Here is a 71,533-nt window from a genome sequence, read left to right on the forward strand (position 1 = left end):
TACAAGTAGGCGGAGAGGCAGGCAGAGAGAGGAGGAAGCAGGCTCCCCATGGAGCAGAGAGCCCGATGTGGGGCTTGATCCCAGGACCCTGGGATCATGACCTGAGCCGAAGGCAGAACCTTTAAACCACTGAGCCACCCAGGCGCCCCATTTTATTTTTTAAATGCTTTGTTTCATTAAAAAATTTTTTAAAGACTGAATTTATTTATTTAGAGAGTACATGAACACCCGTGTGCGCTCAAGGCAGGGAGGGGCAGAGAAAAAAGGAGAGAGAGAAATCTCCAACAGACTCTGCACTGAGGTCAGAGCCCTATCCAGGGCTCAATCACATGACCCTGAGATCACCAACTGAGCCAAAATCAAGAGTTAGACACTTAACGGACTGAACCACCAAGGCAGCCCTCCTTTATTAAAATTTAAAGAACAAAAATAATATGTGAAACAATGAAAGGATTTATAAAGAAAAAATTCCCTTCTCCTTCTTTCATTGTAACCAATGTTGAGATCCTTCCACTTCTCTTCCCCCAGTCACACTAACATTCTATACATACACACGTGTGAAAGTTAGGATCCTCAATGTCTAAAAAGGTAAGAGTAAGTACAAGAGAAAGTGTCCTACCCACCCCCCCTGACTTTTTTTAATTGCACAGGAAAAAATGTATGAAGTACACGGTTTTATTAGGGTTCTTTCAGTTACAAGATACAAAAACCCACTTAAACCAGTTTAAGCAAAAATGGGGAATTTATCTTGCCTGTAACTAAACTGCAGAAAGCGGGGTGAGGAGGTGGAGAGCCTGTGTCAGGGATGGAGGATTGAAAAGTCCAAACACCCTCAGGTCTTTGACTTTTTCTCTTCTCCTCTTAATTCTGCAGTCTTTCTGTCTCAAGAAGTTAATTTCCTTGAGAAAACTGGAACCATAGCTACTTGCAACTCTACGCAATCTTTCATTAAAGCACTTGAAAAAAATTTTCTTCCAGCTCCGATGAGAAGAAATCCTGTGGCACAAAGTCTGTAACCAGAAAGATTTTAGGGATGAGTGCTAGAGAGCCAAAATAACTGCAAGTCAGGAATGGCTTGAGTGAAATTAAGAAGAGACCTATTTAGTGATCTGGGAAGCCTGATGAGTTAGGAAAATGGTTTAAGGAAGAACTATCACTGATTTTTAACTCTGCTTTTACTAGATGTATGTCCCTGAAAAAAAAATGAATTTGGGGGTCTCACTTTCTTCATCACTAAGGTTATTATCTACTTTCTTTTTTTTTTTAAAGATTTTATTTGAGACACAGTAAGACGGAGAGAGAGCATGCATGGCCTAAGTGTGGGGGAGGGAGAGAGAGAAGCAGACTCCTGCTGACCAGAGAGCCTGACATGGGACCACATCCCGGGACCCTGGGATCATGACCTGAGCCAAAGGCAGATGCTTAAACAGCTGAGACTCAGGCACCCCCAGTATTTGCTTTTGGGGCACGAAGCTTGTGGGGGGTCAAATCAAGTAAGGTAACCATGTAAATACAGGACACAGGTGTGAGATAATATATTTTATTTTAAAATCAAGGTTGGTTTTTTTTTTTGTGGTGCTATAGTACATTACAAAGGGATTTTTAGTTCCCAAAAGCTAACTTTTATTGTATTGCTATTTCCTCTACTTCATGACTTGTAGATCTCCTGGACTCTAAAAGGTAGAAAATAAGCACATTTTCAAAATAATACCATTTAATACTAACCTGAAGTACCACTGAGTGATGAGATTAGAAGGGGATGGTTCCTAGGTTGTAAACATGGATATGTAGAAAAAAGGAACAAAATAGTTCCTTATTTCAGGTATGAATTAAGTATATTTTGCAAAGTCTGAGATGTAATGTCCTAATTTTAAGAGAAGATATACAAAAGTAACATTTGGAATTCAACTTTGATTCAGGTCTCAAAGATAACTACCTGAAACTTATTTCAAATAAATTTTACCCTAACACACATAAGCAGGTTTGTGTGTTGTTCCACTTCTCTTGACCTACATTTATAGAGATATGTCAAGTCATTAGCTGACCACAAAGACATTGAAATGAAAACTTCATTAACCACACAAAACAAGGAATACCTACTTTGCAAAAAAATATTTCGGAAAGTCACCAATAGATGGTTCCAGAGGTCAAAAAGCAAAATCAACAATCCCTGAAGATTGAGAGAATCAGATTTCTAGAGTTACCACAATACTCAATGTCCAGTTTTCAGCAACAAAAACTCACAAAGCATACAATGAAACAAGAAAATACTGCCCAATCAAAGGGAAAAAACTGACGGAAAATCATTCCAGAGGAAGTCCATTCACCGGACCTACCAAAGACATTAAGGCGACTGCCTTAAATATGCTCAAAGAATAGAAGGAAATTGGAAAAATGATGTGTGAACAAAATGAGAACACCAATAAAGAGACACAAATTATAAAAAGGAACCAAACAAAATTCTGGAGCTGGTAAGTAGTAAACTGAAAAAGAAGAATTCTCTAGAGGGATTCGTCAGCACTTGTGAGCCAGCCAAATAAAGAATCAGCAATGTGAAAATAAGACAACTGAAAATATTGAGTCTGAGCAGCAGAAAGAAAAAAAAAATGAAGAAAAGTGAACAGAGCCTAAAGGACTTAGAATACCATCAAATGAACCAATATACTCATAATACAAGGCCCAGAAAGAGAAGAAATAAAAAGGATCTGAGAAAATACCTGCCTAAATGACAGAAAACATCCCAAATATTATGGGCTGGGCTACATGAATCCAAACATCCAAGAAGCTCAATGAACTTCAATGAACCAAGAAGGATAAACCCAAATAGATCTACCCAAGAGTTAAATGATCAAAACTCAGAGACAAAGAATTCTAAAGAGGATTCAAGAGAGAAGGGACTCCTCACATATAAGGGATCTTCAATAAGATTACAGCCAATTTCTCATCAGAAATGATGGAGGCCAGAAAGAATAGGATTACATATTAAAGATGATGGAAGGAAAAAATCTGTCAACCAAAAATTCTGTATCTAGCAAAACTACCTTTTAAGAATGAAAAAGAAATGATGACATTTCCAGATCAACAGAAGCTAAATAAGTTCAATACCATCAGACCTGCCCTACAAGAAACATTAAATGGTGTTCTTTAGGCTAAAATGAAAGGACACTAGAGAGTAAACTGAAGCACTATGAAGAAATACAGAAAAATGGTAAAAGTACATAGTGAAGAAGAAGAGAGAAGAGGAAGAGGAAAAGAAGAAGGAAGGATGGAGGGTAAAAGATGGAGGAGGTAGAGGAGCTGCCACTGCCAAGGATATATTGCTGGTTAGAGAGCCCACATGGAGATTTCTTGGGCCAATTAATACCTGAGCTATACTGCTGGGGAAAGCGGCCACAAGGAGGTGGCCTGTGATACTATTTTAATTGTCCAGCACAGGAAAAGGAAGCAAAAGAAAGTATATCTATACATTACAGAAATAAACAGATATCAATATTATGTAGAAAGGAAAAACTTCTAAACATTCAAGAGCAAAAAATTAAGATAAAAAGAAGGCAATGAGCCTAATGCTATTAAATATAGATGAGAATGGAGGGTTGATGAAATTTTTATTCACTGGTGGTGGAAGCATAAACAGTACACATTGACTATACACACACATTATGAACCAGCAATTCCACTCCTAATAATACACTCAAAAGAAACACATATATATGTGCACCAAAAAGTATGTACAAGAACATTCATAACAGCAACTCTCAGTTTAGCCCAAAAGGGGAAAAATATCAAAATACCCATTAGCTCAATACACACTTTGTGCTAAGTCATACAACAGAATTCAACAGAGCAATTAAAATGAAATCCTCAGGTGCCTGGGTGGCTCCGTTGGTTAAGTGACTGGCTTCAGCTCAGGTCCTAATCCTGGAGTCCCAGGACTGAGTACCACAGTGGGCTCCCTGCTCAGCAGGGAGTCTGTTTCTCCTGCTGACCTCTCTCCTCTCATGCTCTCTCTCACTCTCTCTCTTTCTCTCAAATACATAAAATTTTTTTAAAAATGGAACTCCTCCATCATGACCTGGATGAATCTCAAAAACATTAAGACATAAAGACAAGACACCAAGTAGGACTTACCTAATGCCATTTATATAGTTCAAAAATAGGAAAACTAATTTATGATACATCTTTGGGGAAGAAGGGAATGCTACAGTCAGGCTACTGACAGTGAAAATCCAGAGTCATGATGCTGGTGTATGTTACTGTACACATACATATTTTCCCCCTATATATAGGCTGTATGAGTTACTAAGGCTGTCACACAAAATACCATAGATTGAGCAACCTGAGCAACAAATTTATTTTCCCACAATTCTGGAGACTAGAACTCCAAGATCAAGGAGTCAACAGAGTTGGTCTGTTTGTGAGACATCTCTCCTTGCTTTGTTGATGGCCCTCTTCTCCCTGTGTCTTCACATGGTCTTCTCTGTACATGTCTGTGTCCTAACCGTTCTCATAAGGACATCAGTCATAATGGATTGGGGTCCACTCTAATGACCTCATTTTAACTCAGTTACCTCTTTACAGACCCCGTCTCCAAATACAGTCATTCTGAGGTACTGGTAGTTAGAACTTCAACATATCATTCTGAGAGAACACAATTCAGCTTAGAACATGCAATATACTTCAATAAAAATTATGTAAGAAAAGACAACTAAATTTTAAAAAGCAGAACCTTTAACTGAAAATGAATTAAAGCTTCCTATTCAAAATATGTAAAGAACTGACTTACATTCATAAAGTCAATACTCTGACCCCATTTGACGTGTGATCTTGAGAAGACAGAAGATGCGGGTACCAAGCCAAGACAAACTAAAAGCTCAGTAAGAAACTGAAATAAACACTGATCTCAGGTGCCAAGTTTCACACATTAAATAAACAAAAGTAAATATAAACGACAAAGGAATTGGGAAACTGGTACATCTACATACAGATGGGGGCATTACAAAATTAATCCAATCTTTCTGGCAAGTAATCAGTCAAAATGTTTTAGAAAATATAAAAATGTTTTTATCTCTTGTCTCTATGCCTTCCAAAAAGGAAAATATTCCAAAAAAGTAAAATCTTTGAAAAAATAGGTTTTTTGAATTAATGAAATAGAAACAACTCCAACAGAAGCAACTCCAGTGGTCAGAGAATAGACTACAAATATAAAAAAGCCATTCTTAAAATATATAAACTATGTAAATATAATGAAATGTTTATGTAAAATAAGACTATTTAAATATATTGCTTAGTGACAAGGGTCTGATGTGGATTTAAGTGTACCTATGTGTTTCTGAATCTCCTCACCTCACTCCCTTGGTCAAAATCCTTGAAGGTTTGCTCTCTGCATAGGGATTTACAAGGCCCTTCATCCTCTGGTTGCTGCTATATTCACAGCCTTATTTCTCACCACTTCAGTTTTATCACTGTACCCTTCACCCTTACCATAGTTCCTAACAGTCTCCAGATTTTAGCATCCTTTTCCTCACTCCTCCTGCACAAAGTGCCTCCCCATCACCTTCTTCTAGTAATAAATTCCAACCAACTCTCACTTCCAGACCTAATTCAACCAGAGCTATGACCTTTTCTACACCTCTAATAACTGAGTATAATCCTTTATTATACCACTTCTACGATAATCACTCATTTAAATGCCACTTCCCCCCCACACTCAACTGTGAGCTCTTTGAGGGCAGAGATTATTGTTCATATCCGTGTCCTTAAAAGCTTGGTAAATGAAATAAATGCATGATAAACACTAAATTAAGGGTCTCAGGAATATGGACTTTTTTCTTGTAAAGTTACCTAGAGAAGAAATTTTAATGTAAATCACTTTAAATAAATATGGTTTTTAAAGCAAAATAGTTTCTCCCTCTTCAGATAATTTTTCTTCAAATTAGGCAGCAGCTCCTTAATAACTACGGTAATACATCATCAGACTATCACAGAGCAAAAATGTTGTTACTATCTGCATTCAGCCACAGCTGTCCTTTAAATGGTGTCCTAACGTTCCCTCTCAGCATAGTTTATTAACAGATTTAACCTAGTCCTTCAGCTTTAGAAAAAAGATATAAGCCAGGAGGCCTGATACAAGATCAATAAAAGAAGAAAGTTTCTCCTGTTATCTGAGACGTGGACAGGACTTGCAACCCCACACAACTACGACTTGCCTGCAGACACCTTAGCATAGTTTGGCATGAAGGAAGGACTCTCTGCATGAGGAAAAAAGAAGAAAAAATAAAAATCAGAAGGCTAAGTAGGGGCTTCTGAGACTTTCAAGAAATAAACCCTTTTCAAGTCAGCATCCTTTCATACTAGCAATCGCTGCGGAGAGAAGGGGAAGTCCACCCTGTAAGAAATCCGAACAGGCCTGGGGATTTCATTTTGAAAGAAACTTCCCCTTTCACAAGTAAAAGGAAGACCTATTTTCACTGTGACAGAGTCTGTACAACCGTCCATAATTAAACCGACCACACTAATTCCATAACCAAACAGGGCGAAAGGGGGAAGTCCGGGACACACGGGAAGACACAATCGTGCCTCCGCGAGGCTCTGGAGAGTTACATCAGCGCTGGGTTCCTTGGGGAACACGAACTGCTGGGAGCCAAGCAGGTTCAGGCCATGCCCAAAGGGAAAGTGAGAATTTATCGTTGATTCCAAAGTGCTGATGATCCTTGGCTCCTTTCCCGGACTGTGAGAAACGCCTGCAACATCCCCTCGCTGGGTTTCTGTTTCTCCTAAAAGCCCTATCTGGCCATAAACGCTAATCGACGGGATTTTCTCGGTCCGGCCCAGACAGGAAAGTGTTCTCAGCGCTTTCAGGCGACTTCCAAAGGGCAGCCTGGGAAACGAGCACGGCACGGCCTGGGCTGCGGGCAGCGGCCCCGGCCTCCGTCCGCTCCCACAGGTCACGCCAGCCTGCGCATGCCCGGTACGGAACGGTCCCGGCCACGCAGCGGGGCCTCCAGCACCCACCCCACCCCACCCCCCGTGTACTAAACGAGGTGGGCCTTCCGTGGCTCCCAACTGACCCCAGCACCTCTTTTCTCTTGTCCAAAAGGCCTTCTCCGGTCACTACACACTGTGGTCGAAGGACCCTACGAAGCCTCGCCGGGCGGCCCCTGACCTGATACCCCTGACCCTTCTGGCGTCCACCCAAGCCTCGTGTGGAAACTGCAAAACGGGCCCCGCGCCCAGCGTCGTCCCCCTCCCGCCCAAAGAAACAGCCTCTGGAGCGGGAGACCATGGACCGGACGCGGGCAGAGAGCAGACATCCCGAGGAGCGCGGCCACTACCTTTCTCTCAGGGCGCTCCTCTGGCCGGATCAGCGCGGGCAGCACGAGAACCCGGCAGCACGAGAACCCAGCAGCGGCGCCAGCGGCGTGAGCCGTGCCTGTAGCGTCCCCGCTGAAAGTTCTGGAAGCCGGCTGGCTGGGCATGCGCAGCACGCTCATCCCGGCCCCCAGGGAAGTCAGCTGGGCCGTCCCACCCCGGCGGAATTAAGGAGGGCTACGCACGCGCAGGCGCAGTATCGAGGTAGGCCTGGAGCCTTTGGTCACTCCCGCTCTCTGGTGGTCTTGTGCGCTTGCGTGGATCCTCGAACGCGGTCCCGGTTCTGCTGTGGTGCAGGGACACGAGCGTAGGATCGCAGGCAAAGGCAATGCTCCCTCCGGTGTCAGCACGCGGTGCTGTGGGAGCATATGTGGGATCCTGACCAGGTTTGGGGGTCAGGAACGTCTTCCCAGGGCAAGTGCCAGCCTGGCGCTCCCGGCGGGGAAGCCGCATGAGCAAAATCAGCGCCATCGGAGGGAGGCATGTGTCCCTTTGAGGAACAGAGGGAAGAAAGGGTGTTGGGCCGGAGTTATGCAGGAAGAGTCTGGAAAGGTGGGCAAGGGCAGGCCATGCAGGACCTCAGTATTTATCCTAAGAATTTCCATCTCTTTCTCTGCTGGAAAGAATGATCTCCAGCTTTGTGGTGCTTTGCAGTTGACAATGAACTTTTGCCTTTAATTTTAAAAACCTGTGGGGTCAGTCATAGTTTTATCAGCAGAGGGAACTGAGGCTTGTAGAACTATTTTGGGCAGTCATTAAGTAGCAAAGCTGGGACCTAAACCCAGCTCTGTGCGTGGCCGCAGCCATTACCAAAATCAAGCATAACCAAGCGAACAAGCTGTATCAAAGATCAGCACAAGTTTTCTTTAAAGAGTATTCTGCGCCGGTCCAAAAATGTGCACCATGTTACAGGAAATGCTAACATATGTTCCCCATTATCCTATAGCTTGCATTCTCAGTGGGGTGAGGAAGGCGATTGCCCTCAGGGAACAAAAACTGGTCCTTGAGGAGACTGAAAAATCTTAGATAACACACTAATTGGTGGCCCACTGAAGTTGAACCCTACAAAATCTTATTTCTTAAAATTTAATCATTCTCTTTAGGGAGAAATTTAATTTAGATTTAAGTTAATTTAATTCCGTTTAGTCTCAGGAGACTCAGTAACCCAAAAAAAAAAAAAAGGTTAAGAAATGTTGTCCTGACCTCAAGTGTCTGTTAATTGATAATTAGATAAAGAAAGTGAGTTATATGTATACTACGGAATATAATTTAGCCATAAATAAGAATGAATCTTGCCATTTGCCACAACATGGATGGAACTAGAGAATATAATGCCAACCTAAATAAGTCAGAGAGAGATAAATACCATATGATTTCACTCATTTGTGGAATTTAAACAACAAAACAAATGAGCAAAGGGAGAAAAAAGAGAAGCAAACAGAGAAACAGACCCAACTAGAGAGAATAAACTAATGGTTGCCAGAGGAAAATGGGTAAGGGATGGGGTGGATAGGGGATGGGGGTTAAGGAGTGCATTTAGGATGAGCAGCAGGTGACGTATGGAATAGTTGACTATACACTGGAAATTAATATCACACCATATGTTAATAGGAATTTAACTGAAAACTTTAAAAAAAATGTTTCACAAGTACTGGAACCTCCGAGTCTTAGTTGTTCAACCAGAATAAACACATTTCCTGACTTTGCATGCAGCCAGGTGTGGCCATGTGAATAAGTTCTGGCCCATAGAAGGTGCTGGAAAGTGATGAGTGTGACTTCCAGGATAGGTCTAAAAATGAGGAGCATGCCCTTTTTCTGCCTTCCCACCATCCTGTCCTTGGAAATTAGATATGGTGGAAAGACCCCTTCACCAGCCTAGAGGAGACACCAACCCAGAGGTGGCAATAAAACAAATGATAGAAGGAGCCTGGGAGATTTCCATGAAGCGGAACCACCATGTAAGTCCTAGTCCACCTGCCTTCGTCAGGGAGAAATACACTTCTGGTTTAGTCACCTTTAATTTGGGTGTCCCTTACCTGTAACTGATCCCTTACCCCCTTTTTATTTTATTATTGTGGTTCAAATAAACACATAACTTCAAATTTACCATCTTAACCATTTCAAAGTACACAGTTCGGTAGTGTTTAGTATAGTCACACTGTTGTACAACAGATCTCAAGAACTTTTAAATCTTATAACACTGAAACTCTATACCCACTAAGATTAATTTCAGCTCACTCTTTCCCATAGCCCTTTGCAACCACCTTCTCACTTTCAGTTTCTAAGATTTGACTTCAGATATTTCATATTTGTCCTTTTGTGACTGGCTTATTTCACTTAGCATGATATCCTCAAGGTTCATCCATTTTGTAGCATGTGACAAGGATTCCTTTTTTAAGATAATATAATCTGGGGCACCTGGGTGGTTCAGTCCGTTAAGCGGCTGCCTTTGGCTCAAGTCATGATCTCAGGGTCCTGGGATCGAGCCCCACATCAGGGTCTCTGCTCAGCAGGGAGTCTGCTTCTCCCTCTCCCTCTGTGCTCATGGTCTCTCTCTCACACTCTCTCAAACAAATAAATCTTTTAAAAATCTTTAAAAAGAGAGAACATAAAATACTCTATGTAAATACCACATTTTATTTATCCATTCAGATGCCAAGGACATTTGGGTTGCTGGGCCTTGTAACGATTCTGAATAAGGCCGAGTAAACGTGTGTGCAAACATCTCTTCAAGACCCTGTTATGGATTCCTTTAGACAGTCCCAGTAGTGGGATTGCTGGATCAAATGGTAATAACATTTTTAATTTTTTAAAGAACCTCTGTTTTGTTTTCCATAATGGCTGCACCATTTTACATTCCCACCAACAGTGTCCAAGAGTTCCAACTTCTCTACATCCTTTACAACACTTGTGGTTTTCTGGTTTGGTTTGGTTTTGTTTTTTGATAGTGGCATCCTGATGGGTATGAGGTGACATCAGCTATGCTTTTGATTTGCATTTCTCTAATGACTAATGATGTTGAGCATCTTTTCAAGTGTTTATGGGCCATCTGTAAATTTCATTTAGAGCAATGTCTATTCAAGTCTTTGCCCACTTTTTAATCCAGTTATTTGGGGTTTTGTTGTTGTTGTTGTCATGCCAGTTCCTTATATGTTTTGGATATTAACTCCTTATCAGACAGGCAATTTGAACTTATTTTCTTCCATTCTGTAAGTTCCTTTTTTACCATCTATTGTTCTCTTTGGTGCGTAAAAATTTCTAAGTTTGATGTAGTCCCATTTGTCTTTTTTCAACTGATCCCAGTATTAACTAGTCAAACCACTTAAAAAATAGTAATAAGCTATAGCAGCAGTAATATAAAAAACAAAATGGGGGCTCCTGGGTGGCTCAGTCAGTTGAGCATCTACCTTTGGCTCCGGTCATGATCCCAGGCCCCTGGGATCAAGCCCCATGTCGGGCTCCCTGCTTAGTAGGGCGTCTGCTTCTCCCTCTCCCTCTGCCCCCAGTCATGCGTGCGCATGCACTCTCTCTCTCTCTCTCTCTCAAGTAAATAAATAAAATTTTTTTTTCATGTGCTTACAGTAGGGGCGCCTGGGTGGCTCAGAGGGTTAAGCCTCTGCCTTCAGTTCAGGTGATGATCCCAGGGTCCTGGGATCAAGCCCCGCATCGGGCTCTCTGCTTGGTGGGGAGCCTGCTTCTCCCTCTCTCTGCCTACTTGTGATTTCTGGTCAAATATAAATAAAATCTTTTAAAAATGTGCTTACAGTAGGAAATGACCTGGTCGCTGAGGAAATTAAGATGCTGATTATTTAAGATTATCGGGTAGACAATAGATGAAAAAAATTGTACCTATATATTATACAGAAGGATATTTTGTAAATAGTAAGAAAAGTGGGAAAAAAATGAATTATTTATCTGGACCTTAGTATTTTCCATCCGAAAACAACATCTCTAACCCTTGTTGTATAATATTATATTCATTATATAATGTACTCTTCACCCAGGTGAGTAGGTGTGACTGTGCTAACGGGTGCCAGTGATGCTGGTTTCACATCCTTTCTGTAAACTACCCATTTATGTGAAATGGAAATAAAACATGCAGAAATTCCCTTGGATCTGAAAACAGGGTTTCTCCCAGCACCACTGGGCTTGTGGTCAGTTTAGCAAAGTCAGCTAAAAACAGCCAATCAGAGTTTAGTTTGGGAAATGGATTTCCCAAATAAATATGATTCCCAAGAGCATATTCTCTAAAGAAGTTCTCAGGCGTGAAATCCAATACAGGAGTAATTCAGTAGAACTCCATACTACCACTATGAAGAAAGGTGGTATTCCTCTTTTGTTGAGTATCATCTTCCTGACGCTGATTGGAGGTCAAGGTAAGGGATTCGGAGTAATATTAGGTTAGTAAAGTCAGAAATGTGAATTGCTATAAAAGTCTCATGATTTGCCCAAAAAGTTGATGGCATGCATCAGTAGGTGATATGAGTCATTCATAAAAGCTTCTCAGTGTTGTAGTTCATTATCCAGAGTTCATATCTTAGACTGCTAAGTCAAACATAAATCATCTCAGTCCAGGTATGTGAATTCCTGTCATAAAGTAAGTGTCCAATAAATGTTTGTTGAACTGAGTGGTAATGAGATCAAAGAATTTGTCTCTTAAATTATTTTTGTAACCCTGATACTGTTTCTTAATAAGTATGTCTGTGGCTAACCAATTAAGAGTCTAATAATCAGAGAGGTCCCAAATCTGTTTACTAACCACCTTTGGGCAAGTTAATGAACTTTTCTAGATTTCAGTTTTCTTACCTATAAAATGGAGACTTTATAGTTATGCTTTTTCTACCAACCACACAATGTGTGGCATATAGTAAGCACTGAGTAAATATATGTTGAATGACTTAAAGGATTAAGGAATGAAGATAATGTATTTCAAAGAGTTTTGGAAAGCTTAAAGTATTGTCAAAAAGCAAGGCAGTGGGGAGGATGAGGTTGGTGGTTGTAATTGATTATTATAAGTAGATCTTTCTGCCCAAACCAACACCAACTCCATTCCACTAAGGCCAGATAATAAATGGCTTCTGGAGTTGCCTAAGGAATTGTGGCCCACATCGCACACATGAATCAGATATCTGTGTGTCTGACCTATGATAGGCTTTTATTAAATATTGTGGCTCCTTTGATGGCTCCTTTCCTAAGATTGTAAGATACGGTAATTAAGAGCAGTATCTTTGGACTCAAGAAAATCTGAGGTAGAACCTCTACCTGCCCTGTAAATGCTGAATGACTTTGTTCTTTCTGTAACTTCTTTGAACCTCAGCTGCTTTATCTATAAAATGGAGATAATTCCTCTTTCAAAAGTTTGTGGTAATGATTAACAGTGTAGGTTCACAACTCTCATCTAAAGCCAGCCCTTTTACTCAGAGGGCGGGGAGAGACCAAAAAGAGAGACAGGCCATTCCAGGTTGATAGGTGGCAGTTTTAATAATAGCAATGGAATAATAATAATAATAATAATAATAGCAAAGGAAACTTACATATGGACTCGTCTTGAGCAGCAGCAAGACAAATGGATCCCTATAGCTGCCTACCAGATCTTAAAAACTTAAAAAGCTACCCTAACTGGGCTTAGTCATGTGTTCAGTGTGGGTATTTTCAACCTCATGTCAACCACTTCAAGGCTATGTCCTTGGAGCAGCTTCTGGGAGCCAGAAAGGCAAGTGGAACCCACACTATAAGTACAGGGGAGAGGAAGAGAAGTCTTCAAGGGCCCAGGTTCAGCTCACAGGTCCACTGGTGGTAACTTTATTTTTTTATCACAGTCCCCAACAAACATACTCAGTACGTGACAGTAACAACCATGACCAAGTCAAATGTATCATTTTGATGGATCATCTAAATTGAGACATTCCCTTTAATCAGTGTTTTTTTCTTTTTCTCTCCCTTTTTCTCTACCCTTTTTCTTTCCCTTAGGAACCCCAACAATGAGGAATAGACGCTGTTCCTGCATCACCACCACCCAAGGAACAATCCAGTCAAAATCCTTAAAGGATCTTAAACAATTTGCCCCAAGCTCTTATTGTGAGAAAACTGAAATCATGTAAGTAAAACCTCATCCAACACACATGCACCATATTGGCAGGAACATTAAATTTAGTGTCAGAATTACCCTTAGGACCCTTAGCTGTACAGACACTTAAAATTCAGATGGCTGTCCCTCCATAAGTGTGATCTACTTTTTTTCTTCTAAACAACAAGGAATTTCTGGTAGACATTTAAACCAAGGAGAATATATCACCAAGCATGTAGAAAATATTTAATGCAAATAACTCAAAAGAAGAAAATAAAAATCATTTATACTTCTACAGTGTCACTTCTACAGTGACAAATACTGATCACCTCTTGGCCTATAGTCTTCCAAATTTCCCTCATTTACATTTGTGTACGTCTATAGATACAACATATATATACACATGTACATATTTATTGTATGTAAACATAAAAACAAAATTATATGTTACATACTTTTATAGTCTGCTTTCTCATTAACACTATGTCATGAACATTTCCTCATGTCAGTAAATCTTCTGCAATATCATTTTTTCTATAATGTCATTATTAATGGCCAAATTACATCCCATCATATGGATGTACCATAATCCATATGAGCAATGCCTAAATGTAGATTATTTACAATTCTTTGCTATTGAAATCAAACTTACTATGTCTGTATCATGTCTTTAGTTCTTTCCTATTAATAATAACTTTCACAGGATGTTATACAGAAGTGTGGAATCTCTACATTGTATACCTGATACTAATATTATACTGGATGTTAACTGGAATTTAAATAAAAACATAAAAATAATAACCTTTTTAAAGATTAGAATTGCTAGTTTCAATCTTTTGAAACCTAAATTAAGGCTGATCTATAGAATGACTCTTCTTACTCTCAGATTACATAGAAAAATTCAAGAAAAAATTTTTAAATTATTCCTGGACAGTCTGCCATAAGTGATTTAAAATAGTCAACCAGTCTGTTAGTCATGTCTTTAAAAATTTTATGTTTTAGGGAATTTCATTAGAAAATATAGCAAACTTCATGCTGATTTTCATTGTTTCTGGAAAAAAAATAGCTATATCGACAACTTTTCTATTTTGCTTCTTCATTTAAACAAAAATGGCTATTTTCACCACAACACAACTAACATTATCTTTAGATATAAGCTTCTCTCATTGCATGTACTTATTGGATTTTTTATTTTTTATAATATAAATATTATTTTAACAATTATTTTATAATAATGAAAACTTGATAAACTCTTATTTAGCCTTCCAATGGAATATTATGTAGCCATTAAATATGTATTTTCAAAGAATATTTAATGACACTGGAAATGCTCATATAATTTTTTTAGTTTAAATAATTTAGGGTTGTGTTTCTCCTAGAAATTTATCTAAGTACCCCCACTCATTAAGTAAACAAAAAATTGGGAAGAAAAACTGAAAGTCTTAGATGCTTGTAGTGATGACATAAATACATTCTAACCAGGGAATTGAATTCTGGAGGTAAAATGAGGCATTTAAATTACTGAAAGTAGAAAAAAAAAAAAAACCTCATTGCTATTTCCTTGGCAGTGCAACAATGAAGAATGGATATCAAACGTGTCTAAACCCCGATTTGGCAGTTGTGCAAGAATTGATTAAAGAGTGGGAAAAACAGGTCAGTGACCAGGAGGAACAAAATTTTCTTTCTTTTAGAAATTGACTTTGGAAAACAAAGAATCCATGTAGTTTCTTTAAGGATATATTTAAAAAATTACTGTGTTCCTACTTTGTTCCTAGAATAATGTCATCATTGTAATGTGTAATTGTATTTCTGCATATAACATCACTTGTCTATATCCCCCACTAGAAGTGTTTTCCATGAGGAGAGGGAGCTTACCTTTCTTATTCAATATAATAAATATGTATTGGATTGAAAGGTAGACACTGAAGACAGAGAAAAGCTGTAGTCCCTTCCTGCTGTAGCCGATGTGCTAACAATTAATTATAGTACAATGTGAGAAAAATAAAGATATGTACCAGAATCTTGAGGATTATAGAAGGAGTAATCCTTTTTCTTGCCAGAAGGAGGGGCAGGGAGAGAGTGTTAAGGAAGATTGTTCATATGTCTTCCTTTCATATGTTCCCCAAGAGAATAAGGACAGCATGAAAAAGCATGGACTCAGGAGAGCTTGCTGTGTTCAGGGAGCCTCAGGTAGTGTGGCTGGAGTTTGCGGGAAGGGAGAGAAGAAACTGAGGTAGAAAAGTAGACCAGGACAAAGCCAGGAGCTTGCTTCTGGAGTCTGATGGTGTAGTGGTTCTGCTGAATACTAGCTCTCAACTTCGGGCAAGCCACCTTCTCCAAGCCTCCGTCTCTTCCTCTGTAAAAAGTGGATGATAATAGTGCTAGCCTCAGAAGGTTGTGGGTTGGACAAGCAGAGTTGGAGTAAGGGCAGTAATAAGCCTGGAGAATAGAAGAAAGAAGACCAGTTAGGAGGCTATGGCCTCCTCCTCGAAGTCAGTAGAGTAGAGAGAATCGAAGCCCTTTTGAGAGTGAAGCAAATTTAAACCATTTTTGAAGATTAAAACAAAACAGTCTGGAGAGTCCAAATATAATATAAGGAAGGAAAACTGGTAAGATAAAGGAATATTACTCTCATTTTCTTTCTCCTCACAGGTCAACCAAAAGAAAAAGCAAAAAAAAGGGAAAAGATATCAAAAAAGCAAGAAAGTTTTAAAAGTTAAAAAATCTCAACATCCTCGTCAAAAGAAGACCACATAAACAACCACTTTACCAGCAAGTGTTTTGTGTGAAAATGTTCTTTTTAGTTATACTGAAATAATTCTAAAAGGGGATGGCAACTTAATACATAAACTTTTTTTTTTCTAGAGAAGTTTAAGCATTGTTGTGAAATTGTAATTAAAGCTAGAAAGTTGCTTTTAAAATCCAAATGTAAAGAGTTGTTACAGGCTGTAGTTGGACTTTGTTCTTCTACCACCAACCAACTGACTTTCATCATGCTGAAGATCACAGTCTTAACACCCACATCTGGACAAATGCACGCACAATCACATCCTGTACACGGTCCCATCCCATACGCAGCAGCTTCCTGGAAGAGCAGCCCTGTGCTTCCCAGGCCGCAGATTCCAGCCTCCAGAGGATATTCTGAGGCTCATGCCCGCAAGCCCCAGCCTGTCCACATGTTAGGAAGCCAATGAGTTTGGAACCGAGCTGGACCTCACCAAGCTGCCAGGCCATTTAGCATCTGTACTTGAACCCACCTACAGGTCTCACCATGTTTCTGAGAGACCCATGCTGGTTGTTTCTGGGGACCACCACCGAAGAACACTAGCACTGGGCTTTCAGAAGCTTATGTCCAGCTTCTGAGGACATGGGACCCCATCTTAGCTGCCCAAGCTCACACTGTATGTCTTACTGTTTATCTTTGCTTCCATCAAGCCTGTTCTCACTGTCTCAGCTACACAGGTCATTCACCTGGCTCTACTCCTCATCACTCTTTCCCCAGCGCTCCACAAGAACGCCGCCTTCTCCCTACTGATCCTACTTGGACCAGTCTTTGGCTCGGTTTAATCCTGCCTCTTAAACAAAACCTTCTGGACATTTGAATTCTCTTAAAACTCTCCTTTCACTTGTGTTCAGTACCATACAGTTGAGCACTTGACTGTTCTCTAATTAAATTTTGCATGCTTATTCTATTTCTCCAACCAGATTGCCAGCTCCTTGAGGGCAGCAAACCACAGTTTATTTCCTTGAATCTGTCGCCATGCCTAGTAGACTGTGAACTAGGTTTTGAATAATTTATCAGTTGCAGTTTTGACAGGTAGGAGGGCAACCAGGCCATCTCAGAGCAGAAACTGTCTATACTGGCTACTCCGTGTTGTCTAACCCTTGGTGACATCTTTTATTCCTTATCTTCAGGCCCTTGTCACTGCGGGAATGGGGGTGATGCAACAGTCTTGCCTTAGGACAGGATGTTAACGTGGCCTCTCCAGCAAATAGGAAGACAATGTTTAATCACCGGACATTCTGAACTGTTTTCATGAAATAGTACAGGATACTTAGAATCATAGAATTTACAGTAGGAAGGAGCTTTGTGCAACCTTTCCCCACCCAGTACAAAAATTCCTCCAGTACCATTCCTGACCTGCCTGTTTTCTATGTCTGACAAGAAAGCCACCAAGTGCCTTTTGAAAACTCATTTTAGGTAGCTATAAATGTCATTGTCCGTTTCAGAGTTTGTAGAGTATTGTGATTACCAATTACCATACCAGGTCTCAGAGGAAGGGTGAGAATTAAGACACCAAGAGCTGGAGGGAGCAGGAGATCCTGTTGGCGGAGGCACGGCTGGTGCTCATTTAGCTTCAACAGGTCTTAGAAACCCTCTTGAAGAGCAGGTTCAGTGAATCGTGTAGGAGAGAACATCTCTGGCCAGAATGTAAACTTACACCTACTCTGCCAGACTTTGTCACTTGTAACATTGCAGGAGATTTCTAGTGCTGCCTAGAGGTGATCCCATCCAAACAGCATCGTATCTAATCGTGAAACTCTTCAGCTTCTTCAATATGCAACCCCCGAAAACTCTGAACATTCCATAGTTTGAGAGTTTGGACCCAGTTGCCAGGTGTCTCACAGGTAAAGTGGGTAGTGCAGGGGGCATGGGTGGCTCGGTTGGGTAAGTCACTGCCTTCAGCTCAGGTCATGATCCTGGAGTCCCAGGATCGAGCCCCACATCGGGCTCCCTGCTCATCCGGGAGTCTGCTTCTCCCTCTGACCCTCCCCCATCTCATGCTCTCTCTCTCTCATTCTCCCTCAAATAAATAAAATCTTTTAAAAAATGGATCGTGCATAACAAATAACCAGAGACCACATCTTTAACTAAGTACCTATGACATGTATGACATGATAATCATTCATTACTTATATATACACGTATACTCTCTAAGCAATAATTAAGTTCAAATCAGTTTTGGCATATATAACTTGTACTTTCAAATACTTTCTTTGTTAAAAGATAATAGCATCAATAAAAAGACCATTGATCAGAAAATAAATACAGATTTTATTTTTTTAGTGTCTTGAACATGTACCTCAACTGTTAACACGTTTAACGGTAATTCTCATGTGTCCTTATTCATTTTCTTCCGCATCAGATAGGGTATAATTGAGATAAAGACATGGACTTCTTTGGGGACAGAAAAAAACTTCAACTGAGAGTATGACGACAATGCCTTAAAGCAGCATTGACTTTGAAGAGTTATGTAGAAGGCAGTTTATTTCCTAATCCCGAAAGATAAAGCTATTTCAGTGAGATATACACCTAGGAAACAAAAGATGCCCTCTTTTCCATATCCTGAAAGTATATATATTTAAATACCATAAAGCCTAATTTAGTTTTAGTGGAGATCTAAACATTGGAGAAGTTCTTTAAGGGTACAGAAAACGAAGTTGGAGATGTTATGCAGTGTGGACTAAGAACGTTGAGAATGTACAAGACTGTCAGCCTTGTCCATTTGATGTACATGTGAGAGGAGGCCAGAAGGTGTGATGTTTGGACAGGAAGCAGCCGCTGACAATGGACATGACTCCCCACAAGGGCTTTAAGCTGAGAGACTGCAGGAGGCTGTGGAAGGAGCTATGATTCTGGATTCTGAGATACCTGGGTTAAGATCAGAAGCCCACCACTTACTATCTACATGAGCTTGTTCAAGTATACTGTTTAACCTGCCTGTGCACCAGTTTCCTCATTCAGGATTGTTGTGAGGAATGGGCCCGGCATAGATCTGATGCATAGAAAGTACTTGGAGTCAGTCCCAACCTTCAGTAATGACTCACCTCTGGTGTACCTCCCTTGCACAGAGGGTTCCACATCTCATACACAGAGAAATGTTTCCAGGACTGAAAAAAAAATACGCTGGAAAAGGCCAAAAGCTCATCTGACAAGTTCTCTGTATCTACATTTTTATACACATAGTCCAGGCCACTATTATCCCTTTCCTAGACTGTAATAGACTCCTATTTTCTCACCTGTCTCTCTCTCTCTCTTTCTTTTTTTTTTTTAAGATTTTATTTATTTATTTTACACAGAGAGAGAAATCACAAGTAGGCAGAGAGGCAGGCAAGGGGGGCAGGAGGCAGGCTCCCTGCTGAGCAGAGAGCCTGATGCAGGACTCGATCCCACGACCCTGAGATCACAACCCGAGCCGAAGGCAGAGGCTTCACCCACTGAGCCACCCAGGCACCCTCTCCTGTCTCTTTTGATCAAATTTTCTCTTCCTTACCATTCTAATGGCCAGAATAATCCTTTCAAAGTACAACTCATAGGATATCACCCCTTTGCTTAAAATACTATAATTTATAATTAAATCAAACATACCAGGACCTACAAAACCCTTTGCGTTTAGGCCCTGCCTGCTTTTCTGACCATGCTCCCTCCATCCTGCCCTTCACTAACTGGGCCTCAGCCTCATCTTTCTGTCTCTCAAGCACACTGAGTTCATTGCCTTCTCATGGCCTTGGCACATGCTGTTCCCTGTCATGCTGGGTTGTGCTATACCAGCTTGGTTAACCTGGGAACTCTGTTTCCCAGAATCTCCTTCCCTGTGTGGTTCTAAGTCAGAATTAACCCAAGAGACACTTCTGTGAGATTTGGAAGCTGGGAGTGAGGGAGTGGCCATTACTCTTGATTAGATAAAATGACAAACTTGTCATTGTGACTAACAACCGGCCAACAGCCTCCACCGGATACTTGGAAGTGCACCCACAGAGGCCGTAGTCACACAGAAGCAACCGCTCCCCACAGGCCGCTAGCAGTCCCACTGTGGCACTGGATGGGTTAAGGCCTCTTGGATTTTCGTACAAGATCGGATTTGTCCAGTGGTCCCAGTGCTTCTGAAGGGTTGATCGGTGAACCTTTGTCCAATTCCCTGAATATGCTCCCAGACTTTTACTTCCAAAGGTCCTTCCTCATTGCGTAAGATCTGATTCCTACAGTAAACCCTTTATTCCCGTAATACTCAGATAGCCTCTGCTTCCCTGATATGACTGTGCCTTCTTCTTTGCGTGACTGTTCCTGCCTCATCGTTTGAGTATCAGCTCAAATTTCATGTCCCAGATCTCTGTCCCTTCTCAAGCTTAATGAAATAGCCATCATGTCCCCAAACCCTCTCTACTGTAGTGCTTTCCAAAGTCGGGCATGCATACCCTCTAGAACAGATGAAATGAGAATATTTATAACATTTTTCCTTAAAGAAAATTTTTTTTATAAAGAAAAAGCTGAGGATTTTCTCTAAATCTGAACCCAGCTTCACTCAATGCATTTGTCAGGTGGTCATATCTTGTGGAGCTTTCCTGAGCAAAAAGTGAGACACCCACAACTGGAAGACATTGACACATGCCCCCATCCAGTCACTTCCAGACATTGCAACGATGGATTGCCACTTACGTGGGCACAGCCTTCTCTGGCTACCTCTAAACGAGAACTGGGATTACAAGGATTATAAAATAGAGTGCTAACGGAGACATCCTTCACGAAACGGGCCAGCAGCTTTAAAAGATTCCTACTAAGAAATTCATATGGGAGATAATATTAAGAATGCCAACATAAACTAACCATAGAATAAGACACACATGCAGAGGATGCCTATTATAATTTTATCTAGAAGGACACACAATTTTGAAGATCTGGAAACTATAATGTTTCATTCTCATTTATCACAATCTGATAAATCAATCAAACTTCATCACAATCTGAAATTTTAAATACATTTATATATTTTATATATTTTAAATATTTTAAGAATACTTTTGTGATAATTGCCAGTCTCCCACCCCACCACAAACGCTAATTTAAGTTTCCTGATGCAGAAAACGTCGTCCTCTTCATCCCTGCATCCACAGTGCCTAGACCAGAGCCTGGCAATTTGGAAGGACTTAATATGTATTTTTTTACTTAAATGACGTATGCTTCACCACAAATTTTCTTCTAGGCCTTTCCCAAATCACTCGTAACTACGCTCACCGCTATTATTTAAACTTTCCACGCTCACTTCTGCCTTCAGCTTTGCTAATTCTCTTTTATACATTTGTTCCCCTCACCCTTCACCCCAATCTGACTCCCACCCAATTCATGATTCAAATCTGGCTTTCCCATCCCACCCAGGACTCCATCCCAGAATGCTCCTGGAAACACTGAAATCCTCCCACTATGACCCACTATGACTCCCACTATGACTTTAAGAATCGTTCCCTGATTTAAAATTTAAATTATTTTGCTCTACCAGAAAGCAGTTTGCATCTGAACAAAGTTTTTGTATTAGAACAGCTGGTAAAGAAATCAGTAAAATATTTAGTCAGTAAACTGTGCTTGTGACTTTAAACGTCAGTGATCTCTAGGTCAGTACATTGGGAAAGCTATTTGAGATTTCTTTATCCGTCCTGGGAAAACAGAAAGTTGCTTTCTTCAAAGAAAGGAGGATACAGGGGGAAGTTACAATTACAGATGCTTTCTTTTTTGACCTGTATAGAGAGAAGATGAAATTAAGTGATGGGGGGAAAAGCAACCTTCCCTGCTGATAAGGAGTTAATGAGGTTCTTGGTAGTCACTAAGCCAAGATCACTTGAGGCATTTTGATATGAAGTTATTTAAAAGTTCCCAGGAGGATTTTTGACCCTACATTTTAAGGAAGTAATTAAATCACAAAGAGCCTTAAATCTAAGTCTGTGAATAACATTATGAACTGGACCAAACTGATACAAGATTAGAGGGAAAGATGTCAAATTCTCCATAACTATTTGCTCTCTTTAAAACTTGCTATATGAGGGGCGCCTGGGTGGCCCAGTGAGCATCAGGTTCTTGATTTTAGCTCAGGATAGTGGGTTTGTGGGATCGAGCCCTGTGTCAGGCTCCGCACTCAGAGGGGAGTGTGGAGACCGGGGAGTGCTTCTCTCTCTCTCTCTCTCTCTCTCTCTCTCTCAATCCCTCTCCCTCTGCCCCTCCCCCTGCTCACGCTCTCTCTCTCTCTCTAAAATAAATAAATCTTTTTTAAAAAGCTTGCTATATGAATAAAGAAATTTCATTCTTTAAATATAGTATTTTATTATACTGTTTCAAGTTGACTGTTTTCATAAAGAATTCACTTTGCTTTAGAAAGGATGGGGGGTTGCTGGTATTTCCATCTAGAGGGGACAAAGCCTGGCCTCTGCCTTCTGTGTAGAGCTCAGGACCGATTGGGCTCAGCCTTTCTTAACCATCACACTCACTGAAATTCCTCCAGAGGAGGAACTGAACACCAAAATCTGTAATTATGAGAGAAATGTCAAAAATAAACCATATAACAGGAAATAAGTTTTGTTACTTAAAATTGTGATCAATCATTTCTATAAATTACCAGCAGCAGAATTGACCTCAAGGCAGATCGATATCTCTGGCCTGGAGCCTTAGATTAGGACCAGATTGGCAAAAGAGTTTTTGGGGAATGGAAATTAAAGCAAGAGTGAGCTCAATTTCTCTGAAAAATATAGAAACAGGAATTATCTCTGGCAGCTGGGGAGGGTGTTGGGGATCCTGGAACAGCTAAAAGAGAGGCAGGACGGGGAGATGGGAAGGGGCACAGCAAGCTGGAGTAAAGGTAGAGAGGGGCGGCGGGAGATTCCCTGGGTCGTGATGACCTGCTCTAAAACATTGCTGTGCAACATTCCATGTTGAATGTGAGCCTTCCTGGGACTCTGGAAATACCGGGAAAGCTTTTGGATTTCTCATTGGTGGATAGAGGCTTTCATCACCCTATGTGGATGCTGAAGGTGACTCCAGAAGGCTAGAGCACTTTGGGGCCACTTGGGTTATGTGGCGGCCACGGAGCCGTGCCACTCAGAGCAACAAAGACCCTGCCATTCAGCGGCCAGCAGGCCCGTTAGCCGCAGCCTGGCTCCCGTCCGGTTTCGGGCCATGTTCTTACTGGGCAGCTTCCAGCCAACGACTGAGTACAGAAAGAGCACTAGGGCCTGGCCTTGTTTGCCAAATGCAGGATTCCCCTTCTGGGCAGTCTTTACCGGGGAGCTCCCCACCGGGTCAACTAAGACTTTGTTAGATTTGCCTCACAGTCTGAGGCTATCTCTGCCCAGTTCTGCTGCCTCCCTGTTTCATTTTTGTGAGGGTTACCTCCCGTAAACCTCTGGTACGTCCGATTCTATCTCCATGCCTGCTTCCCAGAGAACCCAAATGACACAGGTTACACACACTTTTCATTTTGATCACTAAGTGTTAGCTGCATTATCTTTATTATTCTCTCCTACATCCCCAAACACAGACTTTTAACACTGGGAGGAAGCTTACAGATGAAAGTACAATGAAGATTCTGGAAATGAAGTGATATTACCTGTCTGCCACACACCGGCCAAGTAGTTCTGGCAAGTCTCCTGGCCTCCCTGAGTAGCAGTTTACTCATCTGTGAACTAAAGCATGAGGGACTAGGACCTCTAAAGTGTCTTGCAAAGCATTCAGTGTTCACTCTTCTTTCCAGTACACCATAGTTTTGACTTAATGGCTACCTGATGGCTTCACCTGGCCACATTTTACAATGATGCTCCCAGTGCTCTTTAACTATGTTTATATTCAAAAATAAACTGCTGTAGGGAACTAATCTAGGACTGCCAAAATGCGAGAAGACTACTTCTCTGGACTTAGGTTATTTTCGGTTATTTTGATAGCAATGAGATAGAAATTAGAAAAGAATTTCTAAGAATTTCATTATTTCTTAATTTCCTATCAAATACAATGCTAAGTAATGTCCAAGTTCTTTCTACATTGTTCCATTCCTCTGCCTGAAAGTGAGAGTTTCCAACCTTTCGTAACTAAGAAGAACATTCTGCGGAAGGTATAGGTTCACAGCTCTCCCTAGAGCATCCTTGGTGTAATCTGAGACCAGCCCCCTGAGACCAGCCCCCTTCACGTAGAAGTCAGGGAGAGACCAATGCATGAGGCAGGCTACTGCTGGTTGGTAGGTAGTGGTTTTAGTAAATAAAGGGAACTTACACACTAGGTTTGTCTTGGGCAGCAGCAAGATGAATGGATCCCCACTAGCCCACGAAATCCTAAAAGTTTATAAAGAGGCCTTGACTGAGTTCAGTCCCATATACTGCGCAGGTGCTCTCAACATCACACCATTATCTCAAGGCTACGTCCTTGGAGCAGCCTCCGGGAGCTGGAAAAGCAAGCGAAACCCACATCGGAATGTGGAGGGGGTTGAGGAGCCTCCGATCTCCCAGGTCCAGCTCCCAGGTCCACTGGCAGTCTCATCTTACAATGACCTTCCTCAACAGGAAAGGAGAAAAGTGTTCTCATCGCTTTGATTTATTTCCTAAAATAAATGTGATCCTTGAGGTTGCAGATCCTTGAGAATATCTCACCACAACCTTCATATCATTTGGGCCACAGAGAGATTTGTTTTTTCCTAATATTGAGAGAAAGAAAAAAAAAAAAGCAAGGATAATTTATCAGCAAAGGAAGAGAATTTATATGTAGGACACCTTCTCTCCCCTTCTAGCAACTTGTCTTCTTGAATGGGACCCCAAAATGTTTGTATACTTTGCTAAAACAAAACAAACAAAAAATTAGCCATAGTCTATTTTATTTCTCATGCAATAGAAGAATTATATAGTGGTATTAGAATATCTTGGGTCCAAGATGGGAATTTTCCTAATGGGCTCCTCTGACAGTGAAAAGCAGGAAGACCCAGACTCAACCACATTAGTAGTATTTACATTTTCTAAATTAATCCAGCAGTAACAGCAGATCTTACAGAATAAGGCAAGGAACAGCACTGGTTTTATCTGGCACACCCAAGATATCTGGCCAAAGGATAAGAGCCAGCTTCTGCTTCTGTACCCTTTATGAGATTAAATATTGATATAATGTGCTGTGGTTTTATCTTCAAAGGAGCTATTCCCCACTATCACAAAATCACTGAGTATCTTCCAAATCCAACTAAAATGTTATCACCCTTTGAAGTCTGAAGTATAAAGACATAAAAAGGAAAGTCACTAGACCGATCTTGAGGAATATTTTGACATGAGAACTTGGCTGTGGTTGTTTCAGAGAAAAAAAAATTATATTAACCTTGAAAAGAAATTTGCTGACACGTTTGCCTGTGGTCATTTTGGCAAATGATAAAATTTTCTTGTTTAAAAAAAAAAGCGTGAGCTCCCTCCAGTGGCTAATCTGATAGTTCTTAAAAACAAGATATTTTCATTAGAAAAGGACTAAACACATGCCTGGCTTTTCTAAACATGATCATTATTACTGGTTTCTAAAAGAGAGACAATAATTAGAATTCACGGTTTAGTTTCTTACTGATCTTGAAGTAAATTTTGCCTGAGGATGTCTAAGATATTTTAAGTTGTTACTTTAGTAAATCAAATCACTCAACTAAAGAGGCGGAAGACACAAGAGACCGTGTATTTTTTCATTCAACAAATATTAAGTGATGACCTACTATGTGCCACATATTGCCCTGAGTGTGGAGGATCGAACAGTGAACAAAACAAAGTCACCGTCATCATACTCTAGTGGCAGACAGTGAGACGACAACGGAGCAAGTGAATATACACTAGGCCAGAGGCTTACAAGAGCAAGAGAACAACAGAGCAGAAGAAGGAAGTGTGGAGTGCCAGGCAGGGTAGGAAATCAGGGAAGGACTCACTAACAAGGTGTCTCTTGAGCAGACATGTGAGGAAAGCGAGGGAGCAAGGGTTGGGGTGCTTACGTCAGAGGAGGCACTTGTGATGAGCACTGGGTATGAGACGTAAGTGAGAAATCACTGAATTCTATACTTGAGACCAGTATTACACTATATATTACCTAACTAGAATTTAAATAAAAACTTGAAATTATAAATAAATTAATTAATTAAATAAAGCAAATGTATTTCTAACTGAGAATTTTTAAAAAATCTCTTTAAAAATAAATTTAAAGAATCTTTTTAAAAAGCTGGGGGGTGTGCCTGGATGGCTCAGTTGGTTGAACATCTGACTCTTGATTTCTTGGTTTCAGCTCAGGTCATGATCTCAGGGTCATTAAACCCTGTGTTGGGCTCCACGCTCAGCAGGGAGTCTGCTTGAAATTCTTTCTCTCTCTCTCCCTACCTATGCCCCACCCATCATGTGCTCTCTCTCTCTCTCTCTCTCAAAATAAATAAATCTTCAAGAAAAAAAAAAAAAGGAAACAGCAAGTGGAAAGGCCCTGAGGCTTGATGCATTGAAGATGGGAGGCTATTATGTCTGGACGAGTGGGCAAAGGGGAGTGTGATGGGAGAGAAGAGAGGAAGTGTGGGGTCAGACTATGTATACCCTTCTATGCCACTCAAGGACATTAGCTTTAAATCTGAGTGAGGGGGCGCCTGGGTGGCTCAGTGGATTAAGCCTCTGCCTTCGGCTCAGGTCATGATCTCAGGGTCCTGGGATCAAGTCCCGAATTGGGCTCTCTGCTCAGCAGGGAGCCTGCTTCCCCCTCTCTCTCTGCCTGCCTCTCTGCCTACTTGTGATCTCTCTCTGTCAAATAAACAAATAAAATCTTAGAAAAAAATAAATCTGAGTGAGAACAGAAGTTGGGGGGGTAAAAGGGTGCCTCCGACCACCGCTATAAGGACACATATAATGGGGGGGGCAAAGGAAGAAGCAGAGAGACCAGTTAAAGGCCAGTTACCAAACATGTTTCCAGGAGGGAGAGACCAACTGTATCCAATGCTGCAGATAAGATAAAAGGATGAAAATTGACCATTGAATTTAGCAACATCAGGGTGACTGGTGATCTAGATGAAAACAGTTTTAGTGGAATGGAGGAAGCAAAGGACTGGTTGGCAGTTTCTTAAAAAGTTAAATAAAACCTATCATATGATCCAACCATCCACTCCTAGGCATTCACCAAGAGAAATGCAAATGTACACCTGCATAAAGACTTTAACACAAGTATTGATTGCCAGAATCTGGGAATAATTCAAACAGTCAACAGGTAAATGGGCAAACAAATTGCATTATACACATATGATAGAATATTACTAAAGAATTAAAGGAATGACTATTGATATACATACACAGCACGGATGCATTTCAAAATTATTATGCTAGGGGCACCTGAGTGGCTCAGTCGGTTAAGCATCTGCCTTCAGCTCTGGTCATGATCCCAGGGTCTTGAGATTGAGCCCCATGTCCAACTCCCTGCTCAGCAGGGAGTCTGCTTCTCAGTCTCCCTCTGTCTGCCACTCCCCCTACTTGTGCTCATTGTCTCTCTCAAGAAAATAAATAAAATCTAAAAAAAAAAAAAACCAAAAACCTCTCATTAAAAAAATTATCATACTAAATGAAAGAAGTCCGACACACAAGAATAATGTATGGGGCGCCTCGGTGGCTCAGTCAGTTAAGCATCTGCCTTTGGCTTAGGTCGTGATCCCAGAGAGCCCCGTGTAGGGCTCCCTGCTCGGGGGGAGTCCACTTCTCACTCTGCTCCTCTCCCCCGCTCCTTTTCGCTCTCTCTTTCTCTCCCTGTCTCAAATAAATAAATAAAATCTTAAAAAAAAAAGAGAGAGAGAGAAATGTATGATTCCATTCATATAACATTTCTACAAATGCAATCTTATCTATGGTGACAGAAAGCAAATTGCATGTTTGGGGACAATGGAGCACAAGGAAACTTGGGGATAATGGATATATTCATTATCTTGATGGTGATAATGATTTTTTTAAAAGATTTTATTTATTTGACAGAAAGAGATCACAAGTAGGCAGAGAGGCAGGCAGAGAGAGAGGGGGAAGCAGGCTCCCCAATGAGCAGGGAGCCCAATGCAGGGCCCGATCCCAGGACCCTGAGATCATGACCTGAGCTGAAGGCAGAGGCTTTAACCCACTGAGCCACCCAGGCACCCTGGTGATAATGATTTTGTGGGTGCGTACACATATCAAAACTCATCAAGTTGCACACTTTATGGCCAATATCTTGCACACTAATTACCTCTTAATAAATCTGTAAAACAAATACATGTTCATAAAAAAAAAGGTAGATCCCCTGTGGAAGCAGAGGTGTTGGCCTTAGATGGGCTCAAAAAATACCACATCAAGGGACGCCTGGGTGGCTCAGTCGGTTAAGCGGCTGCCTTCAGCTCAGGTCATGATCCCAGCGTCCTGGGATCAAGTCCCACATCAGGCTCCTTGCTCGGCAGGGAGCCTGCTTCTCTCTCTGCCTCTGCTGCCACTCTGCCTGCCTGTGCTCTCTCTTTCTCTCTCTGACAAATAAATAAACAAAACCTTTTAAAAAAAATGTACCAAACTTAAATAAAAAGTTGTAAATCAAACTTCATAATCCTTAAAAAAAAAAAAACCACATCAATCCAATAGCACATCAAACCCATCATTCCCAGGTATTATTGTTTTATTTAAGGTTGAATAAGTAAAGAGAATATATTTAGCATTAGTTTAATGGAAAATTTCCATGGATCATCATATAGATCGTACCTCTAGTTATGAAGCTGGCATGAGAACTGGGTTTGTTCAACATTCTCCTTTTACAAAGAAGGAAATATTCCCTAAGGAGCCTCATGATGTTCTCTTACACAGATGATACTAATAAACTCTTGGGAGGTTACTGCCTGTCTCAATCAAGTTATTATTTGTCGTCTATGTATCCCTCCCCCATAACAAAACTACACGCTTTCAAGACCCAACTGTATACCCATCTTCATGAAACCTTTCCTTATCCTTCAAAACAAACACAATCTCTCCTTCCTTTAGCCAAAGCTTCATTGTACCGGGCCAAAACACCCCTTGGTAGGACTATCCGTCTCACAAAGTTCTGACCAAGGAGATAAATCCATTAGTGTTGCATTGTTCGGAACTCTTAGAAGGCTAGTTCAGCTGGGAGCTGCACCCTTACGCCTTCCCACATCTTCCTTCTTCCTACTGCTTGTAAGAAAGATTTAATGGCTCAAGGCTGGCATTCAAGCTGCTGTCTGGAATATCATATTCCTGCAAAAGGCACCCCAAATAAAGATATGAGAAGAGGGTGCTTCTTATGCAATCAAAATTTAAACTAGCCCCTAGTCTGGGCACCTGTAATACCGAGATTTTTATTCCAGTTGAACCCAGACGATCAGATCCATATTATAATTATTATAGGGTCTCTTTTGCAAAGGTAGAAAGGGGATTTTCTTTCCTAGAATAACTCACTTCAGGTCAAAGTTATTTAGGGATCAGGAAAAGATGGAAAGTTCCTTTGCCAATTCAATATATATATTTCTATAGGTATTTCTAAATATAGAAATGAATACGGAGTTCTCTTGGTGTTGATCTGGCTCATATACTTAAACATGGGGGCGCCTGGGTGGCTCAATCAAGCAGCTGCTCGGCTCTTGATCCGGGGTCCTGGGATGGAGCCCCTCATCGGGCTCCCTGCTCAGTGGGAAGCCTGATTTTCCCTCTCCTGCTCCCCCTGCTTGTGCACACTCTCTCTTTCTCTCTCTTTTTCTCTCTGTCAAATAAACTTTTTTTTTAAATATGTATTCAGTTAGTCACTCTCAGCCTTCGTTTTCTCTTGAGCAGACTTATACGCCCTCTTTAGACGAGCACAAAAACCCTCCCATCAGTAAGACTCCATAACCTCCCCTGACTCATTTTTCTCATCTCCTTCCGGGCTGCACATCCCCCTCCCAACATTTAGTCACACCAAACCTCTGGCCATCCCTTAAATCCACCAGACTTTTTCAAGCCTTTGTACCTCTATACAGGCTTTTTTCTTTGTGTGGAAAGCCTTTCTTCCCCTCCTCCAGAAAAGCTCCTCTTCTTTCAGGATTTCAAGCAAGTAGTACCATAACTACCGGACATTCTGGTTCCTCTAGGCTGCGTTGTTCTTTCCATGGTTTCCACTGCTCTACTGTAAGAACATTTTCATTTTAAAAGTGCTTTTCTATTTGTCTCCCTTTTCAGTCTGTGAGTTCCCCAAGGGCAAATGCCCATGCCTCATTTATTTTTAGATTCCTAGCACCTACCCTAGTTCCTGACATACAGGTGGCAAATAAAAGTTTGTGATATGGCCTGAGTGTTTTATTCATGTCATAGTTTTGCGATGGAAGAGTCATAGTACATAAGCTTGTGATTTTGACAGGAATTCTATTAAATAATTTCAAAAAGTTTTTTAATATATTTCATTTTGAGGATACTTTTTTCCTAATACAACCTATAGACTTATTTTTAATTTAAATCTATGAGTGGGTTTGTTTTTTTTTTAGTTTTTTAAAATTTATTTACTCATGTAAATAATATCTACACCTAGCGTGGGCCTTGAACTCATAACCCGGAGATCAAGAATCGCAGGCTCTACAGATTGAGCCAGCAAGATGCCCTTCTGAATAGGATTTAAAAAATATATATATTTACTGCCTACATTTACTTCTTAATAACGTCACAAGAACCTGACTCAACAATTAATAAACAGAACAGCCATTTTCCAAACCTAGTTGAGAAATTAATGGTGGTTTGCACACAGTCTTGATTTTGTCTGTGCTCAGGTGTGATTACAGTTATCTTGTTTTGGGCTCATTCTATCCAGTTCTGTGATGACCTGAAGTGAAATGAAGTTGCTGTTTTGTGAAATTGATGTTGTTGTTGTTGTTGTTTTAATTTATTTATTTTAGTAATCTCTACCGAAAACGTGGGGCTTGAACTGAGAACCCTGAGATCAAGTGTGGCATGCTCTGGCCTACTAAGGCAGCCGGGTGCACCTGAAATTGTTTCCCTTAAGCGAGAGAATACCACTGTCCCTCTACTAACGCCGGATCGGTTACTAGGTGACAGCTGTGAGGCTCCTTTTTTTCTTTCTCATCTAGTTCCAGCTGAAACTGGACTGAAATCTTCAGCTCCCACACCAGTATGTATGACTTTGGGCAGTCAGTTTGACCGAGCGTGCTTCCTCCTCTGTGCAGCGCAGATAATTACAGAACCTAATTTAGAGGGCTTTTCCGAGGATTAAATGAGTAATGCAAGCGAAGTGCCTGAACGTTGCCTGGCACAGAGTGAGCGATCACGCGTATTTTTGCATGAACAACACCCTAAGTCGTTAATGGATTCATTCATCACACTTGTTTTTGCACACCGTGAAACTGCAGAAACGTATTCTCTCCGAATTACCAGCAACCTGTGCCCGAAGAGTCCCTATAAAGCTTATTAACAAAGGCGGTCCTTTACATACAAATTAATTTGCATTTTAAAAATCAATCAGCACGATTACATTTTATCCAGGCCACACCCCTTTTCCCTTGGGTGACCTTCGGTGGGTTGAAACAACCAAAAACTAAACAAAAACGATTTAAAGTTACAGCGAAAGAGCATCAAGCAACTCATCGCTCTTCCCGCCCCCCCCCCCAAATGGGATAGATAGTGCCCTCTACTCCCAGAGGAAAAAGCTTCTGTCCTTAGGCTGTGGGATTAATTCTTATCTATTTGTTTCATAGGAGTGTCAGAATGGCGATATAAACTAATGTTTCTGGGCGGGGAAATAAAAACCTCGTGTAAACCCCTAATAAGCAGTTTGGCGGTGGGAGTAAATTTGACACTCCGAGGCTCCCGTAGGCTCTCCGGTTTCTGCCTTTTTTTTTTTTTTTTTTTTTTTTTTTTTTTTTTTTAAGAGCCAGCATGGCTCCGCCTACCGGGCGTCTCTTGTGCAGTTTCCGGTCATTCTCGGAAGCAGGAGTCCCCCACGCGGCCGACGCTGTTGGCGGTTGCGGGCGTTGTGGGGTTTCTTGAAACTATTCGTTGCGGAGCCCGTCAGCAGCCGACATGTCTAGCAGAAACAATAACAAGCTGCCCAGCAACCTGCCGCAGTTGCAGAATCTTATAAAGCGGGATCCGCCAGCCTACGTGGAGGAGGTGGGAGTGCGGCGCCGGGGCCCGGGCAGGGGGGAAGGCGTGGAAGGGAGCTGGGTCCTGGCTTGCCCCAAGTTCTTCGGTTAGGTCCAGGGATCCCTCGGGAGGAGACAGGAGGTTGAGGAGGGGACATGTCTCTGGTTTCGTTCCCCACGTCGTGGAAATTGCTGCCCGTCACTATTCTGTAGTCCCTGTTGCCTTAGAGAGTCCCTTAGAGATGATGATGATGATGATTTTGCTTTAAGGTTTCTCTCCCGATCTCATAGAGATGGAGGAACAAATGCCCCCTCCCCATCTCCAACTTCCACGTAGATTTTCAGCCTTTTGTTTTCAGAGACCCCTAAGTTGAGTAAGTCGGTGACCCGGGATGAGCCGTGTGTCGGAAGGCCTGCCAGCGGACGTCTGTGCACCCCCAGACGCAGGATTCAAAGCTGGCCGTGGGGACGGTTAAGGAGCAGGAAGGGGTCCCAGTCCGGAGGGATGTCACTGCTCTAGAAGCAGCACCGACGAACAAAGAGGACACTTGCTGAGCGGAAGAAAACGGGGCCGTAGTGTGTCCGGAGAGAATCAGTTTTCCATGGAGCGTCGGAATGGCTGGGGTGCTTTAAGAAGTATTATGTCCCCGCCGCTCCCAAGAGTCCTTAACTCCTCTGGTCTGGGGATTAGAGAGAGGGGAATAAGGGATGGCCCGGGAGCCCTGGACCTTTGTGGTGACCGATGAACGTTAAGGGGCGTGATGATACCAGTTCTTAACAATCTCAAGGCAGAGAGTGGCGGCTGGACTATGGCTACGAGGGGGAAAAAGTGAGATAAGGATCTTGCCGGGAGCACATGGACTTCTAGGGCCCTCTCCTCACTCCTGTCAGCGGTGATGCGGAGTCAGGAGAGCACAGTCCTATCTGAAGCTTGTAGGGGCTGTAGGTCTTTTTCTTGACTCCTGGTCTTGGAGAAAGCGGAGGCCTAAGAGTTTTGTTGGGGGGAATCAAGAGTTTTGTTTTTTGACCATGCTAGTTTAAGATGGCTATTAACACAGATGCCCGCCAATTGGAGATAATGAATACGGAGTGCACTGGGCCTCTTAGGGCTGCTAATACAAGTAGTCATTCTCAGGGTACCTGGGTGGCTTAGTTAGCACCTGACTCTTGATTTTGGCTCAGGTCATGATCTCCGGGTCCTGGGATAGAGCTCTGTCATGGGCTCCCGTCTCAGTAGGGAGTCTGCTTGAAGAGCCTCTCCCTCTGCCACTCCCCCAACTCATGCTCTCTCTTTTTTTTTTTTTAAATAAGATTTTATTTATTTATTTGACAGAGAGAGAGAGATCACAAGCAGAGAGGCAGGCAGAGAAGGGGGTGGGAGGGCAGACTCCCTGCTGAGCAGAGAGCCTGATGCGGGGCTAGATCCCAGGACCCTGAGATCATGACCTGAGTCGGAGGCAGAAGCTTTAACCCACTAAGCCACCCAGGCGCCCCATCTCTGTCTCTTTCTAAAAATAAGTAAATAAATAAATCTTAAAAAAAAATACTCATTCTCACAGTGTCTCTCATACACTCACACAATTTAAAACTGTGCTCTGGGGCTGGAGAGTAGATACAGGGCATGAAACTGAGGCCTGGTGAGTTCCAACATTAGATTGCTGGGTTGTTAGAATTAAATATAATTAAATGAGATAATGTACATAATGACTTGGCATATAGCAAGTGTTGAGTAAGTGGAACTGTTATTATTTTTGTGTATTGCTTTTGCTGTTGACACATCCTATCTAGAACTCCAGGATAAAATCTTAATCATTATTTGAAGGAAGATGGGGATTTTGACTGGAGAATTTTATATAATTGCGATAAAATTTTACTTTTTCTGACCTATATTTTTCTGCTGCTGTGAGTGTTCTACATATTGAATATGAGTTTTTGATTCTTGCTTTAATGTGCTTTACACCACATCACCAACGTTTCTAATGATAAAGGAAAGGGTCTTTAGATTACCTATGATGTGCTCACATTTTTCAAAACTTATTTTGAAGAATGCGGGTAAGGAAGAGATGTTCCTGCACACTTTTGCCATACCTTTTTCTCCATGCCACTGTCAGAGATGTCTACTAAGTAATTTCTCATTCTTTACTGAGAAAGCCATATAATAGAAGGTGACCAACTTAAATTTTATTTTCCTACAGTTTCTACAGCAGTATAATCACTACAAATCCAATGTGGAGATTTTCAAATTACAACCAAATAAACCTAGCAAAGAACTGGCAGAGCTGGTGATGTTTATGGCACAGGTAAGATAATTTCTGAGTAAAACATAGACCAGTTGTTTTATACAGTTTGCAGAACATTTTTCCAGTAATACCCAACCTTATTCCAGTCAGGAATGGAAATTTAATTAAAAATTTTTTTTTAAGTTTCCCTTTTTGCAAATTTTATTTTCTTCCTAAGTTGAATTAGAAGATTTTGCTGGAGCGTTTCGCAGAACCAGCCAAAGCAAAACTTTGAGGCTGTTTGTTTTTTTTTTTTGTCAAATTCATCATAAGAGCAGATTCTAATTCGTGTCACACATGTTTTACTAAGATTAGAAGAAATATGAAAGAAGTCAGGAAATTGGCATGTAGAATAGAAAAATGATTTGAAACCATCTACTTCTGTGAAACAGCCTTTTTCCTTTTGCAGAGCATCATGTGTATGTGCGTATGAATTATAGGAGAGAAAGAAACTTCAGAAGAACCTTTGCTTTGTTACAGATTGGTCACTGCTATCCAGAACATTTAAGTAATTTTCCTCAAGAGCTGAAAGATCTTCTCTCCTACAATCACACTGTCTTGGACCCAGATCTTCGAATGGTAGGTCCAGTATTTGGATTGATCTATTGTGCTGTGTTTACGTGTGCAAATAATATGTGTTTAAATGAGGACAGCCTCAGCTAAACATCTTCTTAAAATGTAAATCAGAATGTGTCACCTGTTCCTTAAAATCTTTCTGTGGCTTCTCATCTATACTTAGAGTAAAACTCAAAATTACTAACATGGCCTGTAAGTCCCTATATGATCTGCTTCTTGCCAATGTTTTGGTTTTGTTTGTTTGTTTGTTTTTCTTTTAAGATTTTATTTACTTATTTGATAGAGATCACAAGTAGGCAGAGAGGCAGGCAGAGAGAGAGGGGGAAGCAGGCTCCCTGCTGAGCAGAGAGCCCAATGCGGGGCGAGAGCCCAATGCGGGGCTAGAGCCCAATGCGGGGCTCGATCCCAGGACCCTGGGATCATGACGTGGGCAGAAGGCAGAGGCTTTAACCCACTGAGCCACCCAGGTGCCCTTTGGGTTTTTTTTAAAAAAGATTTTATTTTTCATTTTTAAAGATTTTATTTATTTACTTATCAGAGAGAGAGAGCGCGCGCGCACAAGCAGGCAGAGGTGGAGAGAGAAGCAGGCTTCGTGCTGAGCAAGGAGCCTGATGCGGGACTCGATCCCAGGACCCTGGGATCATGACCTGAGCCCAAAGGCAGCAGCTTAACCGACTGAGTCACCCAGGCGCCCCAAGATTTTATTTTTAAGTAATCTCTGTACCTGGTGTGGGGTCCAAACTCACAACCCTGAGATCAAGAGTTGGATGCTCTACCGACTGAGCCAGCCGGGGCGCCTGCCAGTATTTTTGAGCTCATCTCCTTTTTTGCTACAGTCCTCTCTGTCTGATCTTTCTGTTCTTCCAGCAAGCTAACCCTGCCAGGATGTTCCTTTGAATACGTGATTCCTTCTAGTCACTCAAATATCTTATGCATTGAGAACCCAATTACAATGTACAGTGCTTTATGTATTCATTTATTTTTAAATTTTAAGAGTTTGGGGGCGCCTGGGTGGCTCAGTGGGTTAAAGCCTCTGCCTTCAGCTCAGGTCATGATCTCAGGGTTCTGGGATCGAGCCCCGCATCGGGCTCTCTGCTCAGCAGGGAGCCTGCTTCCCCCTCTCTCTCTGCCTGCCTCTCTGCCTACTTGTGATCTCTGTCTGTCAAATAAATATATAAATAAATCTTTAAAATATAAATAAATAAATAAATTTTGAGAGTTTGAATAAAATTCAGTTCGAATTGGGCAGTGCCAAACGAGAATTGATTAGGAGCACTCCTATAATGCTTGATTTTGTAAATTTCTTCATTAACTGGCCAGTTTGAGCATTTAAATATTGTCGCTTTAGTGGTTGATATTTAGTCCTGGCTGAGATCCCCTTTACCAGCCTCGTGCTCCCGTCTCCCTCACCTGTGGTGAATGTTGGCTGTTACTGGCCCCGAGCTATCCTTTCTCCGGTGCCTTGTCTCTGGCTGAGTGACAGCCCTAGCATCTGAGAGGTTGCCCTCTCAGCCTGTCGCTGGTACCTGGCTATCCCAGAGGTACAAAAGCCCAGCCTCTTCTCTCAGTGTGGGTCCAACTTTGTGTTACAGTTTGTGCTCCAAGGCTTCTGTGTGACTGGACTAAAGCTGGTCTCCAGCCGAGGACGTATCCTTGCTCGGCTTTTCTTTGGTCTGCCCTACCCTGCTTCCTTTACTTCTCTTCTACAAGAGACTACCCCTCCACAAATCACTGTAATGAATCAGCCTCTGCTTCTTGGGAACGCAGCCTAAGGCATTTTCAGATTTCATACATCTGCTTTTCAGACACCTCTACAGCAGGTAGAACGGACACAAATATTATGATCACAAACATGTTAATATCTTCTGCCAAAACTTATACTACCTGTGTAGATTCCGTTTTGTTTCTTTCTCTTACATTTTCCCAGACTTTTTATAATTCTACTGTTTTTATACTTCTTTAGGATTTTATTAATTTGATTAGGCCCTAAAGAAGAGATATCATCAGACAAGCCAGAGTTTCAAGGTCTGGTTGGAAACTGAATGACTTTCAGTTGGGATGTGGGACCTGGCAGCACAGCCAAAGAGACTTCAGACTGTTAGTCAAAGGACGTCTACTTACGTCATAAAACTTCCAAGTCCCTATAGGTCATACAGATTGGGATTTTGAGTATGAGACTTACTGTCTTCCCAAGGAATTAGGTTTCCTTTAAGTTTTGTGTGTCTCATAGTACCCAACCAAACCGGTCTGCAGGCATTGTTAAATAAGTAAATGTGTGTGTTTCTTTATAGTTTTTTATCATGATTAATAGGTGTTTAAAAAATAATTAATGGAGATTTCCTTTCCTCGGAAACAAGGGATTGGGTTTGTGTAATTAGCATTCCTCTTTAAAGGATTCATTTTTAAAAAAGCTGGTGGATCCTCCTTTTTTTTTTTTTTTTAAGATTTTATTTATTTATTTATTTATTTATTTGACGCACAGAGCGAGCACAAGCAGGGGGAACAGCAGGCAGGGGGAGAGGGAGAAGCAGGCTCCTCGCTGAGCAGGGAACCTGATGCGGTGCCCCATCCCAGGACCCGGGGATCCAGACCTGAGCAGACACGTGACTGACTGAGCCACCTGGGCGGCCCTAAAACCTGTGGCTCCTCTTTCTAATTCCTGATTGTGATAAGCGCCGGTCCTTAGCAGCTGCTGGACTTTCTGCCTAGTGTTTTGTTATTTTCCCAGGACTTGTGAATTATTCCCAAGTTTTTGTTCACTTTTTCCTACTTATACAGATAGTGCGAGAGTACAGGGGGAGAGACATAGGGAAAGGGAAGGAGAGACTCTAAGCAGTCTCAATGCTGAGCTTGGAGCCCACCGCAGGGTGATCTCCTGACCCTGAGATCATGACCTGACCTGAAACCAAGAGTCAGACACTTAACCAGCATTAACCAAAGATGCCCCTTGTATTCATTTCTTTAAGCGTTATCTATTTTTTTGTTCAAATTATTATCACCTGGCCAGTAAGAGGTTCTCAGTCCTTTTGACTAAGCTCCTCTTTTTTTTTTTTTTTTAATATTTTACTTATTTATTTGAGAGAGAGAGAGATATCACAAGTAGGCAGAGAGAGAGTGGGAAGCAGGCTTCCCACTGAGCAGAGAGCTCGATGCGGGGGCTCAATTCCAGGACCCCGGGATCATGACCTGAGCCGAAGGCAGAGGCTTAACTCACTGAGCCCCCCAGGCGCCCCTAAGCCCCTGGCATCCTTACATTCTGGCAGAAATAATTCTAAAACCTTTTTTACTGCTTTTCCTGCTACAAGACTTGGAATCAACGACTCTCCAAGTATTACTTGTTCCATTAATGCAGAACCGTAGTAGAAGCCAAACCTTGGGCGATAAGGGTACTTGTGAAAGTTGGTGGTAAGCAGGAGGCTGTAAGTGCTGTTGGCTGATTCTTGGTGCTAACAGTACGTCCAAGGACTGTCTTGGAAGGTCACAAATTCAGATTGATGATTCCAGTTTATTCTGTTCTTGTTACCCCACCTTTCTTATCTTTGTGCATTCATGGGTCACAAGGGGGTTGTCATATATTTTTTTAAGATTTTATTTATTTGAGACAGAGCACAAGCAGGGAAGCGTCAGAGGGAGAGGGAGAAGCAGATCTCCCCACCGAACAGGGAGCCCCATGTGGCACTTGACCCCAGGACCCTGAGATCATGACTTGAGCCGAAGGCAGACACCTAAACAACTGAGCCACCCAGGCGCCCCGGGTTTGTCCTGTCTTGACACTTCCTTGACTTCCATGTGTAAAGCAGCCCCCCCCAGTCACTGCGTATCGGTGATATTACCGCTCTCCATGGCACATGTCACTGTCTGAGATACTGTTTATGTGCTTCCTTGCTCCTCTGTCTGCTCTTCGCCTGCTCCCAGTGAAGGTCCCTGGGGGCAGAGACTGTTCTGTTCTAATGCCCAGAATAGTCTCCGATTAGCAGAAGGCAACATGTTCTTTTGGGACATACTTGCTCCCTTTTCTCATCTTTATTTCATCATTATCACATGGTATGTTTTCCTTCCTTAGACATTTTGCAAAGCTTTGATTTTGCTGAGAAATAAGAATCTCATCAACCCATCGAGTTTGCTGGAACTCTTCTTTGAACTTCTGCGTTGCCATGATAAGCTTCTGCGAAAGGTGAGCAGCAAAATTGCTTTATTCCCCCCTTATATTTTCATTTTTCCCTGCAGTGACGTTAAAACTTATAGATTGATTCTTTTTTTCTTTTTTTAAAGATTTATTTATATATTTATTTGACACACAGAGATCACAAGTAGGCAGAGAGGCAGGCAGAGAGAGAGGAGGAAGCAGGCTCCCTGATGAGCAGAGAGCCCGATGCAGGGCTCGATCCCAGGGCCCTGAGCATGACCCAAGTGGAAGGCAGAGGCTTTAACCCACTGAGCCATCCAGGCGCCCCTAAAACTTATAGATTGAATTCTTAATACTTCATGTTGTTGGATGCAGTTAAGAATAATTTTAATAGGAAAAAATCAGTGCTTCTGTGCATACAACGTGGTGCTAATAGCTAACATTTATTGAGTGCTTGGTTTTTCCCAGCTACCATTCAGAGCTTTTTAAATATTTGTTTACTCACAACATGAGATCTGGTTCATTATTACTGTTATTTTACAAATGAAAAGGCTGAGGCACGAGGAGGTAGAGTAAGATGCCCAGAGTCACGGGCCATGTTAGTGGGGAGGCAGGAATATAAACCTGGGCAGTATGGCTCCAGAACCCGTGCCTTTCTCAGCTGTACCTCACCAACGAGCTAAATCAGAGCATGGACTGGACACCACTAACTCTAACAGCCCCCGCCTTATCTCCCAAACACTTCTTTTGTTATTAAGATTTCCCTGTGACTTCGTATTTGCTTGTATAAGTAATACTAGGGCTGAAGGTTTGTGAAAGAAATTGAAGAAAGAAAAATTTAAGTTTGCATTTATTAAAAAACTTTTTTTCCAAGTATTCGAGACTGCCACCATTTGATTTTAGCAATTGTATTTCTGGGCCTAATTGTGAGATAAAAGTTGTCTATGGGAGCATATTTTGGGCACCTGTGGTATTGGTATACCTGTTAGGGGCTAAGTAAATGGAGCAATTTTCCTTTATAAAAATAGCTTTATTGCGATATAATTCACATATGATTCATCTATTGGAAATGTACAGTTCAGTGGTTTTTAGTATATTCACAGAGTTTGCAACCATCACTACAGTCAATTTTGGAGAATTTTTATCCCCCTCAAAAAGAAACCCCATTCCCATTAGCATTCACTAATGGGTAATGGGTATGGGTAACCACTAATCTACTTTTGGTAACCTGGGTAACCACTAATCTACTTTTGGTCTCTATAGATTTGTCTGTCCTGGGTATTTCATACAAATGGAATCACCCAACATACAGTATTTGTGTCTGGCTTCTTTCACGTAGCATCTTGCTTTCAGAGTTCCTCTGTGTTGTTGAATGTGTCAGTACGCCCTTCCTTTTTGTTGCCAGGTAATACTCTGTCGTATAGGTGTACTACATTTTGTTTGTCTTTTCATCAGTTAGTGGACAGTTGGGTTGTTTCCACTTTTTGGCTATTATGGATAATGCTGCTGTGAATGTTTGTGTAAAAATAGATTTCATTTTTCTTGGATTTGTTGGGTTATATGGTAACTCCTTGTTCAACCTTTTTAGGGCAACTTCCCTTTTGCATTTTTGCTGCTGCTTTGTGTTTTGTTTACAGTGCTTATATAATGAAAAGTAGGTAAAATTAAATTCTCCCACACATTTGTACTTTTCTTCAAACTGAGCAACATTAGAAATGTTAGTTAAATGTGTATGTTTTTGTTTCCTTTCCTTAGACTTTATACACACATATTGTCACCGATATCAAGAATATCAATGCAAAACACAAGAACAATAAGGTGAACGTAGTAAGTACCTTTTGTTTCCCATGTTCGCAGTATGTACCAGCAGTGTACAGGTTATACATATTATACATTGTACATGTTATACATATAATACAGTGTTATATTAAGTCTTCTTTCTCCTCTTTTTCTTAAGGTGTTGCAGAATTTCATGTACACCATGCTAAGAGACAGCAATGCAACTGCAGCTAAGATATCTTTGGATGTGATGATTGAGCTCTACAGAAGAAACATCTGGTAACGTATATGTGTTTCTTGAGAAGGAGACTCTCATTCATTTATAATTACTACAAAGTACATAGACAAATATTTTTCTTGTTCTCTGTTACAGATTAAGTTGGAAATTTTTTAAAAACAGCAATCCAAATAACTAATAACATCGGCAACCATTTTTTGAGCCTCCTACGCCTCATATGATCTCTTTCAACCTTTAGAACAACATAATTCAGCTTATCTGGCATTATCCCCATTTTATAGGTGACAAAACTAAAGTTCATGGAGTGTAAGCTTAGTAGTTAGGCAAGGGCAGAGCTGAACTTCAAACCCAGATGTCAGACTGTGAAATCTGTGCTCTTTTTATTCTGCCACTCTGAGGATTTTCAAGTTCGTTAATCCCATGTATGTAAAGTATCAGGCTCTGTAAACTTTGGTTTATTGGTACATTGCTCCCAATTCATGTCTTTTTTACTATAAAAGTAATATTTATTGTAACAAAAAATTAGGAGAAGCTAGAAAGGTTTTTAAATTTTTTTTTGATAGTTTTACCACCCAGAGGTGATCACTGTTAATAGTTAATGATATTTTCTCCTATTTTTTTTCTTTACTGTGATCTTTCTTTAATGTAATCTTTTTTTTAAGATTTATTTATTTATGGGGCTTCTGGGTGGCTCAGTCGTTAAATGGCAGCTCCGGTCATGATCCCAAGGTCGTTGGATCGAGCCCAGCATCGGGCTCCCTACTAGGCGGAAAGCCTGCTTCTCCCTCTCCTACTCCCCTTGTTTGTGTTTCCTCTCTCGCTTTGTCTCTCTCTGTTAAATAAATAAATAAAATCTTCAAAAAATAAAAGATTTATTTATTGTATAAAGAGACCGTATACACACATAAGCAGGGGGAGGGGCAGAGGAGAGGGAGAGATATCCTCAAGCAGACTCCTGTTGAATGTAGAGCCCCACATGGGGCTAGATTCCAGACCCTAAGGTCATGACCTGCTGAAATCAAGAGCCGGCCTCTTAGCCAGTTGAGCGACCCAGACGCCCCCTTTAACATACGAATTTTTAGGTATGGTTGGATTTTGCAGTACTATTAAGTCTTTATTCATTTTTTTTGTTTCTCTTATCTTGACTATGTTCCTGTGTCATTAAAAATTCTTCAAAACAACCCATACTAAATGGCTGCCAAGTTTTCTGACTAAGACTGGGCTAAAGTTTAATTAAATGTTTACCTATGGTTGACAATTTAGCAATCCATGACTTTTTTTTTCCTATTACTATTTATTTTTTTTGCACAACTTTATTTTTTAATTTTTATTTTATTTTTTTAAGATTTTATTTATTTATTTGACAGACAGAGATCACAGGCAGGCAGAGAAGCAGGCAGAGAGAGAGGAAGAAGCAGGTCCCACTAAGCAGAGAGCCTGATGCAGGGCTCGATCCCAGAACCCTGGGATCATGACCTGAGCCGAAGGCAGAGGCTTTAACCCACTGAGCCACCCAGGTGCCCCAACGCACAACTTTTTAAACCGTGGAGTCTAACATGCAGGAATATATATTGTCTGTGTCAATACTTTGAAATGCAAGAGAATGAAAATTTACTTGGAAAACACTCATCTGTCTTACCCCAGGAATGATGCCAAAACGGTCAATGTGATCACAACTGCATGTTTCTCCAAGGTCACCAAGGTGAGCGTCTGCAAGGCTGTGTGAAGGCCGAGAGTAGCAAGGAGACGGGCATCGGAGGCAGAGGTGCCGTATGGGCTCGCAGTTCGCGTTTGGTCATGCTGCTCCCTTTGTGTTTAGTCTGGGTCCCTGGGTCATCTGTGCTTTAGAGGAGGCAAACGAAGTTAGGAGTTTTTTAAATGCTTTGTAGTCAACGATAGCCTTAGTGTTTGTTTTCTCCTATGATTCTTGACTGTTCCTTTGGGCCCTGGGCACAGCTGAAAGAAATTTAAGAATGTGTTTGACTTTTTGTTAGAAAGGCTACAATGTCACTTTTTGGGGTAGGGGCAGGGATGTAGAAATTCCTGGTAGTCTACTTAAAGGGTAACTGCGTAGAGCCTGGCTGTTCTTATCTAAATATATCTTTTTAAAATTATATATACTTTTGGGACAAATAATGTTACAACAACATTATGTTTTAATTGAGAAAAATGGGCCCAAATCCCATCAGTCTGATTTTGTTCCTTCAGATCCTAGTTCTGTGCGAGAATAATGTATAAACACAAGTATTTATTCTTTGTTGTAAGCTGGGGTGAGTAATTGACTTCGTTCTGATTGGTCTTTAGATATTGGTTGCTGCTTTGACATTTTTCCTTGGGAAAGATGAAGAGGAGAAACAGGACAGCGACTCAGAATCTGAGGTTATACGTTCAACCATAGATGCTTCTGAACTTGACCGTAGTCTATCAGATTTCATTGTTGCTCCCAGTACAGATTGTAAAATCCATGACTGCCCAAGTTAGAAAGACGCTTACATATTACCTTTATCTTCGATTGTGTTCTGCCATGCTGAGATTTTATTCTATTTAGAATTTGTCACTTCCATTCACTAAGATTGGGTAAAGAACTAATTGGATTCATTTAGCCTTGTTCTTCGTTGAAAAGCTGTACCTCTAACTCATTATACAAACTTAGAATGAAAATTGCTGCCGTGTAATTTCTGAGATGGTATCCGTATCACAGGGTGTGCAGAGAAGGAGAAGAGTAATATTGTGGCATCTTTTTAAAAGGCAAAATGAAGATATATGTCATGAAATTTTCTTTATTAAAAAATATTTTTTAGTAAAATCAAAAAATTCTAAGAAAAATATCCTTTCTCATATTAGCATTGTGGTAACAGTACGAGACAATGTAATAAGCTCTTTTAATTCATTTTGTCTTTAAATAATGTGTGAATAATATATTCTTTATTTTTTATTTTTTTTTAAGATTTTTTTTAAAGGTTTTATTTATTTATTTGACACAGAGAGAGAGATCACAAGTAGACAGAGAGGCAGGCAGAGAGAGAGGGGGAAGTAGGCTCCCCGCTGAGTGGAGAATCCGATGTGGGGCTCGATCCCAGTACCCTGAGATCATGACCTGAGCCAAAGGCAGTGGCTTAACCCACTGAGTGACCCAGGTGCCCCCAAATAATATATTCTTATTGTAAAAAATTTACAGATACTATAGGTAAAAGTTTTCTTGATCCTGTCTTATTCCCACTTCCCTGTTTCATCTTCACAGATAACCATTTTATTTCCCATGCATTTCCCATGTGTATGTGTTCTATGTATATTAGATCTTTGAAATATATATAAATAATATGTGCCTTAGTCTGCAACCTGCTTTCTTTGTGTTGTATGTATAGATATACCAATGCATTTAGTACATACAGATCTACCTCCTTCTTTTAACCTCCATATATTCCAGAATATGAATGTTTTATAGCTTAAGCATTTTCCTAATGATAGTGTTTCCAGTTTCTTTTTTCAAATAAAAACGAAGTTGTATTTTATACTTGCATAAGAATTAAAAGCAGAATATAAAAACAAAAATCAGTGCTGCAGTGACAGTCTTTATATGTACCTGTTTGTACACATAGGCAAATCTTATTTATTGAATTTTAAGCTGTGCTCATTTTTGATAGCAGTTGCAGAGTATAAATGCAAAGAAGTCTCTGAAAGGCTTACTACTTGCTTCTATGCAGATTTTCCTTGTTTACAAAGTAGTTTCTTCTTCAGGATGAAGGACCAACAGCAAGAGACCTGCTAGTGCAATATGCCACAGGGAAGAAAAGCTCCAAACACAAGAAAAGGTTGGAAAAGGCTATGAAAGTACTCAAGGTGAGACTTGGACCTGGCAAATGAGGTAGGAATCATTAGACTGTAGAATAGGGTTTTTAGCAAAAGCTTTTAAGAATTTGAAATAAATAGAATTTTTTAAAAACTTAGAAATGTGTGATGAATTTTTAAGTACTGGTTTTTTAGATGATGAAATGTTTTCAGCTCTAGCAAGGTCTGTGACTTGAATAAATTTGATTAAACTCACTTTTCACTTGTGATCAAGATGGCCTATATAATAGGGTGTTTTTGCTGGATTCATCTTCTCAGAAGAGTATACCAATGAAATACATTTTGTATTTTGTAATGGTTAGTCTGAAACCTCATTAATTTAGCCCTTCTTTGTCTTTAAATGTCTATATTTCTAAATTCTTTTAAGTCTCACGGGTGCTATTTGCAGGAACATTTCCGAGGTTTAATGTAAAAAGACAAAAACTACCTTTAGTTCTAGTTGAAAGAAAGTTTTTGAAAGAAATTTGTTGTAGGTTCCCCTCCTGCAATAGTGTGGTATAATGTGAATGTTTTTCTTCTCATTTTATTTCAGAAACAAAAAAAGAAGAAGAAACCAGAGGTGTTTAACTTTTCAGCTATTCATTTGATTCATGATCCCCAAGGTACTATAATTATGACTTGCCAAGTTCCTTTCTGGCTTTTTCTCTGGCTGTTACCAAGGAATATAAGCTCCTTGGCATTTAATAAACAGTAATTGTTGTTACTAGTTGGTTGTAGCCTAGGGAATTGTGTTCTAAAGTTGTAATTCCCAGTCCACAGCAAAATAAGAATGTGGAAGAAGAGTTGTTTATGTCTTTAACCAACAGTAGTGGTAGGACATTGTGCTTGACTAAATGAAAACTTGATAATCTCTTACCGGGGCAGATTCTGATTTAGTAGGTCTAGGATGGGGCCTGAGATACTGTATCTCTAACAAGCTACCAGGTAGACCAGCTGCCGGTGGTCTGTGGACCCGACCCCACTTTGGGAAGCAAGGCTCTGAGAACTGTTAAGTGGGGCTCTTATCAAACAGTCAAGATGTGGATGCTCAAAACCTTGGGGATCCTTCAGACTTAACTTTGGGCACCAGTGAAAGTCCATTCCCCTGCGTGTGAATCTTTTCACCTTCTGTGTTGCTGCTATTCGTAACCGTCCTGGTTCAGCAGAGTGATTTCAGGCACAGTCACTGATCTGCCACACTCACTTACACACTCACTACCACAGTCACTGATCTAACGACTGCCTCTCTCTACACCTGTCAGATAATGCTGTACAGACCGTGGACTCACAGTGTACTTCTCTGATCTCCTGCTTTCCAGATTTTGCAGAAAAACTGCTAAAGCAGCTAGAGAGCTCTACGGAGAGGTTTGAGGTGAAAATGATGCTCATGAACCTCATCTCCAGATTGGTGGGAATTCACGAGGTTGGAATTACATTATGTTTCTCATTTTGGTGAGAATATTAGAAATAGAATTATTCCTGGTGAAAGGAAAGCCACTAAGGTAGAAGAGCAGCTTAATTTTATCCCTCAAAACCATTGAAACCCATACAATTTAGAGAAGAGTAAAATCTTCCACTCTGAAAATAGCAATTTTTATCACTTTGTTTTCTTATCAGTAAATATGGATCTTAAATTCTACACATATTTTTATGGACAGACTATTTTGTGTTCTGATTTTCTACTTTATTTGATTGACATGTACGTTTTTCTGAGCCATCATAACCCATGTATTTTTATCAACTATTACTCCATTCTGCAGTTTCTTTATCCCTTTATAGCTTTACTGACTTCCAGACCACTCTGGTGGGAGATTTTCAGTGTTCGCAAGCCTGAATTCTCTGGTCATTTATTTCATGTTGAATTAAATTGTAGGAGCTCCTTGGTGGTATTTTGTATACATATATACGTATATCTGTATAGTGCATACATACGGAAACTTCACACATACTCACAGACCCAACTGCTTTTGTAGAAAATGAGATTTCTAGAAAGTTAGGCCGTGAAGAAATGGCATTGAGGTTGTTCCTGATCATTTCACTCTTGAGATTTGCTGCTGTGTACATCATTGAATGTGTTCCCTTCTTCAGAAAGTTTAAAAAAAAAAAAGTTTATTTTTTAAAGCTCTTTAAATTTATGTATGTATGTATGTATTTTTTTTTTTTTAGATTTTTATTTATTTATTTGACAGATAGAGATCACAGGTAGGCAGAGAGGCAGGCAGAGAAAGAGAGAGAGGAGGAAGCAGGCTCCCCGCTTAGCAGAGAGCCCGATGCGGGGCTCGATCCCAGGATCCTGGGATCATGACCTGAGCCAAAGGCAGAGGCTTTAACCCACTGAGCCACCCAGGCGCCCCTGTATGTATTTATTTTTATGGAATCATACCCAACATGGGGCTTGAACTCGTGACCCTGAGATCAGGAGTTGCATACTCTTGCAACTGAGCCAGCCAGGCACCCCCTTCAAAAAGTTTATTCAAAAAAGAAAAGTAAAACAGCCTTATTTATTGAAAATCTAGCAGTGTCAACATGTATTCAGTTAAAATTTAAAGTACATGTGAGTGAAAGCACTTGTTCCCTTTTTCTAAGAAAAACTTAACATCTTAATGAATAAAATGCCTTTTCTCCATAGGCTCTAGTCCTACAGCAGGATTACCAGATGAATTTATGTTATATTTGTGCAGAAATTTCATGTCAGGCCTTAATTTGAGCTTCATAGGAAAGCAGAAGTGATGTGTAATTTAAGCATGGTTTGATAGAAGTGATACTAGAGTTTCACAACTGACTACAGTTGAACATCCATCTTTATACTGAATCTACATCTTCCTTATTACTGGTCTGGTCCTGGTTTTGCTTTGGGGCTACATAGAAAAAAACTAATTTATTCTGACACGGTGAACTTTGCGTAAGACAAGTCCATGTGCAAAGTTTCTCTCCTTGTAGTTAAAGATTACAGCTGCTTTGGTGAACATTTTATAATGTATGGTAATGTCAAATCACAATGCTGGGCTCCTGAAACTAATAGGATACTGTATGTCAACTACCGTTTTTAAACTACAGTTGCTTTAGTAACTAGACTCTGTCACCTTTATTTAGGTAGACTCCAGACAGCTAGTGTCTTCTCTGTAAAATACAGAGCTCAGAATAGTGTTGAGCTAAATAGTGAGCTTCCTGCAGTGTGATTGGACTGGTATCCAGTAATAAAATGAGAACCATGGGAGTTTGGGTGATTAAATTATACCAGGTACTATTCAGGCTCGAGTTAACTATTTCATCCCTTGCTTTGGAGCCTTAATATCATTGCTGTTCCTTCCTATAATCCTCTTTATCTTTGAAGACTTAAAAAAGTTAGTTCTGCAGCCACACCGATTTTAAAAGTAGAAGAATGTTACATTTTGGTTGCCTTTTTTCCTCCTAGTTTATTGTGCATGTACTTCTTCTTTGACATAATGAGGATGGCAGCAGCATGCCCTCCCTTTCCTTGGGTAACACAGTACATTGAATCATGAATACTTGTTGAGAAAAAACAAAAATAAAAAATGATCCCTAGTTAGTTGAGCGTGGTGAGAAAATGGCGTTAGGGAAAAATAAAACTCTAGAGCATCAGTTACATAAGTATTAAAGATTATGCTTCTTTCCACAGCTTTTTCTCTTCAATTTCTACCCCTTTCTGCAAAGATTTCTGCAGCCCCATCAAAGAGGTAAGCTTCCCACTTGCCACGTTCCTTTGCTGACCTTGGGTTGGAATAACTACCCATGCCTTTTGTTTTGGAATTATTAAAGGCAAGAGTGAAGAGTAAAGTGTGTTCTGTTTAAGAAAAGGGGAGGGAAACCCTTTTGTTTTCTTTACCCCAGTCTGTCATTGTTAATTATTCTGCCTATCAACTTTAAGAAACAGTTATTTTTAGAAGACAAAAGACTGGATTCTCGAAGCAAGTCTTTTTGTAATATTTTAAACAGGTAGAAAGTTCTAAACAAGAAATCTGGCCTACTGTAACTGTAATAGATATCAGAATTTTATGTTACGTTATCATTGTCCTCACATGTATTCTCAGTTAAAAACAACATAAGGGCAGGAAAGAAGAGATGGTCGCTTTTGCCTTTGACCTTGAACCAAGATAGAAAGGAAGCCAGCATTTATTGAACTTCTAACATGAGCCAGGTGCTGTGCTAAGTGCTTTACATAATCATCTCATCAGATCCTCGCTTCAGTCCTGTGAGGTGTAGAAATAAAAAGACCAGGGTCCCTCGGCAAATAAATGGCAAATTGGGATTCACCTCACTTCTTCCTTTGGCCGGAGGTCTTGTTCCTAATATACGCTTCCCCTTTGAAGGGAGAGCATGCATATATATTTATGTTTTTAGTTATTTATTTAGTGATTTCTAGGCTGGACACTGAGTTAGTCGCTAAGAATTCCACAGAGAACATAAAGGATGTCCTCACCTTTGTAGAGTCTGGAGGGAGGTCCGGAGAGTGCCGTGTATAAAATGTCTACGTGAAGATAAGTATTTTGAGGGAAAGGGAAGAATAAAGACAATGCAGAGTGCTGGGGCAGGTTCTAGGTTAGAATATATCAGGAAAGGCATTTTGAAAAGGCAGTGACTGAGCAGGGACCTGAGGGAAGTGAGATGTGAGCCATGCAGGGCTCTGGGGATTTCGGGTGGAGTTAAGCAGCAGTAACGTCTAAGGTGAGAACGTGCTTGCCGTGTTTAATAGTAGTCCTGAGAGGCAGAGCAGTAAACCGACTGTGATCTTTCTGCTCTCTTACATTTTTAGAAGTAACAAAGATCCTTCTGTATGCTGCCCAAGCATCTCATCACTTAGTACCCCCCGAGGTGAGAACTCTTACCCCTTACTTCTGTCTCCTAGCAGTGCCACTACAAACTATATCATGGTGGCTTTTCCTGCAGGGCCGGTTTTTCTTCAAAATGAGAAGAGACACTAACTCTTAAAGAGATGGACATACAAGTTTAGTTATAGAAACTGAAAAAAAAATTTTTTCTATAGAAAAGTAAAGTTCATTTTAGAAAAGTTGTTGAGAATTCTGACTTTAATTGCTAAATCTTTTGTCAGAGAAGTCAAGAATATCAGTAAATTTAAAAAGAGTACCAGTAAACTTAATTATAGTAATTATTTTTCAACGCTGATAATTCCTTTCTTTGATTAAAATAGCATTAGGTGGCTCAGTTGGTTAAACATCCAACTCTTGATCTCAGGAGGCTCAGGTCTTGATCTCAGGGTCATGAGTTCAAACCCTGTTTTGGGCTCCATCCTGGGTGTAGGGCCTACTTAAAAATAAATAAAATAGAATAAAATAAAGCAAAATCATTGGGTTGTCCTGAGTCAAAGCAATTGTTTAAATCCAACTTGAAAAATAATACTAAAAGAGAGCAGAATTTAATCTAAGGATAGCCAGGAAGACTGCTACCCAAAGTATTTTTATCTGTCTTTCTCAGTCTTGAGTCCTTCCAACTCCCACACTGAGGATGGAAGAGTTTTACGTGAACGGTCTATTGTCCCTTCGTCCTCACAGGTTTGAGTAGATAGAGGCATTTTATCAGCACTCACCTCTTTTCTTTTATTCCCAATTCAGATCATTCAGTCAGTGCTCATGACTGTGGCCAACAATTTTGTCACCGACAAGAACTCTGGGGAGGTCATGACAGTAGGGTATGTAGAATGTACCTGGAGGCAGAGGATATGTTTTTAATGGACTGCTGACCCTTGAAGTCCCCAATTTATATACCTTTTGATTTAGTCTTTTTAGGAAACCTTAGATTAAACCATCTGAGATTGATGTTTGGGCTTTTTAAATTCATTTTCCTTTTCTAGAATCAATGCTATAAAAGAGATAACAGCTCGATGTCCTCTAGCCATGACTGAAGAACTTCTCCAAGACCTGGCTCAGTATAAAACACACAGAGATAAGAGTAAGATGCCTGTTTTTCTCCGTAGATCAAAGAATATCAAGTGACTCTTTTTTATCGATAGACTCTTTGCTCTGGAGTTCCTAATTAAAGGTGTTATTTTACAGATGTGATGATGTCTGCTAGAACTTTGATTCAGCTCTTCCGAACACTGAATCCCAAGATGTTGCAGAAGAAATTCCGGGTGAGTGAGACATGCATATGTTGATCAAAGGTTACAGTCTCAGAAGGTGAGACTAGCTTCCTACAGTTGAGTTTCAGTGTTTTTGAAGCTTCCACTATGAGTACTGGTAATTTTATTCTCAGAACACAATTGAATTAAATCTCGTCGCTTTAACTGTTCTGTGGTCGGCACACTCTCTTTAATGCTGAGTCTTACAGACCCATCAGGCTGTCCTCTTGAAAGCTTGTGACATCATTAACAGATGAGAATTCCAGAGATCAGTCAGTCACTGATGCCAGTATTGAACAGGCTGTTCCCCAGCCAGGTAGGACCTCTTGGGAAGCGGGAAGGAAGAGAAATGTGTGTGTGGAACAGAAAGAGAGCTGGCGATCTCAAGACTTGAGAATTGGAGTAGTTGTTCTCTACTCACTGCCAGTTTCCGGATCATATCAGAGGAGAGCAAGGAAGTAGGAGGCAGAGTCCTGGCTGAGGGATTTACTTTGCCCCAAGGCATAAGTCGACTATTCTGTCGTTTGATTACTTCCATTGTTCATGATTCTCCGTTCTACATTCATCATCTTAGAGAGTCCTTTCTTTTGGAGGCTTAAACTCCCGACCCTAAGTTTTATATCTGAGCTGGGATCAAGAGTGTATGCCTCACTGACGGAGCTACCCAGGTGCCTTAAGAATCCTTTTCATGAATAATGCTGTCTAAGACCCTTATTAAAAACCTTATTTAAAAAACAAACAAACCCTTAATTTAGGGGGTGGAGGAGGTGACTGAGGGCTCAGTCGGTTAAGCATCCGACTCTTGATGCTCATGCTTGGGCTCCGTGCTCCTCAGGGAATCTGCCTGACCTTGTCTCCCTCTGCCTCTACCCCCACGAGCTCGAGCACACGTGCGCACTCTGTCTCTCAAATAAATAAATCTTCAAATCAATGTTCTTTCCTTTAGGGGAAGCCTACAGAGGCCTCCCTAGAAGCAAGAGTGCAAGAATATGGAGAATTGGATGCTAAAGATTACATTCCAGGAGCAGAAGTTCTAGAAGTTGAAAAAGAAGAGGATGCTGAAAACGATGAAGGTTCGTTTTCATTTCACCATTATTGGAGATAAAATCACTCCTATACTGTATTGACCTTGAAATCTTTATGCTGACTGAACATTCATTGAACAGATACTTATTGAGCAGGGACTGTGTGCCAAGCACTGTTAACAGGCACTGGGGATCAAAATGAGCATGGTTCCTGCTCTTAGGGAACTTGCACTGTAGTGTAGAGGTCACGTCCTCAGGACGGCTGCCCCTTATATAGAGCATGCAGGGCATTCGGGAAAAATAATAGTTTTTTTGTTGCCTAGAAAAAATGATGAGGATTAGTCCTGAGCAGTCCCCCAACAAGCAGTCCCCTTGTTGAAGGAGAACACTTGTTGAACGTTATTGAATGCTTGAGAAGACTCCGTTCTGATTTCCAGGATTAGCCTTTATTCCTTGATTACTAGAGTCCTGTCTTCTTCATATTAATTCATTAATTATATCAGCAAAACTTTGTAAAGCATTACCTGTGAGCGAGCCACTGTCAGTGTAAAGATGAATGGTGTCCTATTCTTGAAGACCTTTCTTAGCAATCAAGTGTTACCAGGATTTATGATTGAAATGGGGCCTACGGGCAAGAGAGAAGTCAGGTCTACCTCAGAAGTTCAAAAAAGGTCTCAGAGAGGGGCATCTGGGTGTCTCAGTGAGTTAAGCATCTGACTCTTGGTTTTAGCTAAGGTCGTGATCTCAGGGTCCTGGCATTGAGCCGTGTCAGGCTTCCCAGTCAGCAGAGAGTCTCCTTGAATCCCTCTCTGCCTCTACACCTGCTCGGGTGGCCTGCGTGCTATCTCAAATAAATACATCTTAAAAAAAAAAACCTCAAAGATGCTGACCCATGAGCTATATCTTGCCTAATAAGCATGGAATGGTAGAATAGTGGAGATTTTCCAGGCAAACTGAGCAAAGCCCTGAAGGATATAAGAAACTGTTACAGTGGGGGCGCCTGGGTGGCTCAGTGGGTTAAGCCTCTGCCTTCGGCTCAGGTCATGATCTCAGGGTCCTGGGATCGAGCCCCGCATCTGGCTCTCTGCTCAGCGGGGAGCCTGCTTCCCCCTCTCCCCCTGCCTGCCTCTCTGCCTCCTTGTGATCTCTCTCTCTGTCAAATAAATAAATAAAATCTTCTAAAAAAAAAAAGAAAGAAAGAAAAAAGAAACCATTATAGTGTAGGGTACAGGGTGGAACGTAGCAAGTGACCAGACTAGCGCTAGAGCTGAGGCCTCCGCAGAGGTGGTTGTGTATATGCCATACCAGAAAGATGAACCACTTTCTTGTGGGGAACAACTGAAAAATTGCAAGTATCTGTGATTTCGAAAGCTTACTGTGCCGTGACCCCAGTAAGAACTAATTCCTCCTCACTGAGGTATCTACAAGGTCCTTCCACATCCAGAATCTTCCTCTTCTGTTCTCTGAATGACTGTTTCTAACGAGTTTCTAAAAACATGTATAAATGCGCTTAGACAAGTTGTCAGACCCTCGCTGTGTGGCCAAGAGAAATGTCCGGTTGCTGTTTTGGTGGAAAGAACATTGGCTCTAGATTCAGACATGATTTTTATGATTTCACCGCACGGCCACATTTTCTAGCAATGTGGCTTGGGGTAGGTATCTTAACTTACAGGGCCTCTTCCTCTTCTTTTGAGTCATGAGAGTTTAAAAAAAAAAAAAAGTGATTATAAGGTTTTAGCATATGGTAGACACATGGTCAGTGCTTATTTCCCGTTCTATAAATTAGTTAAATTGATGTGGTTTATTTAACAATAAACATGGTCCAATTCTTGGTCAGTAGAGCTCCATTGACTTTTACCTTACTTTTGCTGAATTTATTTAGACTTACCGTGAGTACAACATAAAGTGACAGCGCTAACAATGTCTTGTGTGTCACACAGACGGATGGGAAAGTACCAGTCTCAGTGAGGAGGCAGATGCCGACGGCGAGTGGGTTGATGTGCTCCACTCTTCTGACGAAGAACAGCAAGAAATAGTAAGTCCTGGAATGTCCTCGTATAGGGCCTCACTCCGATGTTTCTTAAGACCTAATTCGTGCTGGGCAGGGACATGGGGAGGACTTAGCTCTCACTTAAACTAGTAGCTCTTTAAACCTCTCTCGTGTGCTTCAAGTCGCAGAAACTCAACGGCATGCCCGTGGAGGAGCGGAAAGCCAAAGCTGCAGCCGTTAGCACGAGCCGCGTGTTAACTCAGGAAGACTTCCAGAAAATCCGCATGGCCCAAATGAGGAAGGAACTCGATGCTGCCCCAGGGAAAGCCCAGAAGAGGAAATACATTGAAATTGATAGTGATGAGGAGTCCAGGTAAAACGACCCATCCCCGGGGCTGCTCCCGCCCGCTCCTGTGGTGGAGCGTACGGGGAGAAGGGCCTCCACCCTGGTTTCAGACGATACTTGTCCTTCACCGCAGGGGCGAGCTGCTTTCTCTTCGGGACATTGAACGCCTTCATAAGAAACCGAAGTCCGACAAGGAGACACGGCTAGCAACGGCCATGGTAAGTGAAGTACCATTTCAGTCCCTGGTTCTTCAAACAAAAAGCAAATAAGGTGAAAAATGAACTAAAATGAAGAGCAGTATTTTATTCTGATGTTCTAAATAAAGGTATAAATAGCGTAGAAGAAAATGCACAGGCGTTAGTTCTGTTAGATGAGTTTTAACAAATAGCCAGGAAACCACAATCCAAAACCAGATGTAGAACACAGAAAGGGCCTGCACCTGTGCTGGTATCTGGGCTGCTCAGTGCATTTATCCAAGCTATTAGGAAAGCAGGGGGATGTTTATAGTCATTAAAGAAAAGCCTCTGGCAGGTGCTGTGGCCGTATCTGGTTGCACATCTCCAGCCTCCTGTCTTGCCAGCTCCGGTGTCTACACCTTATTTGTTTTGCGCACCATCCCATACTGGTTCCACATCACCCTCTGCATTCCATTGGTACTGGAACCTGTTCAGAGGAGTTTAAAAATCCATGTTCTTCCTTCTCCACCTTCTCATTTTCTGTCTGTACTTCCTGAAAGTCTCTACCCTCCCCCACTTTATTCCCACCGTGCATGCCTTCATCCAGCCAAAAACACTCATTCCTTTCAAGGAAGCTCCTCTGATCTGACTGGCTGAATTATGCCCTTTTCTTCCACTGAGCTCCCTTGCCCCATTTCAATGTACCATGGTCATTTCTCCCCTCAAGCGAGTTACTGGGGAACAAGGACTGAGTTCCATCCTCCTTTTGTCCTTGGCATCCAGTAGAGTGCCTGGCATAGCGGAGATGCATCTGTGGGGGAGGTAACCCTTGAAATGTTCTTTGGTGTGTGCTAATAGGCCGGAAAGACAGACCGAAAAGAATTTGTGAGGAAGAAAACCAAAATGAACCCATTTTCCAGTTCCACAAATAAAGAGAAGAAGAAACAGAAGAACTTTATGATGATGCGATACAGCCATAACGTCCGGTCAAAAAACAAGCGTTCCTTCCGAGAAAAGCAGGTGAGTTCAGTGAAGCTTGATTGGTTAGAGCTCTGTTTTCGTTTTAAGACTTCTTTACTCTTGAGGCAGTTGTGCCTTTAGGACCCTGTGTTATGTGTGTCTTAGGATTAATGGGGAGCATTATTGGAGAGCATGGACAGGGGAAAGTGGTCAGGACATGTAAAACCTACACCTGACTGGGTTGAGTTCACCTGTGTGACCAAAGGGGAGTCCATTTTCTTCCTCTCTAATCAAAGGAGTGGAGGCTAGACGGTCTGTAAGGTCAGCCCTATGCTAACAGTCTCGACACTGCATCTGTGAAATACAGTACGATCCTTCCTTATGTGCCCTTTTGCAAAGCTTTTATGTTTACAGGTTTTAGGGATTTCATTTTATCCATGTACAGGCTTTGCTGTGTAGTCCTGTGCTGCCCAGCTGGCTGGCTTATTTAGTAATTCATTATAATAATAAAACGGATTCATGTTTTCTTACCTTTCTCCACGGGGAATGTACCAGAGCATTCTAAATGTATTCTGAAGGATCGCCAGGAAACCAAGTCAAGAGCAAACCAGTGTTCCTAGATTGCTAGCCAAGGATGAGCCTGCCAGGCCAGAAAGTTAATGGCCTGATTTCAAGGGCAGTGTTCCATCTGTGGGGGCACCAAGGGAGTATTAACTAAATTAAGGTGCCATTTAAAATCTACCTGAGGCTCCTGGGTGGCTCAGCCGGTTAAGTGTCTGCCTTTGGCCCAGGTCATGATCCCAGTATCCTAGGATCAAGCCCTGTGTCAGTGGGGAGCCTGCTTGTCCCTCTCCTTCTGCTGCTCCTCCTGCTTGGGCTCTATCTGTCAAATAAATAAAATACTTAAAAAATAAAATCTATCTGCTTACTTCATTTTTCTGGTTCTAAACTATTCTGGTTCTAAACATCATGTAAATAATACAGTGACAGCATTTTGAAGAGAGGTTGTTAAAATTGAGATGTAAAGAAAGGTACCCTTCCGGATTTTAAATACCTGAGTTGTGGGGTGCCGGGGGGGGGGGCTCAGTCAGTTAGTCCTCTGACTCTGCATCTCAAGGTCATGAGATTGAGCTCACGCGCTCAGCAGGAAGTCTGCCTGAATTCTCTTCTCTCTGCCCCTTCCTCCTGCCTTCACTCTCCCTCCCTCTAAGTAAACAAATCTTAATAAATAAATATCTGGACTTTGCCAATTCAATTTAAGTTCATCGTTGAATTGATTCAGTGTGTTAACTTGTCCTGCAGCAGACCTTTGTAGGATGGTAGGGTTGAAGAACAGTAACCACCCAGTTTTAGCATGGTTTGTTGCTTCCTTTATTACGAAGTTTTTGTGACCGAGGGTGTTCCCCGACTCCCTGCTTCTCTGTTGTTTCAGCAAGATTTTTTCTGGCATGATACGGAAGCCTAGCTTCGTTCCTGGCCAGCACCTCTTGAGTCATGAGGTGAAAGGATTTTTTATTTAAAAGTAAGAGTTCATGGGACATCGGACTTGTTGGTTCAAGAATGTCTTTCCTTTGTTCTCCAGTCTCTTTGTCATTTAGAACCTTAAGAGTAGAATTTCTGTTTATGGATCCTTCCCCCATATTTTCTTCAAGGTCTCTTCATTACAAAATTTGACTCTGGGTTCCTGATTTTCTCTTACTCTCTTCTTCACTCTAGACCAGCCCTTCCCAATAGAAATTCTATACAAATTGCATGAATAATTTTAAAATAAATAAAAAGAAAGAGGTAAAATTAATTTTAGTAATATCTTATTTAACCCAGTATATCCAAAATAGTATCATTTCAATATGTGATCAGTATAAAAGTTTTTAGATACTGTACCTTCTTGTTTTTGAAGTAACTGAAAGCCAGTGTGTTTTACCCTTGTGGCACATCTCAGCTTGGACTAACCATTTTTCCAGTGTCTAATTGCCGCGTGTAACTGGTGGCTACTGGATCGGCCATGCAACTTCAGAGTATCCCCCAAACGGACGCGTGATCTAAAATAGAAGAACCCATTTCAGTCTACCTTTTGTGTATATCTTTTGCTCCTCACACATTACACGTCTGACATTTATGGTCACCCAGCGTGTGAATGTTTTGTCCCTATGCGAGCAATTTTCTATAATACTGGCAAGGTGTCCTACAATTCAGTGCTGACATCGTTTTCCTGGAGGTAGTGTCAGATCCCACAGATTCATTGATCCCACAAGCTCAGTGTCATGAGACTGCACCTGCCACCTTCCCCAGCTCCCCTCCCCGAAAACATACACACACACATACACACACACACACACACACACACCCCACCCCCCCAGAAAGCAGTCGCAAGCCCAGGTGATAACCTGTGTTTCTGACCAGTTACCCACTCTTTCGGTTTGATTAATTTGCTACAGGGGCTTACGGGACTCAGGGCAATGGTTACTTAAGTTTACCAGTTTATTAAAGGGTACAGATGAACAGCCAGGTGAAGAGAAACATATGGCGAGGTCTGGGAGGGTCTTGAATGCAGAACCTTCTGTCCCTGTGGACAGACGTGGGATACATCACCCTCCCGGTGCAGATGTGTTCACTAACCTAGAAGCTCTCAGAGCCTCACACTAAAGGGATTTTTTTTTTTTTTAATTTATTTGACACAGAGACAGACACAGCAAGAGAGGGAACACAAGCAGGGGGAGTGGGACAGGGAGAAACAGGTTTCCTGCTGCACAGAGAGCCTGATGTGGGGCCCCATCCCAGGACGCTGGGATCATGACCCAAGCCGAAGGCAGACGCTTAACAACCGAGCCACCCAGACACCCCTAGAGGGATTTTTTGAAGGCTTCATCACATAGGCATAATCATTTATTAATTCCATTTCCAGCCTCTTTCCCCTCTCTGGAAATCATGTGTGTTCAGGGTGGAGGGTGCCAAAAATTCAAAGGTCTTTCTTAGACCAGCCCATTTCCAGGAACCCATCTGGTTGCCCCAGTACAAAAGATGCTCCTAGTGCTCTTATCACGTGGAATTTACAAGGGTTTGGGGAGCCTTGTGTCAGGGACAGGGTCAAAGACAAATATTAACAGGAGATGCCCTTATCACTTAGGAAATTACCAGTTTTAGGAGCTCTGTGCCAGGAACCAGGGCTAGAGACCAGTGTATGTTTTCTATTATTTCACACACCCGAAGCACCCTCTGGAAAAATCACATTTCATACCCCTTCTACTCCTCCATGATATTTTGTTGTCTTAAATAAAGGGGTCTTCCGTGGCTTGACAAGTGTACATGAGGTCTTTTTTTTTTTTTTTTTTAAAGATTTATTTATTTATTTATTTGGCAGACAGAGATCACAAGTAGGCAGAGAGGCAGGCAGAGAGAGGGGGGGAAGCAGGCTCCCCGCCAGGTGGTGAGCCTGATGTGGGGTTTGATCCCAGGACCCTGGGGTTATGACCTGAGCCGAAAGCAGAGGCTTTAACCCACTGAGCCACCCAGACGCCCGGCATGAGGTCTTGTTATACATTTTTGGAGTATACTCACAGAATATGTGAAAAGGTGGGGCATCTAGGTGGCTCAGTCAGTTAAGTGTCTGCCTTTGGCTCAGGTCATGATCCCAGGGTCCTGGGATTGAGCCTAGCATTGGGCTCCCTGCTCCTGGGGCAGCCTGCTTCTCCCTCTCCCTCTGCCTGCCCTTCCCCCTGCTTGTGTGTGTGTGTGCGCTCTCTCTCTTTCTCTTTCTCTCTCTGTTAAATAAATAAATAAATAATCTTAATTTTAAAAAGAAGAATACGTAAAAAGGCGAGACTAGAAAAGGAAGGTAAAGCTTATGGCAGAGAGAGGAGTATCTTGCAGTGCGGCCTTAAGAAAGGTAAAGGAAGAGGAAGGAGACTATACAGGTTCCTTGTGTTCAAATGGTGGCGGTTGAAGGGGGAAGGGAACTGAGATGTTTATTACAAAGTTTAATGAGCAGAATTAAACCTATGTAACCTTGGGTTATAAAATCATTCTCTAACATACAGTTCTTACCCTGTGCCTTGACTATTCTAAAGCTTTCCATTTTTTAACTAACTCAATCAGTATCCAACAATATGAGTAGGTACTGTGATTCTGTATTTTACAGATGAGAAATTAAGACATGGATGAGTCTGAGAAATGCCTCCTCAGCCATACAAGTTAGGTTAAAATGAACTTAATTTTTCTACCTTAAGTGTCTACCCTTAGCTATTCTGCCTGTCTACAAAGACATACCAAGACCCGGATATGAATAAAGGCAAGGAATCAGTAACTTAAAAATCATAAAATCCAAAAAATTTGAACATTTAGATAGAAAGTCAGGCCAATTCCACCCCCCAAAATTCTTCAAAGTAAACAAATAAAACCACGTATCTATATTGTTAAAATTCAAAAGCTAGGGGTCTTAAAAAATTTCTAGGAATCAAAGAACAGTGCTTGGGAATTCGTGGAATAGCGTCCGTCACACACCTAAGACACACACTTACCTCAGGATGATGTGTTGATTTCGTGATTCCATTCTGCTACACTGCTGTATAAGCAAATTAGTATAACGGGGTACCTAAGACTCCCACGTTTAAATAATTTTTCTTATGTTCCAGCTGGCACTACGAGATGCACTTTTGAAAAAGAGAAAAAGAATGAAGTAACTTCCAAGCAAATTTTCCATCCCAAGAAGAATGCTACATTTGTATCATTATTTTGAAAATTAATCAAGGTTGTCTGTTTACATTAAAGAGTCCTAAAGTACTTTATTGTGAAAAACACAGTAAACTTGGTAGCAGTTTAGTGTTTCTGTTTTGGAGATGGGTAGTGGTGGGAATGCGTGAAGTGGCGCCGGTAGTGGTGGTGTAAAATCATTTTCACTTCGCATTCGTGCAAAGAAGAAAAATGTTGGGTGCCTGCTGATTGGCACTGTGGATACAAGAACGAGTGAGCCATGACCCTCCCAGAAGGCATTCGCAGCCTGTTTGGGAAATGCGAGGGGCCAGAGGTGTGTCGGATGTGTATCTGGAGTGCAGTGTAAATAGTTCTCCAATAGAGGTAGGTCTGTGCTTCGCTGGGGTCGTAGAGGCCTCTGCAGGGCATGGGAGCTCAAGATTTTCTCTTTAAACGGGACAATGTTACAAGAGTAAGAGGTTCTTACTTGTATATAGGCTTGCCCGCTCAGAACAGGTCCCTGCCGTACAGGTTTCTCATAGCCGATTAAGCTCTTTTAGTCCATCCAAAAAGTATTTTTTTGAATGCCAGGTATAGGCTTTTTGGTTACGACCTTGCTTTTTTAATTGCCTTAAGTATAAATAGTAATCGTGGAGTGTCTTTAGTTCGTCATTTGGACCACCATAGAGGATAAAGAAGTCGGATTGGTCTCCCCAGCCTGCCTTCACGCTGTGATATTTTCAGCCCACTGTGTGCTTTGTCTCAATAAAAGGTTCCTAATCTCAGATAGGTCCTGCTGTGTGTCTTGACTGCTGTGCTGGTCTCCCTTCCCTTGGCGTGGCTGAGTGGACTTCAGGGGACACATGGCCGTGGTCAGCCTCTGTTTGCAAGTCATTGATTTGGAAATAGCGGGTGCCTTTGCCTCCGATTTCCTGGGTCATATTGTGGTAGATGAGAAAAGTGTTCTCTGTTACTTTAGAGTAAAAGGCAGTTTTCTGCCCACCAGAATTAGAAAGTAGCTTCTAAAACTTTTCTTGTTCACTCTCTGTTCACTTTTGGTTTTACGTGAAACTTTGGGACCTTCCGCAAAGATGCCTCAGATCACTGGACCTTCGTTGTGAAAATCTTGAAGTTCAGGGATTGAGTCGCCGTGGCCCGGTGAGAGGAGTTCTCAGAGTCAACTTCAGCGGCTTTAGGGTTAAACAGGAAGTGTCCGATGCAAATTTGATATTTCAGACCTGAAACTTCTCTCTCTCTCTCTCTCTCTCTTTTTTTTTTTGTCTGTCTGTACTCTTGAACTGGGTGTCTCCTTGAGGTAAATAAAATTAGAAATGGCATAGCCCCTAGGGTTCACAGCTTTGCCGCATGACTTCTGATGGTTCCTGGAAGTGTCCCCCTTCCTTCCTCAGGACATTGGGACCCCACTTAGAGGCCTGGAGGCCAAAGTCCGTTCTGTGCTCGGACTCCTGTTCTACGGTGGCTTCACCCTGCTCGTAACTGAGCTTTATAGGCAAGATAGAAAAATAGCTCGTTGAGAGGTGAAAGTCTTAACTCTCATTTCTTTAATCACAGTATCTTAATTCTGCCCGATGCCTCTTATTATACAAATCTTCCCTTGAGAATATGTTCTGTAAACCTGAAGATCAGATTCTCACAAAGTTGGATGCTGTCCACAAAGGCAGAGTGATCTTTCACGGTCAAAGAAGGTAAAAATACCTAGAAGAGGTCATCAGAGTCTGAGCTTCAACTTTTCAGTCTCTGCTTTTCTGTCAGTCCAGAGTATGGATCCATTTCAGGGACGAACACCCATTTCCAAGCTCAGAATGATTACAAAGTGATGTATGAACCTGGAATTCTGGCCCATTTTGTACGTGACCCCAGCAGGTTCCACAGAAGGCAGAGTCTGTTCCCTGCCGTATCACTAGTGCTGGTTCAGTGCCCAGGAAGTTAAGGGCTTAGCAAGTATTTGAATACATGATTTATTCCGTTCTCTCTCTGTAAATATAATACCCTCTACCTTGATTGTTTTGAAAATTTTGAGAATGTTCTAAGCACTTACCATGATATTTGCCACAAAGTGAGCATTCAGTAAATTTCGCATCAACGATTAGATACCTGCTTTTATTTTATTTGTTTCATCTTTGTGAAATGAAACAATGATTATAGTTGTAACAATTATTTGTTTTACCCCTCCTCCATTTGGGGGGGATTAGTTTGAAATACAAAAATGTGTATGGAATGCTCAGCGTATCACAGTGTTTGTGCCATATGAACAATGAAGGAGGTAGACTTACAGAATGACTATAACACAAGGCTGCTTATGGAGCTATCAGAAAAGGCATAACATAGGGCTGAGAGCATCCTAAAAAGGGGGAAGTTCAGCTGGCCAGAGAGTAAAACGGCTGTTTGCTAACAAACTGATGCTTGCGATAAGCAGGAACGCAGTAGGAAATATTCCCGAATCATAAAAGTTATGGTTTAAAAAGTGGTAGAATTTCTTAAAAGTTATGTATAAATTGTGTTTTTAATGAAAACATTAAATAGATGTTTATAACCTCATATTCTAATTCTTTGAAAATTTATAATCTGTTTAAAGTGTCACATGACAACTCAGCATTAAATCAGAATGTTTAATTAGAATATTCTGTTCTTCAAACGATCGTAGATAAATACATTTTAAACTGTGTTACCAAGAATAGTACAGTTCTACCAAATGACAGCCTTTTACTGTATAAAAATTAAAACTAAAAATTAACTGTTTATTTTTTAATGTATTTTATGAAATTTTAAAAAGATCTTGAAAATTAATAGAAAAGCAAAGCACTGACATGGCGCTTTTTCTCTTTTATAAGGAAATAAACTTTTCTCTCCTGGTATAGTCTTCAGTTGGTACTTATTTAAAAATGCAGGTAAGAACAGAGCACAGCTAATTCCGTACTGCTTAAACACCGGGTTTGTATGCCTTCATTGTTCCGTCGATCCAACTGTCCATGCAACCTCACTGTGGAAATGGTTAAGTTATGATTTATCCACATGATGGAAGATTTTGAAGCCATAAAAATGTTTACAATAGGAAATGTTTATTATAAATGAAAAGAACAAACTATTTATAGCATAATCAAACTGCACGTTTAAAAAATGAATAATAAAGGCACAAGAGGAAATACTCTATTGTTTATTAAAGATACTGTTTTAACTTGAATTTTAGTGATTACTAGAGAGATGGAGGTCATTTCACATAGATTTTTGCCATTTCGTTCTTTTTTTATAGCTCTTTTTTTAAGTGTTGATTTGTAGGAGATTTTTATATATTCTGGATACCAATTCTTAGTCAGTAACTTATGTTACACATATCTCCACAGATCAGCAGTGCCATCTTTGACAAGTTCCCATATATACTTTTGTCCGGGAATTTTCAAAACCAGTCCTGGATCCTTTTTTAAAAATGAACTTTTTTTTTTTAAATTTTTAAGATTTATTTCTTATTTTAGAGAGAAAGAGCAGGGCTGGGGTGGGCAGAGGGAGAGCGAATCCTGAAGCAGGCTCCCCCTGAGTGCAGTGCCCGATGCACGGTTCTATCCCAGGACCATGGGATCATGACCTGAGCCAAAACCAAGCGTGGACTGCTCAACCGACTGAGCCACCCGGGTGCCTCTGAATAGACTATTTTTTTTTTTTTTAAGAGCAGTTTTAGGATCACAGCAAAGCTAAATGCACCAGAGGGATCCATTTGTTGCAATTAATGAACCTACATCAGTATCACGACAAGTCATAGTTTACATGAGAGTTCACTCTTAGTTTTGTATATTCTATAGGTTTAGACAAGTGTATAATGATGATTATCCACAATTACAGTATACAGGGTAGTTCCACGACCCCTAAAATCCTCCATGGTCTGCCTGTTCACCCCTTTTTACCCCCAACCCCTGGCAACCACTGATCTTTTAGTAGAGTTTGCCTGTTGCCAAATGTCCCAGGGTTGGAGTCATGACACTATCTACCATTTTCCTACCGCTTTTTTTTTTTTTTCACTTAGTAGTATGTATTTATGTTTCCTCCATGTTTTTTCATGGTTTGGATAGTTCATCTCTTTTTAGTGCTATTTAAATAACTTTCCATTCTTTGGATATGCCATGGTGTGTTTATCCATTCACCTACTGAAGGACATCTCGGTTGCTTCTAGGTTTTGGCAATTAGGAACAAAGCTGTTGTAAACATCTATGTGCAGGTATGGACATACGTTTTCACCTCTTTGGATTAATACGAAGGAGAGCAGTTGCCGCTCTCTACGAGGAGTATTCCAGTTTTGTAAGAAACTGCCAAACTCTGTTCCAAAGTGGCTCTACCCCACTTTGCAGGAGGCTTTGCGGCTGTCCTAAGTTTCTCTCACATTTTACTATAAACAGCAAAAAGAATGTGGTAACAATTCAACATTTTGACTGGAAATCTAGCTCGGTCATTCAGTTCTTTCATTACATTTTCTACCTTCCCCATTCCTGTGGGTGACAATGTTGTTAAATGTCTTGCCACTAAGTAACAACCGGTTCACTCCAGTCGCCAATAACTTGTGCCTCGCTTCCCCTGAAGCCACTACTGGCGGTCTCCTTAGGGGCCGTCAGACTTCTCGTGGTCTAGTCCAGGAACTGGAGGCTTTCACTAATACTGCTCGAAGCCCTTCCAGCTTCCACCCACTGCTCAGTTCCAAAGCCGTGCCTACAGCTCGAGGTGGTAGGACGGTAACACTCATGGTACCATGTCTTTATTAGTTATCTACTGCTGCATAACAATTTACCAAAGTTGAGAGGCTAAAACGATGAATGCTGTTCTGTAGTTTCTGGGGATCAGTAATTTGGGGGTGGCCTAGCTGGGCTTAAAGGAGCCGCTTCCAAGACAGTTCATTCCTATGGCTATTAGCAAGAAGACTCTGTTCCTCTTTCCCTCTTGGTAAAAGGTCTCCGTTCCTTAAGACAGGAACTTTTTCACAGGGTGTTTTTAGTGTCCTTAGGGCCTGACAGCTGGCTTCCTGCAGAGTGAGCAATCCAAGAGCGCCAGGAGGAGGCTGCAACGTGTTTTGTGATCTTGTCTTGCAAGTCAGATGCCATCACTAAAGCAGTATTCTGTTCACTAGAAGCAAGTCCTCGAGTACGGCTCACAGTCTCGGAGGGGAAATAGGCTCCACCATTGCATGGATGGGGTGTTGGAGGATATATGTGGCATTTTTTTTGAAACTACCACACTGCTTTGAAACTGAGCAAAATGAGAGAGGAGAGTCCAACATGGCGGAGGAGTAGGAGACCTGAATTTCGTCGGGTCGCAGGACCTCCTCTAGACCGCTACCAAATCTTTCTGAGCACCTGCAGACTCAACAGGAGATCGAAGGAAAGAACAGCTGCAACTCTACGAATAGAAAGGTCACGGTTTTGTGCAAGGTGGGGTGTACAGAGAAGTGAATCCAAGGCGACATATGGGTTAGACCATGGGGCAGGGGCCCTCCGTCAGCCAGCTCCCGGCAAGTAACAGAGCCAGGCAGCACGAAACCAGAACTGTCAGAAGTCAGCTCTGGTGAGGGACATCCCCCGGGTGGCTAAGTGGGGGGTGGTCAGGACCCTCAGGGTCACATAAAGACCCGGGATGTCTGAATGCAGCAGAGCTCCCAGGTGTTGGAGCAGGAAAGCAGGCTGCAAAGAGTGAGCTGAGGAGTGGGCGCTCGGCTCGGCCTTGCCATAGACCTTGATCCGGGCCAGTCGGGCCACCGCTCTTCCTCCCCAGGAGGAGCGGCTCAGGAGTGCACCACAGGAGTCTGCAGGGTTTGGAGACTCCAAACGGGGTCCTGCATCAGACATAGAAACGTTGGGTCACAGACCAGGTGAGCAGAGTGCAGCAGGAGACGGGTGACTGACTGCTTTTCCCCGAGGGCTCGCCGAGGAGTGGGGCCAGGGACTGGGAGGCCGCCATTGTCATTCTCACCCTCTAAAGCTGCACGGAAATCCTTCAGGGAATGAAAGCCACACAGAGCAAACCTGAGCAGATTACTTAGCCTGGCCCCTCGCCAGGGCAGTGCAAGTCCACCTGGGGCAGAGACATTTAAGAATCACTGTTGACAGGTCCCCACCCCCTGCAGAAGATCAGCAAGAACATCCGGCCAAGACCAAGTTTACCAGTCCACAAGGACTGCAAAACGCCCACCCTAGGGGAATACGGCACACAGAACTCGTGGCTTTTTTCTCATGATTCTTTAATCTTTCAAAGATAATTTTTTAAATTTTCATTATTTAAAAAAATTTTTTTTTCAATTTCTTGTTTTATCAACTCCTTTTAAATTTTTTTAATTTTCATTTTTATAGTTGCATTCTATCCATTGTATTTAACCATGTGTGTGTGTGTGTGTGTGTGTGTGTGTGTGTGTGTGTGTATGGTTTTCTTTCTTTAAAATACTGGGATGCAGTTTCTTCTAACAGACCAAAGTATACCCAAAATCTAGTGTGTAGCTCTGTTCTATCCACCTGTCTGATCATATTCTCTCTTTTTTTCTTCTTCCTATTCCTCTTCTTCCTTTCCTCTTCCTCTCTTCCTTTTTTGTTTTTTTGTTTTGTTAAACTCTTTTTTCAATTTCAAAATTAGTTATATTTTATCCCTTCAATGTATTTAATTTTATTTTTGACCACATAAGTTTTTCTTTCTTTACAATTTTGAGATGTAGTTTCCTCTAGCAAACTGACCAAAATACACTCAGGAGGTTGCGTATTACTCTGTTCTGCTCACCTGTCTGTTTATATCCCTTCCCTTTTTGTTGTTCTTGTTGTTGTTGTTGTTTTCTTTCTCTTTTGTTTTTTTCTTGTCTTTTAAATTCCATTTTTACAAACACATTCTACCCTTTCATTGTGTTCAATTTTATTTTTATTCATATATAAGTTTTTTTCCTTTATAATTTTGGAATCTAGTTTTCTAAAAAAAAAAAAAAAACAGACCAAAATGCACACAGAATTCAGTGTATTGCCCTATTCTGCTCACTTGTCTGATTATATTCTCCTTCACCACCACCCCAGGTTTCAGATCTCTTCTGATTTGTTTAGTGTATGTTTCTCTGGCATCGCTGTTGCCATTTTAGTATTTTGTTCTATTTTGTTCTCTTATTTATCTGTTCTTCTCTGGACAGAATGACAAAATGGAAAAACTCACCTCAAAAAAGAGAACAAGATGCAGTACTGACTGCCAGGGACCTAATCATTATGGGTCTAAGTAAGATGTCAGAGCTAGAGTTCAGGGTAACAATTATAAAGATACTTGCTGGGCTTGAAAAAAGCATAGTAGACACTAGAGAATCCTTTTATGGAGGAAATAAAAGAATTAGAATCTAACCAAGTTGAGATTTAAAAAGGCTATTAATGAGATGCAATAAAAAATGGAGGCTCTAGCTGCTAGGATAAATGAGGCAGAAGAGAGAATTAGTGATATAGAAGATCAAATGATGGAGAAGAAAGAAGATAAGAAAAAGAGATAAACAACTACTGGATCACAAGGGGAGAATTTAAGAGATAAGTGATACCATAAAGCAGAACAGTATTAGAATAATTGGGATTTTTAGAAGAAAAGGAAAGAGAGAGAGGGGCAGAAGGTATACTGGAGCAAATCATAGTGGAGAACGTCCCTAATCTGGGAAAGGAAACAGGCATCATAAAGCTGGAGGCACAGAGAACCCTCCTCAGAATCAATAAAAATAGGTCAACATCCCAACATAATACTGAAACTTACAAATCTCACAGACAAAGAGAAAATCCTGAAAGAAGGTTGGGATGAGGTAAGCTACAAGGGTAGAATCATTAAACTGGCAGCAGACCTATTCATGGAGACCTGGCAGGCCAGAATGAATTGGCATGATATATTCAGGGTGCTAAATGAGAAAAAATATGCAGCCAAGAATACTTTATCCAGCTAGGATGTCATTCAAAAGAGAAGGAGTAATAAAAATCTATCAGGATAAGCAGAAACTACAAGAATTTTTGATTACCAAACCAGCCTTATAAGAAATATTAAAAGGCATCCTTTAAGCAAAGAGAGATCCCAAAAGTAACATAAACCAGAAAGAAACAGACAATATACAGTAACACTCACTTTACAGACAATACAGTGGTACTAAATTCATATCTTTCAATAGTTACTCTGAATACAAATGGGCTAAATGCCCCTATCAAAAGACACAGTGTATCAGATTGGATAAAAAAGCAAGGCTCATTGATATGCTGTCTGCAAGAGACACATTTTCCCTGCATATTTTCAGACCACAATGCTTTGAAACTGGAACTCAATCACAAGAGAAAAGTTGGAAAGAACTCAAATACACAGAGGCTAAAGAGAATCTTACTAAAGAATGAACATGTCAACCAGGAAATTAAAGAAGAATAAAACAAATTCATGGAAACAAATGAAAATGAAAACACAACTATTCAAAACCTTTGGGATTCAGCAAAAGAGGTCCTAAGAGGGAAGTATATAGCAGTACAAGACTTTCTCAAGAAATAAGAAAGGTCTCAAATACACAACCTAATCTTACACCAAAAGAAGCTGGAGAGAGAACAGCAAAGAAAGCCTAAACCCAGCAGGAGAAGAGAAATAATAAAGATCAGAGCAGAAATCAATGAAACAGAAACAACAACAACAACAACAACAACAAACAGTAGAACAAGTCAACGAAACTAGGAGCTAGAACTAGGTTCTTTGGAAGAATTAATAGGATTTATAACCCCCTGGCCAGACTTACCAAAAGAAAAGAAAAAGAACCCAAATAAATAAAACCATGAATGAAAAAGGAGAGATCACAATCAGCACTAAAAAAATAAAATTATAAGAACATATTATATGTTCTTATATGTTGACAAATTTGACAATCTGGAAGAAATGGATGCATTCCTAGAGTGTATAAACTACAAAAACTGAACCAGGAAGAAATAGAAAACCTGAACAGACCCATAGCCAGCAAGGAGATTGAAGCAGTCATCAAAAATCTCCCAATAAATAAGAGTCCAGAGCTAGATGGCCTCCCAGGGGAATTCTCCCAACATTTAAAGAAGAATTAATACCTATTCTTCTTTAAAAAAAATTTTTTCCCTAAAGACATTATTTATTTTCATGAGAAAGAGTGAGCGTGATTGGGGAGGGGGAGGGGCAGAGGGAGAAACGACTCCCCACAGAGTGGGGAGCCTGATGCAGGACTTGATCCCAGGACCTAAGACCATGACTTGAGCCAAAGGCAGACACCTAATGGACTGAGCCACCCAGGCACCCAATACCTATTCTCAAGCTGTTTCAAAATCAAAATGGAAGGAAAACTCGCAAACTGTTTCTATGAGACCAGCATTACCTTGATCTCCAAACCAGACAAAGACCCCACCAAAAAGAAGAATTACAGACCAATATCCATGATGAACATGGATGCAAAAATTCTCACCAAAATACCAGCCAACAAGGATCCAACAGTACATTAAAAGGATTATTCACCATGACCAAGTGGGATTTATTCCTGGTCTACAAGGTTGGTTCAACAACTGCAAATCAACGTGATACAATACATTAATAAAAGAAAGAACAAAAACCATATGATACTCTCAACAGTTGCAGAAAAAGCGTTTGACAAAGTACAGCATCGTTTCTTGATCAAAACTCTTCATAGTGTAGGGATAGAGGGCACATATCTCAATATCATCAAAACCATCTATGAAAACCCCACAGCAAATATCATTTTCAATGGGGAAAAACTGAGAGCTTTTCCCCTAAGGTCAGGAACATGACAGAGCTGTCCACTATCACAACTGCTGCTCAATATAGTGCTAGAAGTCCTAGCCTCAGCAGTCAGGCAACAACAACAACAACAACAAAAAGGCATCTGAATTGGCAAAGAAGAAGTCAAACTCACTCCTTGCAGATGATATGATACTCTGTGTGGAAAACAAAAGACTCTACCCCCAGACTGATAGAACTCATACAGCAATTCAGCAAAGTGGCAGGATAAAAAACCAATGCACAGACATCAGTTGCATTTCTATACACCAACAGTATAGACAGAAGAACAAGAAATTAAGGAGTCAATCCTATTTATTTATTTATCTATTTATTTATTTTAAAGATTTTATTTACTTATCTGCCAGAGTGAGAGAGAGAACAAGAGCAAATAAGCAGGGGGAGCGGCAGGCAGAAGGAGAGGGAGAAGCAGGCTCCCCACTAAGCAAGGAGTGCAGTGCGGGACTCAGCACCAGGACCACAGGATCATGACCTGAGCTGAGGGCAGACACTGAACTGATTGAGCCTCCCAGGCGTCCCAGGAGTCGATCCCATTTACAGTTGCTCCCAAGCCATAAGATACCTGGGAATAAACCTAACCAAAGAGGCAAAGAATCTGTAATCAGATAATTATAGAACCCTCATGAAAGAAATTGAGGAAGACACAAAGAAATGGAAAAACCTTCCATGCCATGGATTGGAAGAAAAAATACTGTTAAAATGTCTATGTTACCCAGAACAATATTTATATTCAGTGCAATCCCTTCCTATCAAAATGCCATTGACATTTTTCACAGAACTAGAACAAATAATCCTAAAATTTGGATGGAACCAGAAAAGACCCTGAATAGCCAAAGGAATGTTGAAAAAGAAAACCAAAGTAGGTGGCATCAAAACACCAGACTTCAAGCTCTATTACAAAGCTGAAGTCATCAAGACACAATGGTACTGGCACAAAAAAAGACACATAGATCAGTGCAACAGAATAGAGAGCCCAGAAATGAACCTTCAACTCTATAGTCACTAATCTTCGACAAAGCAGGAAGGAATATGCAATGGAAAAAAGACAGCCTCTTCAACAAATGGTGTTGGGAAAATTGGACAGCCACATGCGAAAAAAAATGAAACTGAACCATTTTCTTACACCACACCTAAATGTGAGACAAGAATCCATCAAAATCCTAGAGAAGAACACGGCAGCAACCTCTTCAGCCTTGGCTGCAGCAACTTCTTTCTAGACACATCTCCAAGGGCAAGAGAAACAAAGGCTAAAATGAACTATTGGGACTTCATCAAGATCAAAGCTTTTGCACAAAGGAAACAGTTGACAAAACCAAAAGACAACC

At 41.1% G+C, this 71,533-nt stretch overlaps 2 protein-coding genes across 3 annotated transcripts; both read left to right on the forward strand.

Annotated features, from left to right (window-relative positions):
* Nucleotides 1-11,607: 11,607 nt before the first annotated feature.
* CXCL9 (C-X-C motif chemokine ligand 9) lies at nucleotides 11,608-16,368 on the forward strand. Its single transcript, XM_032837891.1, has 4 exons — nucleotides 11,608-11,744; nucleotides 13,339-13,465; nucleotides 15,004-15,088; nucleotides 16,088-16,368. Exons 1-4 carry the CDS (start codon nucleotides 11,681-11,683, stop codon nucleotides 16,190-16,192), a joined length of 381 nt encoding a protein of 126 aa, XP_032693782.1. The 5' UTR covers nucleotides 11,608-11,680; the 3' UTR covers nucleotides 16,193-16,368.
* Nucleotides 16,369-32,206: 15,838 nt separating this feature from the next.
* Nucleotides 32,207-60,520, forward strand: SDAD1 (SDA1 domain containing 1). Of its 2 annotated transcripts, XM_032838022.1 has the most exons (22): nucleotides 32,207-32,335; nucleotides 34,503-34,607; nucleotides 35,067-35,165; nucleotides 39,226-39,336; nucleotides 41,044-41,115; nucleotides 41,246-41,346; nucleotides 42,950-43,007; nucleotides 43,610-43,684; nucleotides 45,044-45,145; nucleotides 45,687-45,756; nucleotides 46,453-46,556; nucleotides 48,774-48,831; nucleotides 49,908-49,966; nucleotides 50,725-50,801; nucleotides 50,964-51,061; nucleotides 51,166-51,242; nucleotides 52,177-52,303; nucleotides 54,196-54,290; nucleotides 54,428-54,618; nucleotides 54,725-54,809; nucleotides 55,626-55,787; nucleotides 60,356-60,520. In XM_032838022.1, the coding sequence occupies exons 1-22, from the start codon at nucleotides 32,246-32,248 to the stop codon at nucleotides 60,401-60,403; spliced, it is 2,064 nt and encodes a 687-aa protein (XP_032693913.1). In that variant the 5' UTR covers nucleotides 32,207-32,245; the 3' UTR covers nucleotides 60,404-60,520. The 2 variants fall into 2 exon arrangements, with proteins under 2 accessions (XP_032693913.1, XP_032693993.1); XM_032838102.1 differs by lacking the exon at nucleotides 32,207-32,335 and having other exon boundaries at nucleotides 34,501-34,607; nucleotides 34,996-35,165.
* The last annotated feature ends 11,013 nt before the right edge of the window (nucleotides 60,521-71,533 follow it).

This window comes from Lontra canadensis, unplaced genomic scaffold, assembly GCF_010015895.1.
Source record: "Lontra canadensis isolate GAN:19392208 unplaced genomic scaffold, GSC_riverotter_1.0 scaffold1, whole genome shotgun sequence".
NCBI classification, from domain to species: Eukaryota; Metazoa; Chordata; class Mammalia; order Carnivora; family Mustelidae; genus Lontra; species Lontra canadensis.

Bases quoted from the DNA above. Each gene is read 5' to 3' on its own strand.
- CXCL9 (XM_032837891.1), top strand. From the start codon at position 11,681: ATGAAGAAAGGTGGTATTCCTCTTTTGTTGAGTATCATCTTCCTGACG. The intron at 11,745-13,338 runs GTAAGGGATTCG...TCTTTCCCTTAG, and splicing joins GACGCTGATTGGAGGTCAAG to GAACCCCAACAATGAGGAAT. The intron at 13,466-15,003 runs GTAAGTAAAACC...TTTCCTTGGCAG, and splicing joins TGTGAGAAAACTGAAATCAT to TGCAACAATGAAGAATGGAT.
- SDAD1 (XM_032838022.1), top strand. From the start codon at position 32,246: ATGTCTAGCAGAAACAATAACAAGCTGCCCAGCAACCTGCCGCAGTTG. The intron at 43,008-43,609 runs GTGAGCGTCTGC...ATTGGTCTTTAG, and splicing joins GTTTCTCCAAGGTCACCAAG to ATATTGGTTGCTGCTTTGAC. The intron at 54,291-54,427 runs GTAAGTCCTGGA...GTGTGCTTCAAG, and splicing joins ACGAAGAACAGCAAGAAATA to TCGCAGAAACTCAACGGCAT.